Source organism: Chiloscyllium punctatum, chromosome 30 (assembly GCF_047496795.1).
Source record: "Chiloscyllium punctatum isolate Juve2018m chromosome 30, sChiPun1.3, whole genome shotgun sequence".
NCBI classification, from domain to species: domain Eukaryota; kingdom Metazoa; phylum Chordata; class Chondrichthyes; order Orectolobiformes; family Hemiscylliidae; genus Chiloscyllium; species Chiloscyllium punctatum.
This window is the reverse complement of record NC_092768.1, coordinates 24,487,408-24,546,250: the sequence shown is the minus strand read 5'-3', so window position 1 is coordinate 24,546,250 and position 58,843 is coordinate 24,487,408. Positions and strand designations below refer to the sequence as shown.

General features: G+C 43.9%; 1 protein-coding gene across 1 annotated transcript; it reads left to right on the top strand.

Annotated features, from left to right (window-relative positions):
- Positions 1-5,445: 5,445 nt before the first annotated feature.
- LOC140455290 (zinc-binding protein A33-like) lies at positions 5,446-34,421 on the top strand. Its single transcript, XM_072550038.1, has 6 exons — positions 5,446-5,895; positions 6,126-6,221; positions 6,315-6,548; positions 7,408-7,430; positions 11,032-11,147; positions 33,111-34,421. The coding sequence occupies exons 1-6, from the start codon at positions 5,485-5,487 to the stop codon at positions 33,659-33,661; spliced, it is 1,431 nt and encodes a 476-aa protein (XP_072406139.1). The 5' UTR covers positions 5,446-5,484; the 3' UTR covers positions 33,662-34,421.
- Positions 34,422-58,843: the final 24,422 nt, after the last annotated feature.

The following is a 58,843-nucleotide window of genomic DNA, read 5'->3' as shown; positions in this document are numbered from 1 at the left end:
TCCTAAAGAATGAGGTTGAAGAGTGCAGATGTACAGTGGGACCTCGGTGTCCTTGTCAATAAATCACTGAAAGGCAATAAGCAGGTGTAGCAAGGTATGAGGAAGGCTAAAGTAATGCGAGTGAGCTTTCATTGCTCGGGGATCTGAGTACAGAAGCAGGGAAGACTTGGTTCAGTTGGATAGGAGCTCAGTTCACCTCCATCTGCAGGACTGTGTGTACATTTGGTCTCCATGTCAGAGGAACTATATAATTGCCCTCCAGGGAACAATGCGAAGGGTCACCAGACTTATTCCCAGGATGGTGGGACTGTGTCCAATGTTGAGAAACTGGGCAAAGGCGCCTGTATTCTCCAGAGTTTTTGAAGAATGATAGACGATCAAGTTGAAATTTACAAAATGCTTAAAGAGGTGGACAGTGCCAGCCGGGCTGGAGATTCCTGAACCAGGGCCCAATTTAAACATTAGGCGGCTGTCACTTCGGTCTGAGATGAGGAGAATTTTGAATTCCCTTGGATGGCTGTGAATCTTCTTAATGATCTACTGTGAGAGATCACTCCTTCAGTATGTTTCAGGATGGAGGTTACAGATTTCTGATTACCAACGGCATTCAGGGTTATTGGAATGGGGAGAGTAAAAGGCACTGGAGTAATTTATCAGACAGAATTGGATTCTGGGTAATCCAAGATGAAGGATGGGAAAAATTTCTGGCTGTAAGAGCTGCTCCTTTTTTGAGGTATTTTAGGGGTTGGAGGTGATTTCCTCGAATTCCAGGAGCAGCAATTACTTTTTTATATGCTGTTGCATTGTTTTGGAACTTTGGAAAATAAAAGTCAAAACAACAGCAGTTTAAAAGGGAGAAGAGCAGACAAAGGAAGCACATGGTAAGGTCAGTGCAGGAGAGAGAGAGAGAACCTGCACAGTTACCGCCTTTGCTGTTTGAATTTGTGTATCGCTGGACATTGGAGTGCGTCTGGGAAAATTAGCAAACAGTGAAATTCACAACTAATCTTGGAGGAACTGTTGGGTGAAGTTGACAGCATAGAATCAGATAAATTAATTGTTGTTTTCAGTCTGTCCAAGAGAAAGGCTGCAGTAGTGAGTATAGTGGATTCTTAGTTAATTATATGTTTTTGGAGATAAGTCTCTTGATAAAACTTAAAATATAAGCAATAGCTATTAATTTAACCTGGGGCAGTGTTTGTAGAGGAATAAGATTTTTTCCGCGTATGGAGTCAGCTATTACAAGGGGGCATAGCTTTAAATTAAGGGGGGGTAGATATAGGACTGATGTTAGGGGTAGGTTCTTCACTCAGCGAGTCGTAAGATCATGGAATGCCCTGCCAGTAGCAGTAGTGGACTCTCCCTCTTTATGGGTATTTAAGCGGGCATTGGATAGGTATATGGAGGATAGTGGGTTAGTGTAGGTTAGGTGGGCTTTGATCGGCGCAACATCGAGGGCCGAAGGGCCTGTACTGCGCTGTATTGTTCTATGTTCTAAGATGGTGCTATTTCTTGGGCCTGTCAATTGTGAAGGAGCAAAAATGGCCTTTGCAGTGATATCTATTTCTTGTCAGATGTGGGAGGTTAAAGAGAGTTTAAGGGTTACTACGGATTATATCTGCCATAAATGCTGTTGGATGTGAATCTTATCAGATCGGGTGGATCGGTTGGAGAGACAGATAGAAGTGATGAGGAATTTGCAACAGCAAATGTGATGGATGGCAGTTATCGGAAGGGGGGGAAGTCTCAGATATAGTCACATAGATGGGTTAACTCCGGGGGGCAGGAGTCTTTTGTAGATATGCATTTCAAACAGGTATGTTGTTTTGGAAAATGTAGGGGGTGACGGATTCTCAGGGGAACGTAACATGAACAGCCAAGTTTCTGGTAGTGAGACTGCTCTAATGCAACGAGGGGTATATCGGCTTCCAAGAGATCAATTGTGTTGGGGATTCTGTAGTCAGAGGTATAGACAGACATTTCTGTGGCCAGCAGAAGAAAAGCAGAATGGTGAGTTGTTTTCCTGATGCCAGGATCAAGGCTGTCTCAGAGAGGGTGCAGAGTGTTCTGACGGGGGGAGAGGAGCCAGCAGGAGGTCATTGTCCACATTGGAACCAACGACATTGGAAAGGAAAAGGTTGAGACTCGGAAGGGAGATTACAGAGAGTTGGGCAGAAATTTAAAAAGGAGGTCCTCAAGGGTAGTAATATCTGGATTACTCCCAGTGTCTGAGCTAGTGAGGGCAGGAATTGGAGGATAGAGCAGATGAATGCATGGCTGAGGAGCTGGTGTATGGGAGAAGGATTCACATTTTTGGATCATTGGAAGCTGTTTTGGGGTAGAAGGGACGGATTGCTCCTAAATTGGAAGGGGACTAATATACTGGCAGGGAAATTTGCTCAAACTGCTTGGGAGGATTTAAACTAATAAGGTGGTGGGGTGGGACCCAGGGAGATAGTGAGGAAAGAGATCGATCTGAGATGGGTATAGAACAGAAGTGAGTCAAAAAGTCAGGACAGGCAGGGACAAGGTAGGACTAATAAATTAAACTGCATTTATTTCAATGCAAGGGGCCGAACAAGGAAGGCAGATGAACTCAGGGTATAGTTAGGAACATGGGACTGGGATATCATAGCAATTATGGAAACATGGCTCAGGGATGGGCAGGACTGGCAGCTTAATATTCCAGGATACAAATGCTACAGGAAGGATAGAAAGGGAGGCAAGAGAGGAAGGGGAGTGGCATTTTTATAAGGGATAGCATTACAGCTGTGCTGAGGGAGGATATTCCTGGAAATACATCCAGGGAAGTTATTTGGGTGGAATTGAGAAGTAAGAAAGGGATGACCACATTATTGGGATTGTATTATAGACCCCCCAATAGTCAGAGGGAAATTGAGAAACAAACTTGTAAGGAGATATCAGCTATCTGTAAGAATAATAGGGTAGTTATGGTAGAGGATTTTAACTTTCCAAACATCGACTGGGATTGCCATAGTGTTAAAGGTTTAGATGGAGAGGAATTTCTTAAGTGTGTACAAGATGATTTTCTGATTCAGTATGTGGATGTACCAACTAGAGAAGGTGCAAAACTTGACTTACAGGGCAGGTGACTGAGGTGTCAGTGGGGGAGCACTTTGGGGCCAGCGACCATAATTCTATTCGTTTTAAATAGTGATGGAAAAGGATAGACCAGATCTAAAAGTTGAAGTTCTAAATTGGAGAGAGGCCAATTTTGACGGTATTAGGCAAGAACTTTTGAAAGCTGGTTGGAGGCAGATGTTCGCAAGTAAAGGGACGGCTGGAAAATGGGAAGCCTTCAGAAATGAGATAGCAAGAATCCAGAGAAAGTATATTCCTGTCAGGGTGAAAGGGAAGGCTGATAGGTATAGGGAATGCTGGACAACTAAAGAAATTGAGGGTTTGGTTAAGAAAAAGAAGGAAGCATATGTCAGGTATAGACAGGATAGATCGAGTGAATCCTGAAGAGTATAACGAAAGTAGGAGTATACTTAAGAGGGAAATCAGGAGGGCAAAACAGGGACATGAGATAGCTTTGGCAAATAGAATTAAGGAGAATCCAAAGGGTTTTTACAAATATATTAAGAACAAAAGGGTAACTAGGGAGAGAATAGGGCCCCTCAAAGATCAGCAAGGCGGCCTTTGTGTGGAGCTGCAGAAAATGGAGGAGATACGAAATGAATATTTTGCATCAGTATTTACTGTTAAAAAGGATATGAAAGATATAGACTGTAGGGAAATAGATGGTGACACCTTGTAAAATGTCCAGATTACAGAGGAGGAAGTGCTGGATGTCTTGAAACGGTTAAAAGTGGATAAATCACCAGGACCTGATCAGATTTACCCAAGAACTCTGTGGGAAGCTAGAGATGTGATTGCTGGGCCTCTTGCTGAGATATTTGCATCATCGATAGTCACAGGTGAGGTGCCGGAAGACGGGAGGTTGGCAAACGTGGTGCCACTGTTGAAGAAGGGCGGTAAAGACAAGCCAGGGAACTATAGACCGGTGAGCCTGACCTCAGTGGTGGGCAAGTTGTTGGAGGGAATCCTGAGGGACAGGATATTCATGTATTTGGAAAGGCGAAGACTGATTCGGGATAGTCAACATGGCATTCTGCATGGGGAATCATAGTCACAAACTTGATTGCGTTTTTTGAAGAAGTAACAAAGAAGATTGATGAGGACAGAGCAGTAGATGTGATCTGTATGGACTTCAGTAAAGCGATTGACAAGGTTCCCCATGGGAGACTGATTAGCAAGGTTAGATCTCATGGAATACAGGGAGAACTAGCCATTTGGATACAGAACTGGCTCAAAGGTAGAAGACAGAGGGTGGTGGTGGAAGGTTGTTTTTCAGACTAGAGGCCTGTGACCAGTGGAGTGCCACAAGGATCAGTGCTGGGCCCTTAACGTTTTGTCATTTACATAAATGATTCGGGTAAGAGGTACTAACTTACAGTTAGTAAGTTTGCAGATGACACCAAAATTGGAGGTATGGTGGACAGCGAAGAGGGTTACCTCTGATTACAACAGGATCTAGACGAGATGGGCAAATGGGCTGAGAAGTGGTAGATGGAGTTTAATTCAGATATATGCGAGGTGCTGCATTTTGGGAAAGCAAATCTTAGCAGGACTTATACACTTAATGGTAAGGTCCTAGGGAACGTTGCTGAACAAAGAGACCTTGGAGTACAGGTTCATCTTTCTTTGAAAGTGGAGTTGCAGGTAGATAGGATGATTAAGAAGGTGTTTGGTATGCTTTCTTTTATTGGTCAGAGCATTGAGTGCAGGAGTTGGCAGGTCATGTTGCGGCTGTGCAGGAGATTGGTTAGGCCACTGTTGGAATACCGCGTGCAATTCTGGTCTCCTTCCTATTGGAATGATGTTATGAAACTTGAAAGGGTTCAGAAAAGATTTACAAGGATGTTGCCAGGGTTGGAGGGTCTGAGCTACTGGGAGAGGCTGAACAGGCTGGGGCTGTTTTCCATGGAGCATCGGAGGCTGAGGGGTGACCTTATAGAGATTTACAAAATCATGAGGGGCATGGATAGGGTAAATAGACAAAGTCTTTTCCCTGGGGTCAGGGAGTCCAGAGCTAGAGGGCATAGGTTGAGGGTGAGAGGGGAAGATATAAAAGAGCCCTAAAGGACAACTTTTTCACGCAGAGGGTGCTATGTGTATGGAATGAGCTGCCAGAGGATGTGGTGGAGGCTGATACAATTGCAACATTTAAGAGGCATTTGGATGGGTGTATGAATAGGAAGAGTTTGGAGGGACATGGGCCTGGTGTTGGCAGGTGGGACTAGATTGGGTTGGGATACCTGGTCGGCATGGACGGGTTGGACCGAAGGGTCTGTTTCCATGCTGTACGTCTCTATGACTCTATGAGTCTCTGAATGTGTTCACCAGCGCAGGAACATTGAAACTGAAAGCGGTTTGTCTCAGGAAGTGCTGAGGGTGAGCATGGCTTCCAGACAGCAGGGAGAGAATTGGACCGGGGAGACAATTTGTCCCATTTGTCTGGATTTCTTCACCGATCCGGTTATACTGAAGTGTGGACATAATTTCTGCCGCTCCTGTATCACCCAGAGTTGGGAAAAGAAGGAGATAAACTCCTGCCCGGAATGTGGAGAGGTGTTTCCGGAAAGAAACCTCAGGGTAAATCAGGCCCTAACGAATCTAACCAAGAAAGCTCGAAAATTAAAGTTGGGTCCGAAAGAGAAGAAAAGTAAACCTCACTGTGAGGAACATCAGGAAGATCTGAAACTGTTTTGTGAAACTGACAAGAAATTGATCTGTCTGATTTGTAGAGATTCGCGGGAACACAGAGAGCACCGCTTCCTGCCCATCAATGAGGCTGTTGAAATCTACAAGGTAAATATTGCATTTTGTCATGATATTTCTAATCAATCTGCTCAGGCCATTCTATGAGACACGTCAGGAACAGGGGAGACCCGGAACCCTCTGTCTGGGACCAGAGACAGGAATTCTATCGCTGACAATTACGCTCCCGTACTTTAGTGTTCTTCTGAAATATTTTTAAAAAGGTTTTATCACATTTTCACACTTTAAGAATGCAATTTTATATTATTTTCCAATTCCAGGATCAGCTGAAATCTTCCTTAGATTCTCTCACAGAGAGGAAATCGGCGGCTCTACAAACGGAACTGACCCAGAAACGGAAGATTTCCGAAGTGAGGGTGAGCTCTCCCTGTGCTGATTCTCTGGGATCTCGGTTAGTTTTGTTCCCTTTATCGCGGGACATTAATGAGGTTTCACATTTCATTTGGTAGGAACAGGCGAGCAGTCTGCAGACCCACATCACATCCGAGTTCACTAAAATGCACCAGATTCTCACTGAGAAAGAGCAGCGTTTACTCAGAGATCTCAGGGAAGAAGAGGAGAGGGTTGTAGAACCAATGGAGAGAAACCTTCGAGAGATTCAGGAGAATTTAAATTCTATTGAGGAGGAACTCTCAAAATTGCAGGAACAGATGGAGCAAAAAGACGAGCGGATATTTCTGAAGGTAAGGGAAGATATTGCAGGTTATTTCAGATAGATTTCGGACGTGATGACAACTGTAAAAATAATATGGTATTTAATGTAAAAAAAGTTGAACTGAGTTTGTGACTGTCCAGACGGTTCTGCCGTTGTCAGTGAAGAAACACAGATTCTTTCAAACCTGCTGAGATTTTCCAGTAATTTCTGGAGTTTTTTGTGTCACCGCTGCCGCACTGTCTGCAGATTCTCGGGAATATCGACGTTCTCCTGGGAATGGCTGTGACATTTTTACTTGTTCTGTTATTATTAGATGAGATTAGATTACTTACTATGTGGAAGCAGGAGCTTCGGCCCAACAAATCCACACCGACCCGCCGAAGCACATTCCACCCAGACCCATTCCCCTACCACTCCGGGCAATTTAGCATGGCCAATTCCCCTAACCTGCACATTTTTGGACTGTGGGAGGAAACCGGAGGACCCGAAGGAAACCCACGCAGACACGGGGAGAATGTGCAAACTCCACACAGTCAGTCGCTTGAGGCGGGAATTGGCGCTGTGAGGCAGCAGTGCTAACCACTGTGCCACCGTGCCGCCCACGGTGTTCCCCAAGTTTAATTATCTCCTGAAACTCCCATTGTAATCGAGTTCCAGTTCAATGTGGAAGTGTGTGGATGTGTCTGCGACAGTGGGAGTGTGAGAGTCACTGTGTCCGTGAGCGAGACTGATGGTTAGGTCCACTTTATTTTACCCTGTCCTCAATCTTCCTTCCAAAATGTATCACGTTACACTTCCGTGTTGTGTCTGCTCATTTCAGCAGCCTGTCTGTCTCCTCCTGAAATCTGTTACTGCCATCCTCACTGTTTGTGATTCATGTCTTTCAGGAGGAAGCTTGTCGGAAGAGAAGGTAGGACATGCTCTTTACTGAAACTCTGCACAGTTTGCTCAATAACTCAGGGACGGGTTATTATGGGGTTATTTCCTGGTTATTGTCGCCACTTTAAAGGGTCGCTGATTGGGCGACAGTAACTCCGTCTATGGTTCACTCAGGAGTGTTTTTATCATAAGTAGCTCATTACAGGTGTGAAACAGTTTTAGATTTTGTAAAGCTCTTCTGCAATATTGTAAACAATGACAAGATGCCTGTAAGTAATCCAACCTGGTTCTCAGGTTGGAAGGGATCAGTGCCCTGATTTGGGCTGTTTATGTGACTGTGACCCCTGACCCTGAGAGAGACACGTGGCCCATGTTTCCAGGGAATGGCCATCCCTGTCCCTGTATGGCTCCTGACCAACCTGAGACAGTCAGAGTTTAAAGGGGGAATCATTTTTGTTTCACGTTTTATAACACTCACTCACACTGTAGCCTTTATAAAGGGTACAATAAATTGTTCTGAGGAGTTTTGCAGGACCATTGGAAAGTATAGAAAAGAGTTACTGAGATATTGGTGTGGATTTTAGTGCATTTTAAAGGAGGAAAGAGGAATAGAGAAATGGAGAGGTCCAGGGAGAGAATTCCAGAGCTGAGGGTCTCGGCAGCTGAAGGTCCAACCTCCAATTGGGGAAGGGCTTTCCAAACATGGACTGGGACTGCCATAGTGATAAGGGTTTAGATGGAGAGGAATTTGTCAAGTGTGTACAAGAAATAGTTCTGATTCAGTATGTGAATGTACCTACTAGAGAAGTTGCAAGACTTGACCTACTCTTCAGAAATAAGGCAGGTGACTGAGGTATCACTGGGGAGAGCATTTTGGGGCCAGCAACTATTAGTTTTAAAATAGGATGGAAAATGGCAAACCAGATCTAAAAGTTGCAGTTCTAAATTGGAGAAAGGTTAATTCTGATGGTATTAGGGAAGAACTTGCAAGAACTGATTGAGGGCAGATGTTCGCAGGTAAAGGGACAGCTGAAAAATGGGAAGCCTTCAGAAATGACATAACAAGAGTCCAGAGAAAGTATATTCCTGTTAGGGTGAAAGGGAAGACTGGAAGCTGAATGACTAAAGAAATTGAAGGTTTGTTTAAGAAAATGAAGGAAGTATATGTCAGGTATAGACAGGATGGATCAAGTGAATCCTTAGAAGAGTATAAAGGCAAGAGGAGTATACGGAAGAGGGAAATCAGGAGGGCAAAAAGGGGCCATGAGCTAGCTTTGGCAAATAGAGTTAAGGAGAATCCAAAGGGTTTTTACAAATACATTAAGGACAAAAGGGTAACTAAGGAGAGAATAGGGCTCCTTAACGATCAGCATGGTAGCCTTATTGTGAAGTTGTAGAAGATGGGGTAGATCCTAAACAAGTATTTTGCATCGGTGTTTACTGTGGAAAAGGACATGGAAGATATAGAATGTCAGGAAATAGATGGTGACATCTTGAAAAATTTCTGTATTACAGAGGAGGAAGTGCTGGATGTCTTGAAAAGCATAAAATTGTATAAATCCCCAGTATCTGATCAGGTGTACCCTAGAATGCTGTGGAAAGCTAGAGAAGTGATTGCTGGGCCTCTTGCTGAGATATTTGTGTCGCCGAGTCACAGGTGAGATGCTGGAAAACTGGAGGTTGGCTAACGTGGTGCTACTATTTAAGAAAGATGGTCAGGACAAGCCAGGGAACTATAGACCAGTGAGCCTGACATTGGTGATGGGCAACTTGTTAGATGGAATCCTGAGGGATAGGACTTACATGTATTTGGAAAGGCAAGGACTGATTAAGGATAGTCAATATGGTTTTGTGTGTGTGATTGAGTTTTTTGAAGAAGTAACAAAGCGGATTGATGTGGGGAGAGTGGTGGAAGTGTTCTACATGGACTTCAGTAAGGTGTTCAACAAGGTTCTGATGGAAGACTGGTTAGCAAGGTTAGATCACATGGAACAGAGGGAGAACTAGCCATTTGGAAACAGAACTGGCTCAAAGGTAGAAGGCAGAGGGTGGTGGTGGAGGGTTGTTTTTCAGATTGGAGGCCTATGACCAGTGGTCTGCCACAAGGATCGGTGCTGGGTCCACTACTTTTCATCATTTATGTAAATGATTTGGATGTGAGCATAAGAGGTATAGTTAGTAAGTTTGCAGATGACATCAAAATTGGAGGTGTAGTGGACAGTGAGGAAGGTTACCTCAGATTACAACAGGATCTTAATCAGATGAGCCAATTGGCTGAGGAGTGGCAGATGGAGTTTAATTTAAATAAAATGTAAGGTGCTGCATTTCGGGAAAGCAAATCATAGCAGGACTTATACATTTCAGGAGTGTTGCTGAACAAAGAGACCTTGGAGTGCAGGTTCATAGTTCCTTGAAAGTAGAGTTGAAGGTAGATAGGATAGTGAAGACAGCATTTTGTATGCTTTCCTTTGTTGGTCAGAGTGTTGAGTGCAGCAGTTTGCGGGTCATGTTGCGGCTGTACAGGACATTGGTTCGGCCACTTTTGGAAGTACACTTCTGGTCTCCTTCCTATTGGAAGGATGTTGTGAAACTTGAAAGGGTTCAGAAAAGACTTACAAAGATGTTGCCACCGTGGAGGATTTGAGGTATAGGGAGAGGTTGAGTAGGCTGTGGTTGTTTTCCCTGGAGTTTCGGAGGCTGAATGATGACCTTATTGAGGTTTATAAAATCATGAGGGCATGGATAGGATAAATAGACAAAGTCCTTTCCCTGGGGTGGGGAGTCCAGAGCTAGAAGGCATAGGTTTAGCTTGAGAAGGGAAAGATATAAAAGAGACCTAAGGGGCAAACGTTTCACGCAGAGAGTGGTACGTGTGTGGAATGAGTTGCCTGAGGAAGTGGTGGAGGATAGTGCAATTGCAACATTTAAAAGGCATCTGGATGAGTATATAAATAGAAAGTGTTTGGAAGGATACGGGCTGGGTGCTGGCGGGTGGGACTAGATTGGGTTGGGATAACTGGACAACATTGACAAGTGGTCTGAAGGGTCTGTTTCCGTGCTGTATGTCTCTATGACTCTACAACTGAAATCAGAGATGATCAAGAGTCTGGAAGTTGAGTATTGGATGGTTGTGAGACCCATGTATGACACAGTTGGAAATGAAGCGCTTTTGCCTGAAATACCGATTTCCCTGCTTCTCAGATGCGGCCTGATCTGCTGTGCGTTTCCAGCCCCACTCTGATCTAAACTCTGGCTTCCAGCATCTGCAGTCCTCACTTTTGCACAGTTGAAGATAAGGCTTTTAGAAATATCAGTTTTTTTGCCTCTGTTCCACAAGTTCTGTTTATAAAACAGCAAGGGGCTGAATGTAATGCTTGTCATCTCCCTAGTGTGTCAAGTTTCAATAACTAAACTGTTAGGAGAACATTGGCCTTGCTCTGGACTTTGGGGTTTCCAATCCTTGCCCTCACATTATCAAATTCTGTTTGGATCAATTATAAAAATAAGATGAACATTTCACTTTTTAACCCATTGAATGAAACATAAACAACACTAAAGCTTGAACATTTAACTCATTTCATAAATACTTCAACAAAGTGGAATTTATAATGTCATCTATTTAATATTTACAGGATCAGAGAGGTGCAGAATACACTGGCAGCTGCTGATGCCTCTCTGTCTCTCAGGCAGTTCACCAGTCCTTTACAGTACACAGTCTGGAGAGAAATGATACACACCATTCACCCAGGTAAACATGTGTATTCACTTTCCTGATGATAGATTGAGTTGTTCAGGGGCTATAAGGCCCCAGTTTATACCTTCACATCGCTAGCTGTTAATTCAGAGAGACTATCCCTGGAAACATTGTACTTTCTGTGGGTCCATTTGGACAGGTTTTGGAAGCCATCACCTATGTGTGTCACAGAAGTGTCTCAGTGCAGCCTAACCAGAGGAACAGAGCACGGAAACAGGCTTTCTTGAGGAGCTGGTTCCATCTGGAGTGACATTAGAGTAATAGTTTTTATCATAAGATCAGAAAGACATGTAGACATTAAAGAGCTAATGTTCACAGATCAATATCTAATGGTGCTGTGTGAGAAACAAAAACAGAAGTTGCTTGAATAGCTCAGCAGCTCTAATAGCAGCTGTGAAGAGAAATCAGAGTTAACATTTTGGATCGAGTGACCCTCCCTCAGAACTGATGCAAGCTAGGAAAACATCAGTTTGTAGGGGGTGAATAGGGGATAAGGATAGTTGTGGATAGAGCCCAAAGAGAGCGAAGACCAGTTAGACAGACAAAGAAGTGGATACTGATCTGGGTAGGAGGATGAATAGCTGTTAATGGAGAATATTACTGGCCAATAAGTTTAGTCTGCAATGTCAGACTATGTGAAAACAAGGAGAAAGTGAGGACTGCAGATGCTGGAGATCAGAGTCGAGAGCATAGTGCTGGAAAAGCACAGCATGTCAGGCAGCATCTGAGAAGTGGGACAATTGACGTTTCGGGCATAAGCCCTTGAGCAGGGATAATTGATGAGGCAGTTCTGATCAAGGGCTTATACCAAAAACATTGATTCTCCTGCTCCTTGGATGCTGCCTAACCTGCTGTGCTTTTCCAGCACCACGTTCTCATCGAGTCATAGAATCACAGAGATGTACAGCATGGAAACAGACCCTTCAGTCCAACCCATCCATGCCGACCAGATATTCCAACCCAATCTAGTCCCACCAGCCAACACCTGGCCCATATCCCTCCAAACCCTTCCTTTTCATATACCCATCCAACTGCCTTTTAAATATTGCAATTGTACCAGCCTCCACCACTTCCTCTGGCAGTTCATTCCAAACTCGTATGATTCTCTGTGTGAAAAAGTTGTCACTTAGGTCTCTTTTGTATCTTTCCCCTCTCACCCTAAACCTATGCCCTCTAGTTCTGGACTCCCCGACCCCAGGGAAAAGACTTTGTTGATTTACCCTATCCATGCCCCTCATAATTTTGTAAACCTCTATAAGGTCACCCCTCAGCCTCTGACACACCAGGGAAAACAGCCCCAGCCTGTTCAGCCTCTCCCTATAGCTCAAATTCTCCAAATCTGGCAACATTCTTGTAAATCTTTTCTGAACCCTTTCATGTTTCACAACATCTTTCCGAAAGGAAGGAGACCATAATTGAATGCAATATTCCAACAGTGGTGTAACCAACGTCCTGTACAGCCGCAACATGACCTGCAAACTCCTGTACGAATCCTCTGACCAATAAAAGAAAGCATACCAAACACTGTCTTCACTATCCTATCTACCTGTGACTCCACTTTCAAGGAGCTATGAACATGCACTCCAAGGTCTCTTTGTTCAGCAACACTTCCTAAGACCTTACCATTAAGTGTATAAGTCCTGCAATGATTTGCTTTCCCAAAATGCATTTATCTGAATTAAACTCCATCTGCTACTTCTCAGCCCATTGGCCCATCTGATCAAGATTCTGTTGTAATCTGAGGTAACCCTCTTCGCTGTCCACCACACCTCCAATTTTGGTGTTATCTGCAAACTTACTAACTGTACCTCTTATACTTGCATCCAAATCATTTATGTAAATGACAAAAAGTAGAGGACCCAGCACTGATCCTTGTGGCACTCCACTGGTCACAGGCTCCAGTCTGAAAAACAACACTTCACCACCACCCTCTGTCTTCTACCTTTGAGCCAATAATGTATACAAATGGCTAGTTCTCCCTGTATTCCATGAGATCTAACCTTCCTTATCAGTCTCCCATGGGAACCTTGTCAAACGCCTTACTGAAGTTCATATGGATCACATCTACCGCTCTGCCCTCATCAATCCTCTTTGTTATTACTACTACAAAAAACTCATTCAAGTTTGTGAGACATGATTTCCCACACACAAAGCCATGTTGACTATCCCTAATCAGTCCTTGCCTTTCCAAATACATGTACATCCTGTCCTTTGGATTCCCTCCAACAACTTGCCCACCACCGAGGTCAGGCTCACTGGTTCATAGTTCCCTGGCTTGTCCTTGCCACCCTTCTTAAACAGTGGCACCACATTAGCCAACCTCCAGTCTTCCGGTACCTTACCTGTGACTATCAATGATACAAATATCTCAGCAAGAGGCCCAGCAATCACTTCTCTAGCTTCCCACAGAGTTCTAATGTACACCTGACCAGGACCTGGGGATTGACTATGTGATAACAAATCCTGGCATGTTGGGCAAGGGACTAGGATATATGAGAACTCAGACCCTAAAATTATTGAAATTGATACACATTCCAGAGGACTTCAGGGTCCGCAAGCAGGGAATGAGCACTGCAGCAAGTCTGAGATAGATTTGTTGGCCAGGGAACAGGGTGGTGTGTTAAAGTGGCAGGTAACTAGAAGCTCAGGGTCTTTTTTGCAGCCAGAAAGTAGATGTTTTTCAAAGTGGTCACCCCGTCTACGCTTTGTTTCCCCAAGGTAGATGAGACCACATTGTGCAGTGAATGCAGTAGACTAGATTGTGGGAAGTGCAGGTAAAGTACTGCTTTGCCTGAAATGTATGTTTGAAGTCTTGGATACTGAGGTGAGATGAAGTAAATAGGCAGGTATTGTACCATCAGCGGCTGTAGGGGAAGGTAGTTTGGGGCTGTGGATGGTTTTGGAAGTGAAGGAACCATGCACCAGGATGTCCCGGAGGGAATGGTCTGTGCAGAAAGCAGATAAGGGAGGGGAGGGGAATATGTGTCTGGTAGAGGCATCTCTCTGGAGGTGGCAGAAATTGTGGCTGATGATTCTGTAGATGTCGATGTTGGTGGGATGGCAGGCAAGGACAAGGGGAACCCTATCACTATTGCAGGAGGAAAGAAAGGGTGAGGACAGAAGTGCAGGACATGGGTGTGACCCAGTTGAGGGTTCTGTCAACAACAGTACTGGGGAATCCTCGGTTGAGGAAGAGGGTGGACATCCCAGAAGCTCCCTTGTCGAAGTTGGCATCATTAGAACAAATGGGATGGAGATGGAGGAACTAGGAGAATAAAATGAAGTATTTGCAGGAAGCAGAGTGTAAGGATGTACAGTCCAGGTAACTGTGGGAGTCGGTGTGTTTATAATGGATATTGGAAATGGAAGCAGGAATGCCAAGGAAAGGAATGCAGGAATCAGAGATGGATCAGGTGAAGGTGAGAGAGTGGGTGGAAGTTAGGAGTGAAATTGATAAAATTTTCTAATTCCAGACAACAGAGTGAGGGCAGCATTAATGTTATCATCGATATACGAGAGAAAGAGTTGTGGGTGGGGTTCAAAATGGGACTGGAACAAGGAATGTTCAATGTATCCGACAAAGAGGAGCTGAAAATGTGTTGCTGGAAAAGCGCAGCAGCTCAGGCAGCATCCAAGGAGCAGGAGAATCGACGTTTCAGGCATGAGCCCTTCTTCAGGAATCCCACAAAGAGACAGGCATTATTAGGGCCCATGTGGGCACACATGGTCACCCCTCTGAAGTGAAGAAAATGACGGGATTTGAAACAGAAGTTGTTCAGGGTGAGGATGAGCTCGGCCAAGCAGAGGAGGTTGGTGGGGGTGTGGATGGTTCAGGCCTTTAAGAGGAGAGCCCTGAGACCATCCTAATGGGGGATGGAGGTGCAGAGGGATTGCATATCTGTGGTAAAGAGGACGTGGCTGGAGTCCGCAAATTGGAAATATTGGAACTGGTGTAAAGCATCCAAGAAATTGCGGGTGTAAGTGAGCAGGATTGGACCGGGGGAGAAAAGACTGAGTCATGGCAGGAAGTGATGATTTTGTTGGACAGGAGCAGACAGAAACAATGGGCCTGCCCATGGATGTGCAATCCCTTTACACTTCTGTTCCCCCACCTGGAACAAAGGCCTGAATTATCCTCACCCCCCAACCTTCCATCTTTGACTCCTCCCTTCCTCGACATCTCTGCTTCCATTTCTGGGGATACACTGGCCACCAATATCCACCATAAACCCACCAACTCCCACAGTTACTTGGACTATACATACTTGCATCCTGCTTCCTGTAAAGACAGGGCCCTCAGCTGCATTTCAACCTTCACCCCCTCTCTTCCATCCTGCAACAGTGATAGGGTTCCCCTTGTCCTTACCTACCATCCCACCAGCATCCACAACCAGAAAATCATCAGCCACCACCTCCAGCGAGATGCCATCACCAGACATCACACAGCTCCCCTCCCTTGTCAGCCTTTTGCAGGGACTGTTCCCTTTGAGACACTCTGGTTACTCCCAACACTCCTCCAACAGCCTCACAGCAGGTTCCCCTGCATTGCAGGAGGTGTAACATCTGTTCATATACCTCCTCCCTCCTCAGTAAGCAAGGACTCTAACCTACCTTCCAGCTGAAGCAGCAGTTTACTTGCACTTCACACATTCTAGTCTGCTGCATTCCCTGCTCACAATGTAGTCTCCTTAACATTGGGGAAATCAAAGATCGATTGTGTGATCGCTTTACGTTTTGTTTTTTTCTGCCAAAAAAAGACCCTGAGCTTCCAGTTGCCTGCAACTTTAACATATCACTCTGTATCCTGGCCAACATCTCTGGCTCAGGCTTGCTCCAGTGCTCAAGCTAAGGTCAGCGCAGGCTGGAAGAACAGCACCTCATTTTCCGTACTGGGGACCCTGCAGCCTTTCAGACTCAATATTGAGCTCTCTCATGTCCTGTCCCCAACCTACGCAGCCAGGCCCTGTTATCACAGACTTGAAGACAGTAAGGACTGGAGATGTTGGAAGTCAGAGTCGATAATACATGAAGCCGGAAAAGCACAGCAGGTCAGCTGGTATGGGAGGAGCAGAAAAATTGATATTTAGGGTCAGGATCATTCATCAGGACTCACCATTCTGACCACTTATTATTACAGACTCTGCTATTACACACCATTAACAGGGTCCATTAACAGCTATTCATCCTCCTCACCAGATTGTTATCCATTCCTTTGTCTGTCCAACTGCTCTGCTCTCTCTTTGGGCTCTATCCCCAACTATTGTTTACTCTTTATCCCCTCCCCACCACCCCATCTTCTGTATTTCAACCAACATTTCTCCAGCTATCATCAGTTCTGGGGAAGGGTCACTCGATCCTATACATTAACTCTAATTTCTTTCCATAGGTGCTGCCAGACCTGCTAAGCCTGATAAATACCTGTTTAACATAGTCACATGTTAAACAAGACAAAGATATTTGTAATGTTGCATTAGAGAGCATGAAAAGGCAGTTTGCAGATAGTGAGGCTGATAGAATTATAGAATCCCTCCAATGTGGAAGTAGGCCATTCAGCCCATCAAGTCCACAATGACCTTCTGAACAGCATTCCACCCAGACTCAAAGCCCACCATATCTCTGCACCTCCACCTTTCTCATGGCTCACCCACATAGCCTGCACATCCTGGGACACTGTGGACAAAAACTGCACATTTTTGGACTATGGGAGAAAACCCATGCATACATGGGAAAACATCCAAACACCACACAGACAGTCACCTGAGGCTGGAATTGAACCCAGCTCCCTGGTGCTGTGAGGCAGCCACAGTGTCGATATTTTGAGTAATCGCATTGATCAAACTTTGAATTCAGTGGCCACTCCATGTATGTGATCAGAAGCCTAATTCAGTCTGAGGGTTCAAACTCAATGCAATGTTCTTGATCAGTTTTAGAGTCATAGAGATGTACAGCATGGAAACAGACCATTCAGTCCAACCCGTCCATGCTGACCAGATATCCCAACCCAATCTAGTCCCACCTGCCAGCCCCAGCCCATATCCCTCCAAACCCTTCGTATTCATATACCCATCCAAATGCCTTTTAAATGTTGCAATTGTACTAGCCTCCACTACTTCCTTGGGCAGCTTATTCCATACACATACCAACCTCTGCGTGAAAAAAGTTGCCCCTTAGGTCTTTTATATATCTTTTCCCTCTCACTCTAAATCTATGCCCTCTAGTTCTGGACTCCCCGATCCCAGGGAAAAGACTTTATCTGTTTATCAGATCCATGACCCTCAAAATTTTGTAAACCTCTATAAGGTCACCCTTCAGTCTCCGATGCTCCAGGGAAAACAGCCCCAGCCTGTTCAGTCTCTCCCTATAGCTCAAATCCTCCAAACCTGGCAATATTCTTGTAAATCTTTTCTGAACCCTTTCAAGTTTCACAACATCTTTCCGACAGGAAGGAGACGAGAATTGAACGCAATATTCCAGCAGTGGCCTAACCAACGTCCAGTATAGCCGCAACATGACCTGCAAACTCCTGTACTGAATACTCTCACCAATAAAGGAAAGCATACCAAACACCTTCTTCACTATCCTACCTACCTGCGATTCCACTTTCAAGGAGCTATGAATCTGCACTCCAAGGTTTCTTTGTTCAGCAACACTCCCTAGGACCTTACCATGAAGTGTATAACTCCTGCTAAGATTTGCTTTCCCAAAATGCAACACCTCACATTGAATTAAATTCCATCTGCCACTTCTCAGCCCATTGGCCCATCTGATCAAGATCCTGTTGTAATCTGAGGTAACTTTCTTCGCTGTCCACTTGGTGTCATCTGCAAATTTACTTAACTATACCCCTTGTGCTTACAGCTAAATATTTATATTAATGACGAAAAGTAGAGGACCCAGCACCGATCCTTGTGGCACTCCATTGATCACAGGGGTCCAGTCTGAAAAACAATCCTCCGCCACCATCATCTGTCTTCTACCTCTGAGCCAGTTCTGTATCCAAATGGCTAGTTCTTCCTGTATTCCATGAGATCTAACCTTGCTAACCAGTCACCCATGGGGAACCTTGTTGAATGCCTTACTGAAGTCCATATAGATCACATCTACCACCCTGCCCTCATCAATCTTCTTTGTTACTTCTTCAAAAAACTCAATCAAGTTTGTGAGACATGATTTTCCACGCACAAAGCTATGTTGTCTATCCCTAATCAGTCCTTGCCTTTCCAAATACATGCACATCCTGTCCCTCAGGATTCCCTCCAACAACTTGCCCAAAACTGACGTCAGGCTCACTGGTCTGTAGTTCCTTGGCTTGTCCTTACCACCCTTCTTAAACAGTGGCACCACATTAGCCAACCTCCAGTCTCCCGGCACCTCACCTGTGACTATCAATGATACAAATATCTCAACAAGAGACCCAGCAATCACTTCCCTAGCTTCCTACAGAGTTCTAGGGTATACCTGATCAGGTCCTGGTGATTACCCACCTTTATGCGTTTCAAGACATCCAGCACCCATCCTCTGTAATATGGACATTTTTCAAGATGTCACCATTTATTTTCTACATTCTATATCTTCTATGTCCTTTTCCACAGTAAATAGTGATGCAAAATACTCATTTAGTATCTCCTCCATTTTCTGCAGCTCCACACAAAGACTGCCTTGCTGATCTTTGATAGGCCCTATTCTCTCCTTTGTTACGCTATTATCCTTAATGTATTTGGAAAAATGCTTTGGATTCTCCTTAACAGTATTTGCCAAAACTTTATCATGTCCCCTTTTTGCCCTCCTGATTTCCCTCTTAAGTATACTCCTACTGCCTTTATACTTTTCTGAGGATTCTCTCGATCTATCCTGTCTATACCTGACATATCTTCCTTCTTTTTCTTAACCAAACCCTCAATTTCTTTAGTCATCCAGCATTCCCTATATCTACCAGCCTTTCCTTTCACCCTAACAAGAATATACTTTCTCTGGACCCTTGTTATCTCATTTCTGAAGACTTCCCATTTTCCAGCCGTCCCTTTACCTGCGAACATCTGCATCCAATCAGTTTTCTAAACGTTTGGAGGGTGAGAAAGTAATGGGTGGTTTGCAGGAGGGACAGGTGACTGGAAAACTGCTATCACTTCCAGGTTAGGGAAGGGTGTGATTTGGGATGATGGAAATATGAGTGGAAATGGAAAACAAAGAAGCAATGAATAGCCATGTGAATAAATAACTCAACTTCTGGCAACGGTGAAATCATTGCAGAGAAGCGTACGATAAATGAAATTGTGTTCAAATATCGCCCGTGTGCCCACAGTATAAACCAAAAAGCTTCTGAACCATGAAGTATTTTGGGGGAATATTTCCTGTTGTAAATGCAGGAAATGAGAGAATCAATCTTCACAGACTGAGTTCAGAGAAACAACATTGTGATGATGAAAAAGTAATCAGTTTGGTGATATTATTTGTCATGGAAAAATTCAGTGACACCAAGGGAACTTATACAGTATATTATTTCTAACAGTGAAGCAGGAGATTAAAAAGAAGGTCTGAGAGGGTAGTAATATCTGGATTACTCCCGGTACCATGTGGTAATGCAGTCGGAATAGGAGGATAGGGCAGATTAATGTATGGCCAAGGAGCTGGTGTAAGGAGTAGAGATTCACATTTTTGAACCATTGAGATTGTTTCTGGGGTAGAAATGACATGTATAAGAAGGACAGGTTGCACCTGAATTGGAAGGGGACCAATATCCTGGTGGGGAGATTTGCTCGTGTGACTGGGGAGGATTTAAAATACTAAGAGATGGTTGTGGAGGTGGGGGGGCATTGGTAGTAGGGGGGGGGGGGCGTGGTGGTTGAGGATTTGGGTGGTTAGGAGGGAGCTGATAGGACTCAAAGAGATAGTGAGAAAAGAGATAACGTGAACAACAGCATTGCAGAGAATGAGGTAAGACTGAGAAATTAAACTGCATTTATTTTAATGCAAGAGACCTGACAGGTAAGGCAAAAGAACTTAGGGAATGGTCGGGAACATGGGATTGGGATATCATAGATATTCCCGATGAAATGTGGAGCAGGGAAGGGTGGAACTGGCAGCTGAATTTACTCGTGTATAGATGTCACAATAAAGATAGAAATGGAGGTAAGAGAGGAGGAGAATGGCATTTTTGGCTAAGGACAACATTATGGCTTTACTTAAAGAGGATATTCCTGGGAGATCGTTTTGGGAAGTTATCTGGGTGTAACTAAGAAATGAAAAAAGGATGATTACGTCATTGGGATTGCAGTATAGGCCCTTAAATAATAAGTGGGAAATTGAAAAGCAAGATGTAGGGAAATCTCAGATATCTGTACAAATAATAGGGTTGTTATGGTAGGGGATTTTATCTTTCCAAACATAAACTGGGACTGCCATTGTGTTAAAGGCTTGGTTGGGAGAGGAATTTAAGTGTGTCCAAGAAAATTCTCTTAATCAGTATGTGAATGCACCTACTAAATAAGGAGCAAAACCTGACTTTCTCTTGGGAAATAGGGCAGGGCAAGTGACTGAGGTGTTGGGGGTCACCTTGGGGCAAGTGATAATAATTCTATTAGTTTTAAAACAGTCATCAAAAAGAATAGACCGAATCTAAAAATATGCTTCCAAATAAGAGTAAGGAAAAGTTGATGGTACTGGGCAGGAACTTTCAAATATTGATTGGGGCAAACTGCTTACAGGTCAAGGGATGGTTGGAATGTGGGAAACCTCCAAAGATGAGATAGTGGGAGTTCAGAGACAGTGTGTTCCAATTAGTGAGAAGGGCAAACTTGGTAGGACTAGAGAAATTCAGGCTCTAGTCAAGAAAAATAAGGAGTCATTTGCCAGGTATTGACAGCTAGAATGGAGTGAATCCCGAGAGGAGTATAAGAGCAGGAGGAGTGTACTTAGAGGGAAATCAGGAGGGCAAAAACTGGACTTGAGAGCTTTGGCAAATAGGTTTAAGGAGAATCCAAAGAGATTCTACAAGTACATGAAGGGCAAAAGAATAACTAGACAGAAAAAAATAACTAGACAGATCAAAGGGGATGTTTACGTGTGGAAGCACAGGAAATGGGTGAGATGGTAAACGAATATTTCACATCGGTGATTTACTGTGGAGAAGGACGTGGAACTTGTGAAATAAATAGTGATGTCTTGAAGAGTCCATATTACAGAAGAGGAGGTGCTGTCAGTCCTAAAATCCATAAAGAAGATATGTCCCTGGAACCTGATCAGATTTATCCCAGAACTTTGTGGGAAGCTAGCAAAGAGATTGCCGGCACACTGATGAGATATTTGTATCATCAATAGCCAAGGGTGAGATATGGCAAGACTGGAAAATTGTTAATGTTGTGCCATTATTTAAGTAAGGCTGTAACAAAAAGCCAGGTGATTGATGAGCCTGACGTCATTGGTGGGTAAGTTGTTGTGGGGGATTCTGAGGGCCAGTTATCATCATTCGGAAAGGCAATGATAGTCCTCATGGCTTTGTGCATGGGAAACCTTAACTCACTGACATGATTGAGATTTTTGAAGAGGTCACAAAGAAGATTGTCCTCGTGCTCTGTCTCTTCCCTCACTCTCATTCTCCCTTCCCCTTCTATCCCACAATGCCCATTCCTGTCAGTTCCCAATTCTGTCACTCTCACCCTCAGCTTTATGCTCTGTTTCACTTCACTCTCCCTTCTGCCCCACACTCAATCTTATCTCTCCCCTCCACCTGGCTCTGCTACTCCATTGATGTTCTCTCTATATCAAATCCCAGCTCTACATCCCCATTACTTCAAATCTCACTCGTTAATAACCTCACATTCTCCCCTCTCACTCAACATCACACTCCCTCCTCATAATTATTCTCACTTTCTCTGGTCCATCCATCTCCTCAGGATATCAATAATACAAGGCAGTTCACATCAACATAATTAACCATAAGATAAAATCAAGAACTGTGGATGCTGGAAATCTGAAACCAAAACAGATTCTATCAGAAAAAACTGAGTATTTCTGGCAGAAATTATGAAGAGTAAGCAGAGTTAATGTTTCTAGTCTAGTGACCCACCTACAGAACTAGATAGTAGCTTGAAAGAGATGATATATATGCTGAAGACAGACTGTCTAGGTAGGAGCGCGGGGTGGGGTTTGGCAAGAAATAAAGCAATCATTGGAGACAAAGAGCCCAGAAGCAGAGAACAAAGTTAGTCAGACAAAGAGATGGATAATCGTGAGTCAGGGAGACAGAAAAGTTGACAGTGGGTATTATAAGGATGTGAAATAGGGCTGGCTGTACTGAAAGTAGCTCATGTCATGACAGGGCATGGGATGTCCATGTGGGTAAAGGACATGGAAGGTGTTCACACTCTAACATTATTGAACTCAATACTGACCTGAAGGTTGCAGGGACCCCAAATGGGAAATGAGATACTGTTCTTCCAGCTTGAGGCTCAGCACAAACTGGAAAAACAGCAGTTCATTTTTCACTCCATTGAAGCCACATCAGTCATAGAGAGTCATAGAGATGTACAGCACAGAAACAGACCCTTCAATCCAACTTATCAATGCAGACCAGTTATCCTAAACTAATCTAGTCCCATTTACCAGCACTTGACCCATATCCCTCTAAACCCTTGCTACTCGTTTAGCTGTCCAGATGCCATTTAAATGCTGTAATTGTAGTAGAATCCACCATTTCATCTGGCAGCTCATTCAATACACACAAAACCCTTTGTGTGAAAAAATTGCCCCTTCATTCCCTTTTATATATTTCCCCTCTTACCCTAAAACTATGTCCTCTGGTTCTGCACTCCCCCACCCCAGGGAAAAGACCTTGTCTATTTATCTAATCCATGCCCCTCATAACTTTATAAACCTTTTATAATTTTGTAAAGTTGCCACTACGCATCCGACAGTTCAGGGAAAATAGCCCCAGCCTGTTCAGCCTCTCCCTGTAGCTCAAATCCTCCAACTCTGGCAACATCCTTGTAAATCTTTTCTGAACTCTTTCAAGTTTTACAATATCATTCTGATAGGAACGACACCACAACTGCGCACAATATTCCAAAAGTGGTCGAATCAATGTCCTGTCCAGCTACAACATGACATCCCAACTCCTATTCTCAATGGTCTGACCAATAAAGGAAAGCATACCAAATGCCTTTTCGTGATCTTATCTACCTGTGACTCTACTTTCATAGAACATAGAAAAGTACATGCCCTTTGGCCCACGATGTTGTGCTGAGACTTAATCCTAATGTAAAATATAGTAACTTAACCTACACACCCCTCAACTCACTGCTATCCACATGCATGTCCAGCAGTCACTTTAATGTCCCCAATGACTTTGTTTCCACTACCTCAACTGGCAACATATTCCATGCATTCACAACTCTCTGCATAAAGAACCTACCTCTGATGTCTCCTTTATACCTTCCTCCTAATATCTTCAAACTATGACTTCTCGTACAAGTCAACCCTGCCCTGAGGAAAAGTCTCTGGCTATTGACTCTATCTATTCCTCTCATTATTTTGTACACCTCGATCAGGTCTCCTCTCTTCCTCCTTCTCTCCAGAGAGAAAACTCCGAGCTTATTCAACCTTTCTTCATACAGCAAGCCCTCCAGTCCAGGTAGCATCTTGGTAAACCTTCTTTGCACCCTCTCCAAAGCCTCTGTATCTTTCCTATAGTAGGGCGGCCAGAATTGGACACAATATTCCAAGTGTGGTCTCCCCAGGGACTTGAAGAGTTGCAGCAAAACTTCACGGCTCTTAAACTCGATACCCCTGTTAATGAAAGCCAAAACACCATATGCTTTCTTAATAACCCTATCCACTTGAGTGGTAACTTTGAGGGATCTATGTACTTGCACACCCAGATCCCTCTGATCCTCCACTCTGCCAAGAATCTTGTCTTCAATGCTACGTTCAGCATTCAAGTTCAACCTTCCAAAATGCATCTCTTAGCATTTATTCAGGTTGAACTTCATCTGCCATTTCTCAGCCCAGCTCTGCATCCTGTCTATGTCACACTGCAGCCTGCAGGAGCCCTCTATACTATCGATGACACCTCCAACCTTTGTGTCATCTGCAAATTTACTAACCCACCACTCAATCTCCTCATCCAAGTCATGTATAAAAACTACAGAGAGCAGAGGCCCAAGAACAAAGCCTGCGGGTCCCCACTCAACACTGTCCTCCAGGCAGAATATTTTCCATCTACAACCACTCTCTGCCTTCTGTCAGCAGCTAATTCTGAATCCAGATAGCCAAATCTCCCTGTATCCCATACTTCCTGACTTTATGAATGTGCCTACCATGGGGAACCCTATCAAATGCCTTGCTGAAATCCATATACACCACATTCACTGCTCGACCATCGTTGACCTGTCTTGACACCTCTTCAAAGAACTCAATAAGATTTGTGAGGCATGACCTGCCCCTCAAAAAGCCATGCTGACTGTCTTTAATCACACTATGCTTTGCCAAAGTCATAAATGCTATCCATCAGAATTCTTTCCACAACTTTGCTGACCACAGACATAAGACTGACTGGTCTGTAATTGCCAGGGAATTCCCTATTACCCTTCCTGAAAAGTGGATCAACATTCACCTCCTTCCAATCCTCTGGTATGACTCCCATGGAGAGTGAGGAGGCAAATATCCACGCCAGTGGCTTAGCAACCTCCTTTCTCACTTCCCGGAGCAGCCTAGGATAAATCTGGTCTGGCCCTAGGGACTTATCAATCTTAATGTTTTCCAAAATTTCTAGCACATCAACTTCATGAATCTTGATCTGGTCAAGACTGTATCCCAGCTCCTCTAAGTTTTCATTTACAACAAGTTCCCTTTCCTTGGTGAAAACTGAAGCAAAAACCTCATTTAGGGCTTCCCCTATCTGCTGAGACTCGACGCACAAGTTCCCTCCGCTATTCCTGATCTGCCCTACCTTCTCCCTGAGCATTTCCTTATTCCTCACGTAAGAGTAAAACGCCTTTGGGTTCTCCCTAGTACGTCTTGCCAAGCCTTTTTTGTGCTCCCTCCTGGCTCTCCTCAGTCCATTTCTGAGCTCCTTTCTAGCAAGCTTGTAATCCTCCAAAGCTGTGCTAGATTCTTGCTTCCTCCACCTTACGTAAGCTGCCTTCTTCCTTTTGACGAGAAGCTCCTCTGTTCTCATCATCCAAGGTTCCTTAATCTTACCCCTTCTTACCTGTCTCAGAGGAACAAACTTCAAGAAACTGCGAACTTACACTCCAAGATCTCTCTGTTCAGCAACATGAATTTGATTGAGTTTTTTTGAAGAAGTAACAAAGAGGATTGATGAGGGCAGAGCAGCAGAAATTATCAGTCTGGACTTCAGTAAGGCATTCAAAAAGGTTCCTCATGGTAGACTGGTTGGCAAGGTTAGATCACATATATTCCAGGGAGAACTAATGATTTTGATACACAACTGGCTCAAAGGTCAAAGACAGAGGATGGTGGTTGAGGTTTGTTTTTCAGACTGGAAGCCTGTGACCAGCAGAGTGCCACAAGGATCGGTGCTGGCTCCACCACTTTTCTTCATTTGTATAAATGATTTGGTTGTGAACCTAGGAGGTATAGTTAGTAAGTTTGCAGATGAAACCAAAATTGGAGGTGTTGTGGACAGAGAAGAAGGTTACCTCAGAGTACAATGGGATCTTGATCAGATGGGCCAATGGACCGAGGAATAGCAGATGGAGTTCAATTGAGATAAATGTGATGTGCTGCATTTTGGAAAGGGAAATAGCTGCAGGCCTATACACTTAATGGTAAGGTCCTAGGGAATGTTGCTGAACAAAGAGACCTTGGAGTACAGGTTCATCATTCTTTGAAAGTAGAGTTGCAGGTAGATAGGATGGTTAAGAAGGTGTTTGGTATACTTTCTTTTATTGGTCAGAGCATTGAGTACAGGAGTTGGGAGGTCATGTTGCAGCTGTACAGGACATTGGTTAAACCACTTTTGGAATATTGTGTGCAAATCTGGTCTCCCTCCTATCAGAGTGATGTTGTGAAACTTGAAAGGGTTCACATAAGACAGACAAGGATGTTGCTTGGGTTGGAGGATTTGAGCCATAGAGAGAGGTTGAATAAGCTGGGACAGTTTTATCTGGGAGTGTCAGAGGCTGAGTGGTGACCTTGTGTCAGACAACAGTATAGGTTTCTTTCTCTGACCATGTGGTCACTGCCTTTGTCTGTCTTCCTCCTCATCCTTCCTCCCTCAAAGTTCCAAAACAATGCAAAAGCTTAGAAATCAGTAATTGCGGCTCATGGAATTTGAGGAAATCACCGCCAACACCTTAAATACCTCAAAAAGGGAGCAGCTCTTACAGCCACAATTTTTTCCAGATCTCCATCTTGGATTACCCAGAATCCATCTTTGGGGAGAACTTTATAAAAAAAAATTGGGAATTACATTGTTTGGAGTTTACTAGAGACCCACGCCAGTCAGAGATAGATTAAGTGCTGATATTGTAGCAAATCTCAGAGAAGTGCAAGCATAAAATGTTAATAATATCAAGGAAATTCAGCTTCCCTAGGTTGAACTGGGACAGACAGATTGTGAAGGGCTCGGACAGGACAGAATTCTTAAAATGTCTCCATGTGATCTATTTAAGGCAGTGTGTAGAAATTCCAACAGGAGACAGAGCAGGGCTGGAACAGCTGAGATTCACCAAGATGTTGTCTGGCCTGGAGCGTTTCACCTCTGAAGACAGCCTCGATCAGCTGGGATGTTTTCATTGAAGCAGAGAAGGCTGAGGGGGGAGTCTGATGAAGATACAGAAAGTTATGAGGATTACAGATTGGGTAGATAGGAGGATCCCTCAAAAAATCCTTCCTATTCATGTACACATCCAGATGCCTTTAAAGTATTATTATTGAATCCAACTCCATCACCTCCTCTGGCAGCTCATTCCATACATGCACCACCCTCTGCGTGAAAAAGTTACCCCTCAGGTTCTTTTTAAATCTTACTCATCTCACCTTAAACTTGTGCCCTCTATCTTTGGAGGCATCTACCCTGGGCAAAATATATTGGCTATTCACCCTAGCCAAGCCCCTCATGGTTTTATCAACCTCTGTAAGGTCACCGCTTTGTCTCTAACATTCCAGGGAAAAAAAGCTTATTCAACCACTGCCTATAACTCAAAACCTCCAGTCCCAGCAATACCCCTGCAAATACCCTCCACACACTCTCAAGCCTCACAACATACTTACCCCATGACCAGAACCACACTCCAATCTAGGTAAAAACAATGACTGCAGATCCTGGAAACCAGAGTTTAGATTAGAGTGCTGGAAAAGCACAGCAGTTCAGGCAGCATCCGAGGATCAGTAAAATCGACGTTTCGGGCAAAAGCCCTTCAGGTGGAATCAGCATTCTTGATGAAGGGCTTTTGCCTGAAACGTCGATTTTACTGCTCCTCGGATGCTGCCTGAACTGCTGTGCTTTTCCAACACCACTCTAATCTAAACCCTACCCTCCAATGTCCCTCACCAATGCGCCGCCCAGCCACAACATGACACCCCAACTCCAACATTCAACATTCCAACCAATGAAAGTAAGCGTGCCATACTCCCTCTTCACCACCATGTCCACCTGCAACTCCACTCCAAGGAACCATGTACCTGTACCCCCTGACCTCCTGCTCAGTAACACTCACCAAGACCCCACCAGCAACTGTTGGTGTCCTAGTTTGCCTGACCAAAATGCAACACCTCACATTTATCAAGATTAAACGCCATCTGCCACTCCACGGCCCATTGGCCACCTGATCAAGGTCCTGTTGCTGTCTGAAATAATCTTCTTTAAAGTCCACTAGATATTTCTTTTGTGTCATCTGCCAATTTACGAACCATGCCTTCTATGTTTGCACCCAAATAATTTAAGTACACGACCAAAAGCAATGTGACCTAGCCCCTATCCTTATGGCACACTGCTGGTCACAGACCTCCAGTCTGAAAAGCAACTGTCTACCATAAGCCTCTGTCTCCCACCTTCAAGCCAATTTTTATTGAATTGGCTAATTCCCATGTGATCTAACCTGTCTAACCAATCTACCATGGGGAACCTTGTTGAAACCTTTTCTCAGGTCTACATCAACAATATCTAGCTCTCTGCCTTAATCAATCATCTTTGCTACCTCTTCAAAAAACTCAAATCAAGACACAATTTCCCACTTACAAAGCCGTCTCGACTATTCCTAATTAGTCCTTGTCTTTTCAATTGCATATAAATCCTGTCCCAACCCTCTCCGATAACGTACCAACCACTGATGTAAAGCTCACTGGTCTAGAGTTCCTCACTTTTCCTTTCAGCCTGTTTAACTTAATGGCACTAAATTAGACAGCCTCCAGTTCTGGCACCTCACCTGTTGCTGTTGATAATACAAGTATGTCAGTAAGAGCTCCAGGAATATCTCCCCCCCCCACCACTTCCCTAGTTTCTGGGAAACACCTTATTGGGTCCCAGGCATTTATCTAGCTTTGTACAATTGAAGACATCTCCTCTTCTTGTAACATGAACTCCTTTCAAGATATCACTATTTATTTCCCCAAGTTCCCTAGTTGCTGGGAAATGGAATAGAAGTTGATATGCTCTTCATGATCAGCATGGCCACAATGGGCTGAAGGGCCTCATTTTATGCTGTATTAGTTCTGGCCATGTAGGTTGATTAGCTCAGTTGGCTGGACAGCTGGTGGGTGACACAGAGTAACAGTGCAGGTTCAGTTCCTACACTGTGAAGGTCCTGTCTTCTCATCCATGCCCCTTCAATGAGGGATGATAACACTGACAATAAACTCACCACAGCTTGCTCTCGGATCAGAAACCAGTCCCTCTACTATGTCAGCTTCACTTTCTATGACTCAAGAAGTGGACTCTCTGATTCTCTCTACAACTAAAAGATAACATGTTTATCTTTGTTTAATCTACCTCGACACAAAGGTTAACCTCCCAATAATCTTCTTAATTACTCACTGCTCCCAAACACTAACATTTTCTGACTTATGTACTGGAACACCCAGATCATTCTGTAACTCACAATTCTGCAGGTTTTCTCTCTCAGTAATGCTTCTTGTTTTTAAAATTCTTCCTTGTGAAGATTCTCTTCTACCCTCACATCATGCAGACCTCACATTATCCCCCATTGTCTCACCCCTACAACAACCCATTCACCATCCCGAAGTTGTCCAACCTCCTCATCCTTGCCTAACCCACTCTCTCTCATCTCCTCTCCCTCTTCAATCAGATCCACTCCCTCCAGCAAAGCTAGCCCATTTAACAATGCCTCACTTCTCCTACACTTCTCTGCCATTTACCACTCTTCCTCAGACTGCCTTCCCCATTCCACACCCCCATCCTATCCCTGGTTTCCTACATGCCCCCCATGTCAATCACACTTCCCCCTTCTCTCCTCACATTTTACGCCAATGTCAAACACATCACTCCCCTGGCCTTCTTACCCTCATATTCACTTGTCCTCACTCTTCCCTCTCACTCACAATTCCCCTCAGTTTCTCTTCCAGCCTACTCTCCAATTACTCCCCCACCTCACCCCAACTCCCTGACACTCTCATCCCCCTGACTCTTCACTTGCCTGTTAAGGACCAGGCCAGACTCCCTCAAAACATTTTGAGATGTTAGCCCAGACCCTAACATTTCTATTTGTCGTCAGCAGGTGTACACTGGATATTCCAGGAGGGATGCAGCTGGCCCAACCACTCAGTTTAAAATAAAGCAGTATTTGTTTACACACAAACAGAAGAATTTAAATTTAGAATTATATAACTATTTAAAAACCCTATCAACTCACTCACAAATTAATGATGCTGTTCCAAATATTTGCAACATCCCCATAAACACCCCCTTGGCAAAAAAGAAAAAATAAAGTTGAGCTGGGGGAACTGGCCTCTTCCCTTTCATTGTACAAGTGATTTTTTTTACTCAAAAGCCTTTTAAAACCTGAGGCACAATCTGTTGGCTCTTATCAAATTGGCCCTAAAACCCCATACAAACCAGACACATCGGAACCTATGTATTTACAACCTCCCTGAAAAAAGAAATAAGGACAACCTAACCTTGTTAAATGAGCAGAATCGTCACACCCCTCACATACCCCCACACTCTCGGCGTTCCCCTACACATCTCCTTTTCACTCTCTCCTCCCATCTCCCTGATTCTCCTCCAAGTCATCCACCTCATTTTCATTCCTCTTCCCACTCCTCCTCACTGCCAATTTCCCTCTCCTTTTCCCTTACCCCGCCTCTCCCCTCCTCCACACTCATGACATCGCACAAGCCTACCTCTTTATTCACCCCATCAGTCTCTCCTCAGTATCCTTGTCCCTATCGCTCATTGCATTCCCCTTCCGTCTCCACACAGGCCTCACTCTCCTCCCCCTCCCTCCCTATCACTCTTCCATGGACCTCATTCTCCATTCCCTACCTCTAACCAACACTCCCTCCTGGTATCCCAGCCCACTCAATCCTGCTCTAATTGTCTCCCTTCTGCTCACTCCCACCTTTGACCCTACTCTTCCTATCATCCACCCTTGCATCTCACACTCCCTCTCTGCCCTCCTGCTCATTCACCTTTCACTCTTCCCTCTCATTCACTGTCCCCACAGACTAAGGCCTCACTGCTTTCTCCAGCTCCAACCCACTATCCTCCACATTCTCCACATTCATCCATTCCTTTCGATTGTTCACCATTCAGTCCTCCCCCACCCTCTCTTCATTGTCCAATTTTCACAAATCCCTTCACCCTCCACCTCATTCTCCAATCCTCATTCTCCTTGTCACTCCACCTCCCCTTGACACACTGGTTGCCCACACTCTCCAATCTCCCTCCCCATCAATGCCCACACATCCCCTCCTACTCTCCCCTTCCCCCTCCATCTCACTGCCTCCCTGTTCCTCAATCCTCACACCCACTCAGCCCTCTCCTCCCTCTCCCCCACTATCCTCTTGAGCACAGCTCCCAATCCGGTCAGTCTCCCCTCAGCCTAACTCTGCTCTCACCCTCTGCCTCACACTGCCCCTCACTCTGATCTCACATTCACCAACCCCCTCCACTCCATTCCTCCATAATCACTCTGCCCTGATTTCCCCCACCCCTGACTCTCCCCTCCCTTTTAATCTTGCCTCCTCATACTCTCCTCCCCTTCAGTCGCACCTCCACTTCTCTCCCCCCACCTCATCCTCCAATTCACTCACGTCCAGAATTCCCACAAGACCTTATTTTGTTCTCTCACTTCCACATTACTTCCCCATACTCTTAACACTTTGCTACCCCTATATACCCCGTCACTCCCCGCCACTCACTCACCCCTCCTATGGCCAAAAGTAACCTGTCTTTCTTCTCTCCAGCTCAGACATCTCTTCCTCCTCACTGTCACCTCCCTTTCTTTCTTCCCCTCACTCACTGCATCACTGTCCCTCAACCCTCCCACTCACTCTCCCAATCTGCAAACCTCAAATGTCCACTTATTTTGCAGACCTCCTGTCCTCACCCTCCCATTCTATCCTGTCACTCACTCTCCCTTACCCCATCTCAAACAGTCCCCTCCCCTCACAAAACCTCCACACCCTCTCCTACATCCTTACTCAGCTTCCAATCACTCCCTCTTCCATCACTTCCCCATCTCTTCACTCTCCCCTCATTTCCTTCTATTCTCCGTCATGCTCCCCTCCCCTTCCCTGAAATCTCCCTTACAAATGCAACCTCACTCTAACCCTCCCTCAGTATCCCCACTCCCTTGCTGCCCCTCACTATCCCTATTCCCACCCACTCACATCAACTCACTCTCCCGTTCCTCTTGCATTCACCAACCTTCCATTTACTGTCCCCTCCTACCCCAATCTCCCTTTCCCCTCACCCTCATGCTCCCTTCATTTTTATCGTACCCCTACCTGTGCTCATTTCCCCATTACTCTACCCTCTTCTCATTCTCCTCTTCCTCTTCCTCTCCCTTCCCTGTTCCATCAACCTCACTCTCCTATTCACTGTCCCCTCCCAATTCATGTTTTCCTCCTGGACTTAGACATCTCCCCTTCCAGTCCAAGCCCAATCTCTCTCTCTGTCTGTCTATTCTCTCCCTCACACTGCCCTCTCCCCACCCTGTCCATACCATTCACTCTCACCCACCTCTCCCGTACCCCTCACTCTGTTCATGACTCTCCCCTCCTGTATTCCTCCATCTGACTTTGCCCTATGCTGACCCACACCCCCTTGCTCTCCCCTCACTCTCACTCTCCTTCCCCACCCCCTAGTGCTTCTTCTCCCTCCACTTCTGCCACACTCTCTGCCCCTAACTCTCCCTCACCTTCTGCTTCAGTTTACACTCCCCAGCGCACTCCCCCCTTGCCACTACCATCACACTTCCCATTCCCATAATTCCCCCTTCTTCTCCCCACTCCTCCTGGCTCTCCAGATGATGCTGCATTCCCCAACTTGCCCTTTCTCTCTCCCACTCCCTTTTTTACGTCTCCTCATTGCTCACCCCCCCCCCACCCAACGAGCTCCCTCTCATTCTCCACACCTCTCCCATACCACCCCTTCTCTCTCCCCCCTCTATTCCACATCTCTTCACTCTCCCCCTCCCTCCTGTGATAGTGTTAAGATAGGGTTAGGGTTCTGTTCTTCATTTGCCCACTCACACCCCTCCAAAATGAACCCTCTCACGCCCCTCCCTCACTCCTCCTTTCCCATTCCCTCTGCCTTACCCATCCTTCCTCCTCATTCCTCCACTCTCATCACTCACTGCACTCTCCCTCACTCACTCCTCTTTCCCTGACCCTCCCCTCTTTCAAACTCCCCTTTTCCAGACTCGCCCTATCTCCCCTTCACTCCCACCTCCCTCTTTCGCTCAGCCCCTCACTCCCTGCGCCCCTCACTGCCTGCTCACTTTCCCTGACGGTGTTATTTGATCTCTCCCCCAGCTCCAGCCTCTCTGACTCTGGATCCGAACATAGCCCATCCCCAGCTCATCCTGTCTGAGGACCTGACCAGTGTGAGACTCGGAGACAAACGGCAGCCGCTCCCTGACTCCCCGGAGAGATTTGATCCCTGGCCTTTCGTCCTGGGATCAGAGGGATTCACATCAGGGAGACATTACTGGGAGGTGAAGGTGGGGGACAAGACCTGGTGGGGTCTGGGAGTGGCCCGAGAGTCTGTGAAGAGGAAAGGGGAGATCAGCCCGAGCCCGGAGACTGGATTCTGGATTGTGAGGCTGTTACCCGGATGTTATTATTTTGCCACCACCTCCCCCTCACCGACCCCCCTCTTCCCGAGTGTGAATCCCCGGAAGATCGGGGTTTTCCTGGACTATGAGGGTGGACGGGTGTCATTTTACAATGCGGACACCATGTCCCATCTCCACACTTTCACCCACACTTTCACTGAGAGGATCTTTCCCATCTTCAATCCGGGATTGAATGATGACGGGAAAAACTCCGCCCCATTGACAATCTGCGGGATTAAAGGGCACTGACAGATCCATCCCATAATTTCACCCCGTCCCCCTGCCTCCTGCCAGCTGTAAACTGATGGGGGTCGGTCTCAGTCTGGGGGAAAGAGGGAGGGGGGGAGAGAAGAAACAAAGAGAAGCTCAATTGTAGAGAGGGACTGACTGGGTAGAATGAGCTGTGAGCTGCAGGAACCCGGGGACCTTCCTGCCTGTAATGTTGCTCCACAGGCGGGAGGTGGCTCTACATGACGGTGTTGGAGATGAATCAGTCAGTGGGTCTCAGACTGGGCTCAGGGGAGTCTTTCCAGGGGGATACCAAATCATTTCACTGCAGGGTCAGTGGGGTATTTCCAAGGGGCCTGGGCTGAATCAAAATAAAATGTCAGACTGATCTTTAGACTCTCACCATGTGTCAGTAATGTATATCCCACACATGATTTAAAAACATTGAGAAACTGATCTTGTAAATATTGCCAATGATGTTACTGCTCTTTCATAAAATTGAACAATTTGAAAACCTCAGATTTGAAAGTGATGGGGTGAACTGATTGTTTATGTCATGATCAGATAATATCTATCCATGTTTAAAATAATTCAGTTGGTGCACACTGGAATGTAGGTGGAGTCACAGTTCACTTATCCCTGAGTTATTACTCTTTTATCTTTATCTGCAGTGAAATAATCCTTAAATCACCCCAATGAAAATGTTTGATAAAAATCATTACTCTAGCACTCTATGCATGGTACATATTCAGATTATGTCAACGTTTATGTAATTATATTTTTTATTGGAGTGCAGTATCAAATTTGAAAATACTTTCTTCAATCAAACCAACATCTGTGATTCACTGGAATGAAAGCAAAGCTTCAAAATAAAACTTCATCAATAAATCCAAGAATCAGAGAGTAAACCTGATGTCATTTTATTTGCAAATTTCTCCAGAACATGTATCCTTTTGCCGTGAATTCCAACTTCATCAGGATTATTTTAAAGTTCACTGTTTCAAGTTAGTTACCTGGAAACGATACCACTTTTACTCTGGACCTTCAGTCGTTGCCACCTCAGGTATGGTGTTCAAGTCATAGATTGATAAACTCTAATAGCACGGGGACAGGCACTTGACCCAAACTGGTTCATGCCAACCAAAATGTCTATCCACACTCACCCCATTTGCTTGCACTTGACTCATATCCTTCTAAACCTTTCCAAAGCACATATTTATCCAACTGCCTTTAAATGTTGTTAATGTACCATTTCAAACAATCCTACTGGCAGCACATTCCATATGCATTCCACCCTTTGTATAAAAAAGTTGCACTTTTATTCATTCCTCTCTAAGTTTAACCTGATACCCTCTCGTCCTTGGTTCCCCATCCCTGGGGAAAAGGTTGTATGCATTCACCCTATCTGTACCTCTCATGGTCTTATTATAGTCTCATTGCCAAGGTGTGCTACAAAAACAGAAATTGCTGGTGAGAATCAGTAATCTGGCAGCGTGAGTGGAGAGAAAGAAGAGACAACATTTTAGGTCCAGTGACACTGCTGCAGTTTCTCGAGCAATTTCTGTTTTGTGATTGGCAGTGAAGTGCAGATTCTTCCAGATCATGTAAAGGGTTGATGAATTAGGTTTCAAGTAGACTGAGGTATTAGCTTCCCCACTGCTGACCAAGGACTCCATGTTATCTTCTTGAATTCCCTTTTATGTTGCAGGACTGTGCCTCTGTGGTGAAAAGGGACTGTGAAGCCTTGTGAACACATCACATAAATCAACACTTTTCTACACCTCCCCCCACCATTGGACAGACACAAACAGCGCTGAAAAAGAGTCATACTGGATTTGAAACATTTCTCACCCCTCACCTGCACCCAGACCTGCTGAGTTTCTCCAGTATTTGTGTGGAATTTGATGCTGCACAGGGCTGTTGACGCTGGGACCTTCAGTATATACAAGGCTCAGATGGACAGATTTTTATCAAGGAAGGGAATCAAAGATTATGAAGTTATGGCCAGAAAGTAGATTTGAGAATGATCATAATAGCTATGATCTTATTAAATGGCAAAGCAGAGGAAAGGTCACATCTGGCAAACTTAATGGAGTTTTTTGAGGAAGTGACAGAAAATTGATGAGTGCCGAGTGGGGGGACATTGATCGAAATAGACTTTAGTAAGGCCTTTGACAATGTCCCTCATGGCTGGCTGATACAGAAGGAGAAGTCACATGGGATCTATGGTGAGCTGATAAGATGGATACAGAACTGGCTTGGTCATAGAAGACTGAGAGTCGCATGGAAGGGTGTTTTTCTAACTGGAGATCTGTGCCTGATGGTCTTGTGCAGTAATCTGTGCTGAGACCTCGTATATTAATAATTTAGAGGTGGTCTGAGCTTGCAGTGTGTGACATGATCATTAAAAACCCAGACTGACACTTGAATGCAGTACTGAAGGAGTGTTGCAGTATTGGGAGTGCACTCCAATCAATGAAACTTTGATCCAAACCCCATGTGGGGGTGAACATAAAGAAGATCCCATGTCCAATATTTATCGCTCATTCAACATCACAATGATTTGATGACCTGTTCACATTGGTGTTTATGGGAGCCTGCTCTGTTCAGACTGGCTGCCTTATATTCCACCTTCCAACACTGATTACAATTCTGAAATACTTCCTGGGCAGAAGAAGCTTTGAGACACCATTAAAGGCACTTTGTAAAAACTAGTCTTTTTAAATTAAGGCATTCAATAGATTATTCAGGAGCTTGACAGGGTCAGTATGCCACGTTATCACTTGTGATGGTGATTAGGGGTTATAAATATAAGACAGTCACTAATATAACTAATTGCTGGCTTCCCCTCTGCTGACCATAAGATACAGGAGCAGAATGAGGTCATACACCAATCGGGTTTCCTTCACCATTTGATCTTGGCTGATATATTTCTCAGTCCCCATTCTCCTGTCTTCTTCCTGTAACCGGGATCCCTTCACTCATCAAAAAGCTATCCATCTCTGTCTTAAATACACTCAGTGACTTGGTCTCTACATCATTCGGCAGCAATAAGTTTGACAGATTAAACACCTTCTGGTTGAAGAAATCCCTCAGCTCAGTTATAGTCAGTCAGTCATAGAGACGTTCAGCATAGAAACAGATCCAATGGTTCAATTGTCCATGCCAACCATATATCCTAAATTAATCTAGTCCCATTTGCTAGCATTTGGCCCATATCCCTCTAAACCTTTTCTACCCATTCAGATGCCTTTTAAATATTGTAATTTTACCAGCCTCCAACACTTCCTCTGGCAGCTCATTCCACACATGCACCACCCTCTGTCTGAAAAACGTTGCCCCTTTGGTCCCATTTCAAACTTTTCCCTCTCACCTTAAACCTGTGCCCTCTAGTTTTGTACTCTCCTACCCTGGGAAAAAAAAACCTTGGCATTCACTCTATCTATGCTATGCATGATTTTATAAAGTTCTGTAAGGTCACCTCCTCAGCATCCGATGCTCCAGGGAAAATAACCCCAGTCTATTTAGCCTCCCCCTATAGTTCAAATCCTCCAAGCCGGGGAACATGCTTGTAAATCTTCTCTGAATGCTTTCATGTTTCAGAACACCTTACTCTAGCTGTGAAACCAGAATTGAATGTGATTAAAGTTTTTGAAGAAATAATGAATGGGATTGGTGAGGGCAGAGCAGTGGATGAGATCTATATGGACTTCAGTAAGGTGTTCGACAAGGTTCCTCATGGTAGACTGGATAAGAAGGTTAGACCACATGAAATGCAGGGAGAACTAGCCATTTGGATATCAGAACTGGCTCAAAGGTAGAGGACAGAGGGTGGTTGTGAAGTGTTGCTTTTCAGACTGGAGGCCTGTGACCACTGATGTGCCACAAGGATCAGTGCTGTGTCCACTTCTTTTTATTATTTATATAAATGATTTGGATGTGAACATAGGAAGTTAGTAAGCTTGCAGATATCATCAAAATTGGAGGTGTAGCAGAAGATTAACTGAGAATATGACGGGATCATGATCAGATGGTCCAATAGGCCGAGAGGTAGCAAATGGAGTTTAGATAAATGAAAGGTGTTACATTTGGAAAAGCAAATCAGACCAAGACTTACACACTTTAATAGTAAAGTCTTGGGGAGTGTTGTTGTCCAAAGAGACCTTGGAATGCAGGTTCATGGTTCCTTGAAAGTAGCATCGCAGGTAGATAGGATAGTGAAGAAGGCATTTGGTATGCTTTCCTTTATTGATCAGAGCACTGAATGTAGGATCTAGCAGATCATGTTGTGGCTGTACAGGACATTGGTTAGGCCACTTTTGGAATGTTGTGTGCAATTCTGGTCTCCTTCCTATGGGAAGCACATTGTGAAACTTGAAAGGATTCAGAAAAAATTTACAAAAACATTGCCAGATTTGGAGGATTTGAGCTATAGCAAGAGGCTGAGTGGGCTGGGGCTGTTTTTGTTGGAGTGTCAGAGGTTCGGGGTGACCTTATAGAGGTATATAAAATCATGATTGGCGTGCATAGGATAAAGAGACAAGGTCTTCTCCCTGGGGTGGGGACAACTGGAGGGCATAGGTTTAGTGTGAGAGGGGAAAGATATAAAGGGGACCTAAGGGGAAACGTTTTCACACAAAGGCTGGTGCGTGTATGGAATGAGCTGCCAAAGAAAGTGGTACAGCATTTAGAAGCCATCTGAGTGGATATATGAATAGAAAGTGTTTACAGGGATATGGGCCAAGTGCTGACAAATGGGATGAGATTAGGTTAGGCTATCTGGTTGGCATGGACTAGTTAGACTGAATGGTCTGTTTCCATGCTCTATATCTCTATGACTCTAAAAGTGGTTGAGTGAACTTGGGCTATTCACACTGGAGAGAAGAAGGAAGAGAGGTGACTTGACAGAGATGTACAAGGTAATGAGAGGCATAGATAGAGTCAGAGATTTTTCCCCAGGGCAGAAATGGCTATCACAAGGGGTCATAATTTTAAGGTGATTGGAGGAAGGTATAGGGGAGATGTCAGAGGTGCGTTCTTTATGTAAAGGGTGATGGGTGCATGGAATACACTGCCAGCAGCGGTCGTAGAGTCAGAGACATTAAGGACATTTAAGTGACTGCTGGACAAGCACATGGACGGCAGTAAATTGAGGGGTCAGTATATTACATTGATCTTAGATTAAGATAAAGGCTTGGCAACATTATGGCCCGAAAGGCTTGTACTGTGCTGTACTATTCAATATTCTATAAGATTTGACAGATTCCAATGTCATACATGGGTGCTGAAATTAATATGACAAGTATAGAACATAGAACATAGAACACTACAGCACAGAACAGGCCCTTCGGCCCACGATGTTGTGCCGAACATTTGTCCTAGCTTAAGCACCCATCCATGTACCCATCCAATTGTCGCTTAAAAGTCACCAATGATTCTGACTCTGCCACTCCCACAGGCAGCGCATTCCATGCCCCCACCACTCTCTGGGTAAAGAACCTATCCCAGACATCCCCCCATACCTTCCACCCATCACCTTAAATTTATGTCCCCTTGTAACACTCTGTTGTACCCAGGGAAAAAGTTTCTGACTGTCTACTCTATCTATTCCTCTGATCATCTTATAAACTTCTATCAAGTCACCCCTCATCCTTCGCCGTTCCAATGAGAAAAGGCTTAGCACTCTCAACCTATCCTCATACGACCTATTCTCCATTCCATGCAACATCATTGTAAATCTCCTCTGCACCCTTTCCAAAGCTTCCACATCTTTCCTAAAGTGAGGCGACCAGAACTGCACACAGTACTCCAAATGTGGCCTAACCAAGGTCCTGTAAAGCTGCAACATCACTTCATGACTCTTGAATTCAATCCCTCTGCGAATGAACGATAATACACCATATGCCTTCTTACAAGCTCTATCCACCTGAGTGGCAACTTTCAAAGATCTATGAACATAGACCCAAGATCCCTCTGCACCTCCACCTTACTAAGAACCCTACCGTTAACCCTGTATTCCACATTCTTATTTGTCCTTCCAAAATAGACAACCTCACACTTGACAGGGTTGAACTCCATCTGCCACTCCTCAGTCCAGCTCTGCATCATATCTAAGTCCCTTTGCAGCTGACAACAGCCCTCCTCATTATCCACAACTCCACCAATCTTCGTATCATCTGCGAATTTACTGACCCACCCTTCGACTCCCTCTTCCACGTCATTAATAAAAATTACAAACAACAAAGGACCCAGAACTGATCTCTGCGGAACTCCACTTGTAACTGGGCTCCAGGCTGAATATTTACCATCTACCACCACTCTTTGACTTCGACCGGTTAGCCAGTTTTCTATCCAACTGGCCAAATTTCCCTCTATCCCATGCCTCCTGACTTTCCGAATAAGCCTACCATGGGGAACCTTATCAAATGCCTTACTAAAATCCATGTACACTACAACCACTGCTCTACCCTCATCCACATGCTTGGTCACTTCCTCAAAGAATTCAATAAGGCAAGACCTACCCCTCACAAATCCGTGCTGGCTGTCCCTAATCAAGCAGTGTCTTTCCAGATACTCATAAATCAGTACCTCAGTACCCTTTCCATTACTTTGCCTACCACCGAAGTAAGACTAACTGGCCTGTAATTCCCGGGGTTCTCCCTATTCCCTTTTTTGAACAGGGGCACAACATTCGCCACTCTCCAGTCCCTGGTACCACCCCTGTTGACAGTGAAGACGAAAAGATCATTGCCAACGGCTCTGCAATGTCCTCTCTTGCTTCCCACATAATCCTAGGATATATCCCGTCAGGCCCGGGGGACTTGTCTATCCTTAAGTTTTTCAAAATACCCAACACATCTTCCTTCCTAACAAGTATCTCTTCTAGCTTACCAGTCCGTTTCACACTCCCCTCTTCAACAATACGGTCCCTCTCATTGGTAAATACTGAAGAAAAGTACTCATTCAAGACCTCTCCTATCTCTTCCGACTCAATACACAGTCTCCCACCACTGTCCTTGATCGGACCTACTTAGACTAGTATAACTTAGAGTAATGTATTTCATTGTAATGGGATTCAGAATTAGAAAAAAAGCCATCTTTTCATGATGATGGTTGTTTGTTTTCTTAAGGCAGGCAGGTGTTATGAAGTTGAAGGGCATGTCTTACACCTTTAAGAGAGACTGATGTCTTTCTGAACTGAGAGATTACAAGCACACGTGTATATGACTGGATGGCTGTCCAAGAATATACTGGAAAACAGAAAATATGTAACATTGGCTATGAAATGAATATCTGAGTTCTGGTTGCTGTTTTGACAATATTTCATAATCAAACAATCAATTTAAATTATGCCCCAGGATATTAAAACCCAATCAAGTGTAAATTTATTGTTTGTCAACATCGAACCAATGGGAGGTATAAAATGCGGGCGTTTTGAAAATTGGTCAGATTACTGTTGTTGTGACAGAAATGGGTGGAGAGCTAACATCTTGCTCTCCAAGAAATTAGAAAACACTCTATCAAAGGTACCTTTTCATATGAAACATACTCACAATAAAAAGAAAGAAGATGACTCAGGCAAATCTTTAGCCGGAAGAAGACCAGCACAGAAGACGACAGCGGCTATGTGGTTTTAAAATTAAGTTGATGTAATTCTAATAAGTGTCTTATTGTAACAGCATATTGTTTATAGTGTCGGAGGCAGTTAATATGCAGTTAAGAGAAATGGGGTCTTAAGAGCTGTGGGTAGTTGTTTAATGTTCTTATTTCGAGTTAAGAAATAAATCAATGTTATTTTCTTTAAATAGTGGAATTTTGGAGTTCTCTGTCACTCATACTTTAACAGATGGCGAGTGTGAGCTTTCCTGGGTATTGGTTTAATTAACGGAGGGGTTCACCTCCATGTCGTAACAACTACTAGATCGAATACTGTGTTTATGTCATCAGAAAATTTGGCAACCATACCTTCAGTTTTTTCAGATAAGCCATTTACATAAATTGTAAACAATTGAGGGCCCAGTCTGAACTCTTTGGCACACCACTCAGCACATCTTGCCAGAGACAAAGATCTATTCATTCTTACTAGGAGAAAGTGAGGACTGCAGATGCTACAGATCAGAGTCGAGAGTGTGGTGCTGATAAAGCACAGCAGGTCAGGCAGCAAGCGAGGAGTAAGAGGATCGATGTTTTGGGCATAAATCTTTCAGCAGGAATGAGGTTTGTGGGCTGGAGGCTGAGAGATCAATGTGAGAGGATGGATCTGGGGGAAGGTAGATAGGTTGGAAAGAGCATACAATAGGTAGATGAAGGTGGGGGGGAAGGTGATAGGTTGGAAAGAAGGGCGGAGAGGGTAGATGGGAAAAGTCAAGAGGGTGGTGCCAAGATGGAGGTTTGGGACTGGGATAATGTTGGGGGGAGGAGAAATGAGAAAACTGGTGAAATCCACATTAATCCCGTGTGGTTGCTGGGTTCCAGGTCAAAGATCCTGCCTCTCTGACATATTGCCTTCTCCCCCACCTTCATCTATCCATTGCATTCTCAGAGACCTTCCTTTCCAAGTCCCAAGCACCTCCCATTTATCTCTCAGCACCCCCCAGCTCACAAGCCTCATTCCTGATGAAGGGTTTATGCCTGAAATGTCGATTCTCCTGCTCCTCGGATGTTGCCTGACTTGCTATGCTATTCCAGGAACCACACTCTCGACTATTCTTTCTTACTCACGGGATAGCTAAGATAATGCAATTTACGCCAACCTGTTAGCTCCTCCATCAGTATTTATTTGCTGTAATAGCGCTTGATGTGGCACTTTATTGAATGCCTTCTGGAAATACAAGTTGGGACCATAAGATGTAGAAGTAGAATAAGTCAGTTGACCTATCAAATCTGTCTTGCCATTCGATGAAATCAAAATTTGAAAATCCTTAATACAATCATTCTACCTTTTCCCCATAACCCTTGGATGCTTCAAATTACAATTATGCCTATCACAACTTTGAATATGCATTATGGCACAAAGTTTACCGTCAGAATCATAGAATTGTGTGGGGATTCAGCCCATCAAGTCCCTCTGAAGAGCATCCCATCCAGATCCAACCCCTTCCTTATCACTGGAACCCTCCATATCCCATAGCCAATCTGCCTAACCTGCACATCTTTGGAGAGAAGTAATTCTATCTTATCTTAAATGGGTGACCACAGATTATGCCCGATCTAGACTCTCCCATAAAGGGAAATCACTTACGTCATCTACACAATCAAGACCATTAAGAATCTTAGATTTTCAAAGGTCATCTCATTCTTTTAAATGAATACAGACCAAATCTTTTTAATGTCTCCTCATGTGAAAATCTCTTCACACCCAAGATCAAACCAGTGAACCTTCTCTGGAATGCTGGTATATCTTTCCCTTGACAAGAGGATCAAAACTGCTCAGTGTTCTAGATGTGGTCTAATTAGTAACTTGTAAAGTTTTAGCTAGATCTCACTATAAACGTAGTGAAACAGGTCAATGTACTAGTTGGCTTCTCTATTACCTGCTGAGTTTGTAAGGTAACTTTTTGTCCTTTATGCAAGATGACCACAAATCCTTGTGTTCTGCTGTCTCTCAATTTAAATAATAGTTACTGTATTCTTCCTGCCAAAGTGCATAACCTTACATTTGCGCATAGTATATTGCATATGCTCAGCACTTAACCTGTTGATATCCCTATCTAGACACTTTGTCATCCTCACCTTCGCACCTGTTTTTCTGTCATCTGCAAATTGTTATTACGCAAAAGGAACCAATTTGGTGTTTACTACCATTTGCATTCTATCTTTTTCTCTGGTAACCCTCACCATCTGTTTCACTTGCTCCTCGCCCCATTTTGTCAAAATTATCAGCATTAAAAACTATTTTTCAGCCTCTTTCCATTATGAAATCATTAGATTCAAAATATTCTGCCCCAGGGAAAAGTAGAGACTGGTTCATTAAATATGTTCAAGGCTGAGTTAGACAATTGTTTTGATCTCCAACGGGAGTCAAAAGTTGTTGGGGTTGGGATGAGCGAGTTATGGTCATGGCTAATGTGATTGTATTGGAGCTGGCTTGAGAGGCCAAATGGCTTGCATCTGCACCTAATTCTTATGTTCTTACATTCATATATTGTTTTAACTCAATGTTCTTAATTCCAACTGACTCGTTCACATGTTATCATCCTTAACGTTTGCATATATTTCTTACTTTTGTATCAATGCTGAAATCACAGCCAGTATCCAATAAATAGAGATTGTAAAATGTTTCTAAACATTGTCCTTGTACTGTTAAGCAATTGTTGATGGAACAATTGTGATTTAATGATAGTCATTCTTCCATCAACCAGTCATGGTGCTGAACCTCATCACTAAGGTGTTGCAATTACTGAGACCATGGTGACAGAATCCTCGAACATCATCTCAGCTGGAAACATAACAATCACCGAAACCATGGCGATGGAAACTGATGTCAAAGCTGATAATGTAACAACTGACCAAAAGCACAGGGGATGGTGTCAATACATTTCATCGTCACAACACTCTACCCAGTGAGTGAGAGAGAGAGAGAGAGAGGAGAGAGAGAGAGAGAGAAACTTCACCAGCACTTCAAAGCAGTGGGTATTACTGACCTTTGACACATCATTTGCTCATTTTAAACACTGGATGTTAGTCAATTTCTCACAATATCTCAAATCCTGAAAGAAAACAGTTTGGGAGTATTGTGTTCAATTCTGGACGTACTTTAGGAAGGATATGATAGCTTAGATCCATTTGGCTTAGAGTTGACATCAGGAGATGCAGCATTGGGTTTAATCTGTATCTCACTGTGATGATCAGCAGTATCATCAGACAGAAATTTAACTAAACTACCAAAGAAACACAATGAAATTGGTAACCTAAAGTTTGGTCAATGAGACAGGACTTCAGAATCATTGTAAAACAGTAATGACGAGCAGCCCAAAACAATGAGTATGCATTCCATTAACATATTTAAGGAGGACATAAAAGATGCTGTTCTCTTGGGGAATTGAAGGAAATGGGAGAAGTGAGAAAATAGTACTGAGGTGGATTATCAGCCATGACCTGACTGAACGGTGGAACAGCCTCAAGGAATTGAATGGTCTCTTCCTGCTTCTTGCCTCTTATGGTGTTATGATCCCAGCTGATGCTAATATTGGTCAAATCAGATCGCCGAGTGAAACCTGGCCTCGGAAACCTTAAGGTTTGATTTTGTTACTTGTTTACGGTGATAGAGAATCACTGAACATTTTCACAAGGTTAAAAATCACACAACATTAGGTTATAGTCCAACAGGTTTATTTGGAAGCACTAGCTTTAGGAGTGCTGCTCCTTTATCAGGTGACTGTGGAAAATAAGACTGTAAGACACAGAATTTATAGCAAATATTTCCAGTGTGAGGAAACTTAAATTATATATTGATAAAGACCCAAACTGTTTGTTCAGTCTCTCATCTTTTAGAATGACCATGTTGATATCAGTTCTTTCATTTGTAAATCGCAAAACTTCTTTACAAAGTTACATTCTCAAATGCACTTTAACAATTGGTGTCATGTTGGCTCAGATAAGGTATTGAAGGTGTTAATTCCCTGTGAGGCTGTGTCACGATGGTCAGACTGATTCTAATCTAAAAAACGGATTTCAAGAATCTTACATGGATTCATCTGGTTTTGAGGAAAGTAAAATGTAATTCTTCAAATAAAATTCACCCTGCAAAGTTATATGTGTATGGCTGTGTGGCCGGGGTGGCGTGGGGTGGTTATGAGTGCCTGTGAGAGAATGTGTGTATGTGTGAGAGTGTAAAGGGGTTTAAAGTCTGTGACAGCGTACATGTGAGTGTATAAGACAGGGTCTGAGTGTGTGTGTGCGTGTGTGTCTATGTGTGCGTATAGTGCAATGGGGTCACCTGTAGTGTGGCATGCACCCAAGGTCCCAGTTCAGGCCATCCCAATGGGTACCAAACTTGGCTATCAGCCTCTGCTTGGCCACTTTTCACTGTTGCCTGTTGCCGATGCCTGATGGGTATGATGCATAACTCATCGATCACCAGTTCCAACGGGCCACAGCGAGGAACCGTAACGACCTCCTCAGGAGACAGACACAAGCTGCACCAAACAGGGTACCCTTCATTGTCCAATACTTCCCAGGAGCCAAAGAATTATGCCACATTCTTCGCAGCCTGCAACACATTATCAATGAGGATGAGCACCTCGCCAAGACTGTCCCCACACCTCCACTTCTTGTCTTTAAACAGCCACCAAATCTCAAACAGGTCATTGTTTGCAGCAAACTGCCCGGTTTCCAGGACAATATCATACAACCTTGTCACAGTAGATGCTGCAAGATATGTCAGAATATCGACACAGATACCACCATTATGAGTGGGGACATCTCCCAGCATGTATTAGATTAGATTAGATTACTTACAGTGTGGAAACAGGCCCTTCGGCCCAACAAGTCCACACCGACCCACTCCCCTACACTTACCCCTTCCCCTAACACTACGGGCAATTTAGCATGGCCAATACACCTAACCTGCACATTTTTGGAGTGTGGGAGGAAACCCACGCAGACACGGGGAGAATATGCAAACTCCACACAGTCAGGCGCCTGAGGCGGGAAATGAACCCGGGTCTCTAGCGCTGTGAGGCAGCAGTACTAACCACTGTGCCACCGTGCCGCCCACATGTGGCAGGTACTCATGCGACTCAGCCAAAGTTGCCTATCTCAAACACTGCAGGCAAGGATGCTCTGAGGCATGGTACATTGGTGAGACAGAGGCTACGGCAATAGATGAAAGGACACTGCAGAACAATCAACAGACAGGAGTGTTCCCTCCCAGTCGGAGAACACTTCAGCGCTCCGGGACATTTGACCTTGGAACCTCCAGGGACTTCCGGACAGGCAACAATGAAAAGTGGCCGAGCAGAGGCTGATAGCCAAGTTCGGGGACTTTGGGTTCATGTCACACTACAGGTGACTACACTGCAGTATATACACACACACACAGACACACACACACACACACACACACACACACACACACACAGAAACTCATCCCCGACCACCTTCCCCCCAACCCCCCACCCTCAACACACACACATATAACTTCGTGGGGTGAAGTCGTACATGCAGAATTACATTTTACTTTCCTCAAAAACATGCAAGATTCTGAAAATCCGTTTTTTAGATTGGAATCAGTCTGATCATTGTGGCACTGACAGCCTCACAGGGAGTTAACACCTTCAATACATTATCTGGGCCATCATGACACCAATTTTGAATGTGCACTTGAGAATGTAACTTTTTAAAAAAATTTTGTGATTTACATATGAAAGAACTGATACCAACATGGCCATTCTAAAAGATGAGAGACTTAACAAACAATTTGGGTCTTTTTCAATATATAATTTCAGATTCACCACACTGGAAACTTTTGCTATAAATTCTGTGTCTTACAGTCTTATTCTCCACAATCACCTGATGAAGGGGCAGCACTTCGAAAGCTAGTGCTTCCAAATAAATCTGTTGGAATATAACCTGGTATTGTGTGATTTTTAACTTTGTACACCCCAGTCCAACACTGGTGTCTCCTAATCATTTTCAAAAAAGACCACCAAAGTAGTTTTTAAAAGAACAAAGTTTATTACATACAAAAGACAAAAGAGTTTGTTGCACTATGCTAGAACTATTTGAAACAAACAAAAACAATCTTTAAATATCAGAAAGGAAGATTCATCTCTTACCCAAAACATTCTTGATGAATCGCTTATGCCCAAAATGTCGATTCTCTTGCTCCTCGGATGCTGCCTGACCTGCTGTGCTTTCCAGCGCCACACTTTTCGACTCCTCTTACCCAAAACAAGCTTTACACACAGCCAAACCTCAGTGAAGGTTCGCCACTGTCGCCATGTCAATGCTCCTTGTTCACATTGCACAGCTGCAATTATATTCTAGAGCTTGCTTAATGTTGACTTCTAGATGTTCCTCGTATCCCCACCTCTGAGCTAGGTGGCCGACATTCACATCTTATTTGCTACAGATGTGAGTCATAGCAATCTGAACAAGTTGATGAGAAAAGGTCATGCTGACGTTTTCAGAAGCTGCTTGTCACTGGAATGCTAGTCAGCATTGTTTATAGTGTTTGTGTGGTGCTTTGGCAGTGCACCTACATCTGAGCTAGGGTGCTTAAGTCCCACCTGCTCCTGAGGTCCATTGTAATATGTCTGAACAGGTCGATTAGGAAATCTTGCTGACGTCTAAACACCTTTGGAGCAAACACCTGGGTTTTCCTCACACTCAGCATCCAATTTTCTCACCAATGTTCTTGCTAGCCTGGGACTTCAGTCTCCACTTTTACAGTCCGAGAAGTTTCTGTCACTATCTCAGTATCATTAGACAAATCATTGCTCAGCATCAGCTTAATTTGGTCCATTTTTTTACAAATGATATGTTGCTGACACAAATGATTTGCTGACTGCTGACTGCGGATGCTCACTACTGATTATTTGTGATAATATACAACTATTTGATGCTCAGTTTTTGAGACAGAGGGAGGGGGAGAGAAGAGGGGAAATTGCTCAAAATATTCTACTTCTGGAAGTTCTGAATGTCCGATTTCTGTATTTACCTTCAGTACAAAATGTAACAGAACAGGCAGGTTGAGAAGGAGAAAAAAAAGTGAGCTATCTCCAATTGAACAGATTAACTATACCATTGCTTTGATGGGGGACAAATCCAACCACTTCAAAGGAAAGGGAGCAGGTTATTAGTTTTGGATTTTCAGATGCTTTTTCATAAAGTCCCACTCAAGAGGTTAGCAAACAAAATTAAAGCACATTGGACCGGGGATAATAAACTAGCAATAAAATGAAGATTGTTTAGCAGGCAGAAAGCAGGGTTTAGGAATAAATGAGTCCTCCTCAGGATGTAGATTTGCTTGCTGAGCTGGAAGGTTCATTTCCAGGTGTTTCGTCACCCTACGAGGTAACATCTTCAGTGGACCTCAGGCGAAGCACTGTGTAGGGTGACAAAATGTCTGGAAATGAACCTTGCAGCTCAGTGAGCAAATCTTCATCCAGAATGTCAACCTGAGCTACAAATCTTATGAAAACTCACTAAGTCATTCTCAAATTGGCAGGTTGTGACCAGTGAGATACCACAAGGATCAATGCTTGGGTTCCCAGCTGTTCGCAACCTATATCAGTTATGTTAATACAGGGACAATTCTAACATTTCCAAGTTTGCAGATGATACAAAACTTGGTGGAAATAGAAGTTGGAAGAAAGATGCATAGAAGCTTCAAGGGTGAGTTTGTGAGCAAGAGAAGGCAGATGGAATGTAATGTGCATAAATGTAAGTCAGAAGAACATGTGCAAAGATTAGCGGTAAGCCAGAGGGAAAGAAAATAAACTGCAAAAATACATCAGCAAGCAATGTCAAAACAAGCAGTGAGAGATTCATAGAATCCATACAGTTTAAAGCAAGTCATTGAATTTACAGCAACCTTCAAAAGAGCATCCCACTCTGATGCGCCCTCCTACCCTACTCCTGTAACCCTGCATTTCCCATAGGCTCACTGCCTTTATTCCTGATGAAGGGCTTTTGCCCGAAACATCGATTTCGAAGCTACTTGGATGCTGCCTGAACTGCTGTGCTCTTCCAGCACCACTAATCCAGAATCTGGTTTCCAGCATCTGCAGTCATTGTTTTTACCTGCGTTTCCCATGGCCAATCCACATAACCTGAACATCTTTGGATTGTGGGAGGAAAAAGGAGCACCCAGAGGAAACCCACACAGACATGGGAGGATGTGCAAACTCCACACACAGATAGAGTCAAAAAGTGTGGTATTGGAAAAACACAGCCGGTCAGGCAGCATCCAAGGAGCAGGAGAGTTGACATTTCAAGCATAAGCTCTTCATCAGGAATGAGGGGGTGACCCAAGGGCGAAGAGAGATAAATGGGAGGGAGTTGGAGCTGGGGGGAAAGTAGCTGGGAATGAGATAGAAAGATGGAGGTTGGGCATGATGGCAATAGGCCAGAAAGGAAGGAGGAGCAGATAGGTGAGAATGAAGATGGACAGGTAGGACAGTTCAAGAGGGTGGTGCCGAGTTGGAGGTTTGGATCTGGGATAAGGCGGGGGGAGGGGAAAGGAAGAAACTGGTAAAATCGACATTAACTGTGTGTAGTTAAATTAGATTTTTAGATTAGATTCCCTACAGTGTAGAAACAGGCCCTTCAGCCCAACAAGTCCATATTGACCCTCCGAAGAGCAACCCACCCAGACCCATTCCACTACATTCACCCCTGTCTAATTCACCTATCACTACGGGCAAGTTAGCGTGGCGAATTCACCTAGCCTGTACAGCTTTGGACTGTGGGAGGAAACCAGAGCACCCGGAGGAAACTCACACAGACAGTTGCCCGAGGTGCTATGAGGCAGCAGTGCTAACCACTGAACCACTGTGCCACAGTCTTTAAACATACAAAACACTATTTTTAAACATATAAAAAGGAAAAAGGTGAAAATGAATATAGGGCCCTTGAAGAATATGCCCTGCGAAGTAACAGGAATTCAGGAAATGGCACAGAAGTTAAATAAATACCTTACATTGGTCTTCAGCCGTGAATCCATGAATAATTTTTCAAAAATATGAAATAAAAGGGTCAAAAGGGCTGAAAGGAAATAAAAGCAATAACTAGAGAAAAACTACTCGAGAAACTAATAAGGTAAAATGAGCCTAATAAGGTAAAAGATACTATAGTGATAGTGGCTACACTAGTAGTAATCTTCCAAAAATCCACATGTAAAGGCCCTGTTCAAAATGGTAAAGACACAAAAACACATAACTAAAGGTCAATTAGCCTAATGTCTGTTTTTATGAAAATGTTAGAGATTATGATAAAAGATGAAATATCAGGGCATTTACAAACAGCAAAATAGCAGAATCAGCATTACTTCATGAAGGGAAATGTGTAACTGGCATATATATTAGAATTTTTTTTGTGGAAGTAAAAGGTAAATGGAAACCAGAATATAAACTTTATGTAGATTTCCAAAAGGCATTCAAAATGGTACAGCACGCAACTCTGGTTATAAGAGCCCAATGTGTGGAGGTAGTGTATTAGCATGGATTGAGTATTGGGTGAAGAAGGGAAAGAGACAGTTGAGATGAGGGTCATTTTCAGGACAATAATCTGTAAATAGAGGAGTGCCAGAGGAATGCTGGGATCATATTATTTACAAAATATATCAATGATTTGGATGAAGGACATGAATGCACCCTAGCCATGTTTGTGGATGACAAAAATAGGGTGAAGGCAAGTGCAAAGGATGACAGAGTCTTCAGAGGCTGACAGGTTAAGTAAGTGGTTGAAAAACTTGACTGATAGAATATAATATGGGAAAACAGAAGATTATGAACTTTATATGGAAGAATAAAGGACTGAATATTATTTAAATAGAGAAAAAGACAGGAATAATACTGAATGGATAAATCACAAAAATGCCAGCACAATAGTTCAGCAGGTAATAGAGAAGGCAAATGGAATATTGGTCTTTACTTAAAGGAAAAGGGGTATAAAAATAGTGAAATCTTGCCAAACTATACAAGGCACAGGTTCAATCTCACCTGAATGTTATGAACAATTCTGATCTCCTTACCTAAGGAAAGGTACACTGGCATAGGAGAAGTTTAACTAGGTTGAAGTTGAGCATGGACAGATTGTCTTATGAAGAAAGGTTGAGTAGATTGGACCTACACTCATTATGAAAATTACTGGAATGAGATACAACCTTTTATAAAAAAAAAGATTCTTCAGGAGCTTGACAGGGTATATGCAGAGAGGTTGTTTCTCTTTGAGGGACGGTTAACAAATCATATGGCATAACCTCAGAATAAGGGATTGTCCATTTAAAATAGAGATTAGGAGAAATTTCTTCTCCCAGAGGGTAGACAATCTGTACCCTGCCCCCTGTAAAAGCCCGTCCCATATTCCCAATTCTGCCGCATCTGCTCCCAGGAGGACCAATTCCAATAACGAACAACCCAGATGGCCTCCTTCTTCAAATACCGCAATTTCCCCTCAGACGTGGTTGACGATGCATCTCCTCCACTTCCCGCTCCTCCGCCCTTGAACCCTGCCCCTCCAATCGCCACCAGGACAGACCCCACTGGTCCTCACCTACCATCCCACCAACCTCCAGATACATTATATTATCCTTCATCATTTCCGCCACCTCCAAACAGACCCCACCACCAAGGATATATTCTCCTCCCCTCCCCTATCAGCGTTCCGGAAAGACCACTCCCTCCGCGACTCCCTCGTCAGGTCCACACACCCCACCAACCCTATCTCCCCCTTTATTTCCCTCCAAGGGATCCTTCCATATCCGTCACAAATTCACCTGCACCTCCACACACATCATTTACTGCATCCGCTGCATCCGATGTGTCCTCCTCTACATTGGGGAGACAGGCCGCCTACTTGCGGAAAGTTTCAGAGAACACCTCTGGGACACCCGCACCAACCAACCCAACCGACCCGTGGCTGAACACTTTAACTCCCCCTCCCACTCCGCCAAGGACATGCAGGACCTTGGCTTCCTCCATCGCCAGACCATGGCAACATGACGCCTGGAGGAAGAGCGCCTCATCTTCTGCCTAGGAACCCTCCAACCACAAGGGATGAATACAGATTACTCCAGCTTTCTCATTCCCCCCCACCTTATCTCAGTCTCAACCCTCGGACGCAGCACCGCCTTCTTGACCTGCAATCTTCTTCCCGACCTCTCCGCCCCCACCCCCTCTCCGGCCTATCACCCTCACCTTAACCTCCTTCCACCTATCGCATTCCCAACACCCCTCCCCCAACTCCCTCCTCCCTACCTTTTATCTTAGCCTGCTCGGCACACCCTCCTCATTCCTGAAGAAGGGCTTATACCCGAAACATCGAGTCTCCTGCTCCTTGGATGCTGCCTGACCTGCTGCGCTTTTCCAGGAACACATTTTTCAGCTCTGATCTCCAGCATCTGCAGTCCTCACTTTCTCCCAATCTGTACAGTTCTCTATTGCAGAGGACTGTCAAGGCTGAATCGTTTGTTTTTTCAAAGCTGAGATCGACAGAAAAAGCTTTCAGCAGTAGGGCAATCAAAGATTATGGAGTAAAGGCAGGAACGTCGAGTTGTAGACCATCAGATCAGGTGTGATCTCATTGAATGGTGGAGCAGTCTCAATGGGTCAAATGGTTTTCTTTTGCTCTTATGTCTTATGTTCTAAGAAAGGTGCAGAGCATTTCTTAAATAGTGGGAGATTGTATCTTTGTTAACAAGTCACAATGCTAGTATGCAGTGTATTAAGCAATTTGGAAGCAAATGGTATGCTCACTTTTAATTGAAGAGGATTTAGGCTTCTTAGCAGCAATGAAGTCTGGTTTCAGTTGTTTACAACACTGTTAAAATAAAACATGGAATGGAGTACCGTAGTAATTTTGCAGACAGATTCATTAGGATCGTGGACCTGCTTTATAAGGAGCGATTGAGGAGACTGGGTTTCTATTCTTTGGAGTTTAGAAGAATAAGAGGCAATCTCACAGGAACTTACAAAATTTTTCAATAGATAGATAGAATAGAAGAAGAAATAACGTTCTTCCAGTTGTAGGATTGAGAATCGACAACACAGTCTCAGAATGAAAGGCAAACCATTTATGACTGAGATGAAGAGGAACTTCTTCACCCAAAGGGTTCAATAATCTTTGGAATTCACTTCCCTCGAGGGAAGCTCAATCATTAAGCAAGTTCAGCACAGAGTTTGCGAGATAACATCAAGGAATATGGGGATGGTATGGGAATATGGCATTGAGGAACACTGATCAACCATGATCTATAATGATGGAGCAGGCTTAAAGGCTAAATGGCTTAGTCCTATGTTACTCAGTCCTCCAGTAAATGACAATCTGTATAATCTGCTTTGTTGGCCGAATGTTCCCTCATACTTCAGTATCATAATTTGTGTTATTGAGTCACAGAGTTACACATATGTACAGCACAGAAACAGACTCTTCAGACCAACTCGTCCATGCTGACCAGATATCCTAAATTAATCTAGTCCCATTTTCCACCATTTGGCCCATATCCCTCTAAACCCTATCTATTCATATCTCCATCCAGACACCTTTTAAATATTGCAATTGTACCTCCACCACTTCCTCTGGCAGCTCATTCCATACACGCACCACCCTCTGTGTGAAAAAGTTAAACCTTAGATCCCTTTTAAATCTTTGCCCTCTCACCTCAAACCTCTGTCCTCTGGTTTTGGACTTCCCCACCCCAGGGAAAAGTCCTTGTTTACTTGCCCTATGCATGCCCCTAATGATGTTATAAACCTCTATAAGGTCACCCCTCAGCCTTCAACGCTCCAAGGAAAATAGCCCCAGTCTATCCAGCCTCTCCCTATAGCTTAAACCTTCCAACCCTGGTAACATCCTTGTAAGTATTTTCTGTACCCTTTCAAGTTTCACAACATCCTTCCTGTAGCATGGAGACCAGAACTGCACACAGTATTCTAAATTATAATTCGCCTCTAAAAACTCTTGTTTTTGGAGAACACTCATAATTCATTGTTGAACAACAGCCCAGATTGTGGGATCAATTTTCTGGAATGGCATCTGAACTTTTTGACTAATAACTCAGAGGCCAGGTATGCTAGCCAGTCAAACACAACCTTATTATATTCTCACTGCTATCAGGAAGTTCTCTGTAAAACCATCATTTCAGCCATGCCTCTTGATCCTCTACCCTAGGCTATTCATCATCCTCCAATGTGTTTGTGCTTCATTATCACCTATTCCTCTCCTGATAGTCATTGAATGATTCCAGCACTATTCATGAGGCCAATCAGACCATCTTGTCCTAACAAGAGCAAAGTGCATCAAGATACCTGTCACAAGACAAGTGAGGATGCCAATGCAGACCATTATTAATCAATTTAAGCTCTTACTGTGTGCTTTACTTTCAGACGCTTAAGCTATGAAACAAAAAAGGCAGAAGCCAAAAGTACAAAGGTTATCGCTGAGGCAACTACCGGTGAAGTTATCATTCCCACTGTGGTGGTTACCTCTCAGAGGCTCAGTTATGAAACCTCTGCTACGAATGAAGGGGCTGCCAGTGAGGCGCTCACCCAGTAAGCCACGGCTACCCACCCACTATCTGAAGTCGGAAAGAAGGGTGCCACTCACGAAGGGAGAGAAGAGGCTGCCAGAAAGATGCCCACCTACAAAGGTAGCAAGGAAAATGCCAGTGAAGTGTTTCTCCAAGAACAGTTCCATTCCAAGGAAGAGTTCAAATGTAAAGAACGTCATTCAGGAGCCATCTGTCCCAGCAAGAAGATCCCCAGCCAGCATAAATCTTCTTAATGCTTCTTAAAATGACATATACAGCCACAAAGCATATGCAGCATAATGCCCCATTAATTCTAATTATTATTGGATTAAACAGAGAATTAAAATCTTACAATAAATCACAGTTGCACAATAGTTAATTGATTTAACTGCGAATGTGGATACATAAGAAGCTAGGATGGACTACTTGGGCCTTGTCACCTATCTAAACAGAGAACTTAGGAAATAGGGGCAGGAGTAGACTATTCGGCTTGTCAAGCCTGGTTTGCCACTCAATATGATCACAAAAAAATGCAGCACCCTCATGGTTGGATCTGATTCCTTTAATTATAAACATTAATCTAACTCCTTCCTTAAAACAGTCAGTGTTTTGGCCTCAGAGGCCTACTGTAGCAAGCAAGAGTCTTTTTTAGATTCGATTTACTACAGGGGGTAAATAGGCCCTTCAGCTCAACTAGTCCACACCGACCCTCCGAAGAGTAACCCACCGAGACCCATTTCACTCTGACCAATGCACCTAACACAATGAGCAATTTAGCATCATCAATCCACCTGACCTGCACATCTTTGGATTGTGGGAGGATACCAGAGCACCTGGAGGAAACCCACGCAGACACGGGGAAGAATGTGCAAACTCCATTCGGATGATCGCCCAAGCCTGAGAATCGAACCTGGGTCCCTGGCGCTATGAAACTGTAGTGCTAGCTACTGAGTCACCATGCCACCCCAAAGGCTCAAACATCCACAGGCTTACAATTCTCAGAGTGAAAGATGTCTTGACATCTCAGTCCTAAATTCCCTACCCTATATTCTTAAATTGCAGTCTGGACTCCCTAGTCATCAGGAACATCCTTCCTAATATACTTTGCCTACTTGTTAGAATTTTAAAGATTTTTCTGGGAGTCAGCACCCCTCTCCACCCCACATTCATGTAAACTCCAATGAATTGTAGTCTGAACCAATTCAGTCTCTTTCCTTTTCATCAGTCCTGCCAGTCTTTTTTCTTATAACTTTTTAATATCCAGAAGTGCTCTTACAGACAACTGAACGTTTTTATTTGCCCCATCACCGGATCACCTTAATCATCTATTAACAACTAATAGTAAATCACCTGTGTTTCCAATGGAATGAGTTATGTGCAAAGTCTGATAAAGGCAATGCAAACCATAAAAAGAAAAGATTATATATAAAAGAGGGAGAGGTGAGAGAGGGATAAATCAAAACAGATCTAGAACACTGCCATTTATCAAGATCACAGCTGATTGTCTACAGCTCCACATTCCTCCACGATTCCCAAATCGCTTAATTTCCTCAGTATTTAAAAATCTGACTTGAGTATACTCAGCAATTCTACATGTGCAGCTTTCCCAGGTATAGTGAGGTAAGTATAGAAATATATTGAACATAATATATATTTATTTTCGCTTGTTAACTTAAGAAATTCCTCATCTCAGTTCAAAATGAGTTCCTTATCTTGAGACAGTGCGCCCATGTCCTAGGTTCCTCACTTATGGGGAACTAGCCCTGTCAGTATCCACCCTGTAAAGTTCATTAAGATTTTTCTCACAGCATGGAGATTGTATGTCTGTTCTGAATGTAAGGAAGTTTAGACATTAGAAAGGAGAACACATTTGCCAGTACCCTTTAAGTATTAACATTTAATAGCTCCATGAATTCAGTATTCTTTTTGTAACTACAAACTCAAGTCTCAGATTTACCTTTATAGTTTTGAATTTCCAATTGTCAGATATAAAATATATTCCATATATCTGTATGGAAACACAACTGTATCATCCAGCCCAAACATTTTAGATAAAGAACATCATAAAGGCTGTCAGACTACTCAATGGCACTCACACATTATAACATGGTGACAAAGGCTTCTCTCAATAGGCTGTAAGCATGAAACTTACGGCTTTACCACTGAGGGTTTCCTAGTGCTTGAACATCTCTATTGGTCACAGAATTTTTTTGTGTGGATGTTGCTGGCTATGCCAACATTTACTACCTATCCTGAGGTCGACTGGAGAAAGTTCTGGTTGGCTGCCTTTTTGAACCATTGCAGCTGTTGGGGTGTAGGGAGTGCTGTTAGGAAGGGAGTTACAGGACTTTAACCCAGTAACAAAGAAACTATTACAGATTTTCAAGATAGGATATTGCCTGGATTGGAGGAGAACTTGCTATGGTGATGGTCCCATATTTCTGCTATCTTCGTCCTTCTAGAATAGCAGAGGTCACAGGTTTGGAGAATGCTGTTGAAGGACCCTTGGTGAGTTACTAAAGTGAACCTTCTGGATGATAAGCACTGCTGACACTGTGTTACTGGTGAAGAGACTACATGCTCAGTGGAGGATGGGGTGCCAATCTAGTTGGATGTTTTGATCTGGATAATGCAAGACTCTATACATTCTTGGAACTGCATTCAGTCAAGCAAGCAGAGAGAATTCCAAGACATTTCTGATGTGTGCCTAATGGATGGTGCACTGTTCAGTTTTTAGTCAAATGTAAACTCCAGGATGATGATAGTGGGAGATTCAGTGATTGAACATCAAGGGAAAAGGTTAGGTTTTCTCTTGTTGAAGATGGTCACTACCTGGGCACTGGTGTGGCACACACATATCTTGCTACTTAACAGCCCAGGCTTGAATATTGTTCAGGTCTTGTTACACAAGTACACAGAATGCTTCAATGTCTGAGGAGTTGCAAATTTGTTGAACATTTGTAACTGCACAGTGGAAGGCCATTAGTGAAGCAGCTGAAAATCGCTTAGTGAGCTCACTGTCTTTAGAAAGTCAGGTACCCCTTGTGGCACATTGGGAGTGTTCCTGCCTATGGTCTGCAGAGGCCAAGATTCAGTCCCACCTGCTCCAGAGGTGTTTAGTAACAGAATGGAAAAATCCTGAGAACAGGGGTATAGTGGTAGTGTTTCTACCTCTGGGTAGAAGTCCTGTCTGCTCTCGATGTGTGCTACAGCAGCGCTGAAAATAATGATTAGATTTATCCTGAGAAAGTTCTCCAGTGATGTTCTGGATGTGAGTTGATTGATGTCCAATAACCACAACTATCTTCGGTAGCACAGCGCACCACAGCACCAGGGACCCAGGTTCAATCCCTGCCTGAGGAAACTGTCTGTGTGGAGTTTGCATATTCTCCTCATGTCTATGTGAGTTTCCTCCCACAGTCCAAAGATGTGCAGGTTAGTTGGATTGGCCATGCTAAATAGCCCCATTGTTTGCAGGCTAGGTGGATCAGCTTTGGAAAATGCAGGATTACAGGAAAAAAAAGAGTAGGATGCACTTCGGTGTAGTAATGAGGGTTCAATGGGCCAAACAATCTGCTTCTACAGTGTAGAAATTCTATGGTGATTCCTTTGACCCAGGTTTGACTCCAACCAGAGAAGAATTTTTTTCCCTGAATCCAGTTAGCTTCAGTTTCACTTGGGCTCCTTGATGACATTTTCTGCCTTGATGTCAAGTGCAATAAATCGTACCTCACCAAGGGTTAAATTGCAGCAATATCTGTAGGAGAGTAGAAATAATTTTCCAAATTTCTCTCCCATCTTACAAACGTTCTGTCAATGATCTGTGTTAGGGTCCCTGTTATGCTGTGGATCCATCGATCTGAGGTAAGTTGCTCACTAAACCTTAATTCAAACAGAAAACCCTGGCCCAAGGCAGCATGTATCACAACAGCAAGTTATAATCTCAGAGCTGTCTTTGTCCCAGCTGCTAAATAAGCTGGAAAGCTCAACTGCCATTTCTACACTGCCAA

What these genes read in the sequence shown, in the direction of transcription:
- LOC140455290 (XM_072550038.1), top strand. Translation starts at nt 5,485, where the DNA reads ATGGCTTCCAGACAGCAGGGAGAGAATTGGACCGGGGAGACAATTTGT. An exon ending in GGAAGATTTCCGAAGTGAGG is followed by an intron (nt 6,222 to 6,314) that starts GTGAGCTCTCCC and finishes TTCATTTGGTAG; the next exon opens with GAACAGGCGAGCAGTCTGCA. An exon ending in GATACACACCATTCACCCAG is followed by an intron (nt 11,148 to 33,110) that starts GTAAACATGTGT and finishes TCTCTCCCCCAG; the next exon opens with CTCCAGCCTCTCTGACTCTG.